At 45.1% G+C, this 72,089-nt stretch overlaps 1 long non-coding RNA gene and 8 other non-coding genes across 12 annotated transcripts; all 9 read left to right on the top strand.

Moving 5' to 3' along the window:
• The first annotated feature begins 33,951 nt into the window (after positions 1-33,951).
• LOC141110750 (uncharacterized) lies at positions 33,952-52,151 on the top strand. Of its 4 annotated transcripts, none has more exons than XR_012236335.1 (13): positions 33,952-34,042; positions 36,019-36,186; positions 39,774-39,851; positions 40,642-40,704; positions 41,065-41,120; positions 42,986-43,028; positions 45,061-45,129; positions 45,848-45,904; positions 46,281-46,342; positions 46,703-46,774; positions 48,871-48,911; positions 49,100-49,180; positions 50,586-52,151. It is a non-coding gene; the product is annotated as an uncharacterized lncRNA (long non-coding RNA). The 4 variants fall into 4 exon arrangements; XR_012236336.1 differs by having other exon boundaries at positions 34,009-34,042; positions 36,014-36,186; XR_012236334.1 differs by lacking the exon at positions 36,019-36,186 and having other exon boundaries at positions 33,966-34,042.
• LOC141111561 (small nucleolar RNA SNORD35) lies at positions 40,476-40,565 on the top strand. Its single transcript, XR_012236448.1, has one exon. It is a non-coding gene; the product is annotated as a small nucleolar RNA SNORD35 (small nucleolar RNA).
• LOC141111563 (small nucleolar RNA SNORD50) lies at positions 40,927-40,995 on the top strand. Its single transcript, XR_012236450.1, has one exon. It is a non-coding gene; the product is annotated as a small nucleolar RNA SNORD50 (small nucleolar RNA).
• Positions 42,666-42,733, top strand: LOC141111564 (small nucleolar RNA SNORD50). The gene has a single exon (XR_012236451.1). It is a non-coding gene; the product is annotated as a small nucleolar RNA SNORD50 (small nucleolar RNA).
• LOC141111560 (small nucleolar RNA SNORD35) lies at positions 45,691-45,779 on the top strand. The gene has a single exon (XR_012236447.1). It is a non-coding gene; the product is annotated as a small nucleolar RNA SNORD35 (small nucleolar RNA).
• On the top strand, positions 46,130-46,198 carry LOC141111562 (small nucleolar RNA SNORD50). Its single transcript, XR_012236449.1, has one exon. It is a non-coding gene; the product is annotated as a small nucleolar RNA SNORD50 (small nucleolar RNA).
• On the top strand, positions 46,543-46,632 carry LOC141111559 (small nucleolar RNA SNORD35). Its single transcript, XR_012236446.1, has one exon. It is a non-coding gene; the product is annotated as a small nucleolar RNA SNORD35 (small nucleolar RNA).
• On the top strand, positions 48,533-48,595 carry LOC141111565 (small nucleolar RNA SNORD50). Its single transcript, XR_012236452.1, has one exon. It is a non-coding gene; the product is annotated as a small nucleolar RNA SNORD50 (small nucleolar RNA).
• On the top strand, positions 48,958-49,032 carry LOC141111558 (small nucleolar RNA SNORD34). Its single transcript, XR_012236445.1, has one exon. It is a non-coding gene; the product is annotated as a small nucleolar RNA SNORD34 (small nucleolar RNA).
• Positions 52,152-72,089: the final 19,938 nt, after the last annotated feature.

The following is a 72,089-nucleotide window of genomic DNA, read 5'->3' as shown; positions in this document are numbered from 1 at the left end:
GCAGGCGACGAGGATTTCCGGATGAAACCTCTCTCCAGATTCTCAGCAACATACTCAGACATGGCCTGGGTCTCTGGAATGGACAGAGGGTAGGTAGGACCCCTGGGCAGAGTTGCTCCAGGGACAAGGTCAATGGCACAGTCAAAAGATCTGTGGGGAGGAAGCACCTCAGCAGACTTCTTACAGAACACATCCCGGTAATCGCTGTATGCCGTGGGAAGATCAGAAGATACGGATGAGGTAGCAATGGGAAGTCTCTCCTTGGGGGCCACCTTGAGAAGACAGGACTAGAAATACGAAGGTGCCTCAAGGACACCTCCTCCTCCCCCCCTTCTGCTGCCAGGATCACACGGCTCTCCACTCCAAAGGATCTCTACAGTTTACAGCTGTGTCTACACACTTCTCCTGAGACAGGTTAGCCACAATGGTCTTTGTAACTTCCTTATCCTGTTAAACCCAGCAGTGTCCATAAGAGCTTGCTTACTTTCCCTGCTCAACTTATGTTTCACTACAGGCACATCTGACAGCCTAACAGGACCGCAAAAAGAAAATACAATCTATTTACATTCTAATTTCATCCATAGGTAGGTGGGTTCTGTCATCAGCCCACCTGTCTGCCACCTCCAATATTTGGTCACCAACACCAGATTATCCCCCTAACGTATCCACTCCCGCCACTCTCCGCTATTGCGTTGCACAAACTACACATTCCCACCCTACCGCCATGACACTGGTTCTACATAGGCACAATACATGCTGTGTAGGGGTGGTCTCCACATGTGTGTGTATGCATGTGGACATGTATATGTGTGCATGTATATATATGTGTGTGCATGTGTGTATATATGTATGTATATATATATGTATATATATATATATATATATGTGTGTGTACAGATTTATGTGAATATATACATATATTTATTTTGTGCATATTGTTTCTTTATCTATATATATATATATATATATATATATATATATATATATATATATATATATATATATATATATATATATATATATATATATATATATATATATATATGCATATGCGTTTTAGATTTTTATGTACATTTGATATATGCATTTTTGTATATATTTTTGTGGATTTCCATTTGAATGAACACATTTCTGTTTTTGCACAAACCACATGGCCATCTTTGTGCCCCCATTTGTGCTTTCCGTGAACAGGGGCATACCTCCACATATCTGTTCCAGCACAGCGTTTTACGTGCTGGCAGAGTTTTTACACGCATGCGCATGTCCTTTGGACAAAAGCACAACCGGTTTTACCATGCGGAGAGACAATATCTCTCAATGTGTCTCAGTGCACTTTTTACTTCATTTACCATCGCCCCCCCCCCCCCCCCCCATATGCATATATGTTTTTTTTTTTTTTTTAATGCATTTACATGCGTTTGTATTATGCACGTGTATGTATATGCATGTATGTGTGCACGAGTATGTGTGTGTACACTTATGTATGCGTAGATTTTTTCATTTGTAGGTATTTAGACTACAATCTCATGTTCTGTGCTTCAAAATCCCACTACCTATCATTAATTCTTTGTACTGATATGGTAATTTTTATTTCTAATATATTTATATTATATACTTTTTATCATTTTATGAATGCATTTTTCAATGTAAACTTATCTTACGTCTCCAGTCTGTAGTGTACGGTATATATTGTTCTTATTTATACCCCATCTAGAACACCTGGGTATGGAACTTGGAATAATCAATTGTCCATCACAGGACACATCCTCCTACTAGCCACACCACCTCTCCCCATGTACACATGTCGGCCTACCGGCCCATACAGACTGTGCTCCAGTTCTCCTGGCTCTGATGAAGAGGTTTTCCTCGAAACGCGTCAGCATTTCTTAAATACCTGCCTCAATATGGGCACACCCCAATTTTAACTTCCTAGTACTTATTTTGTTACCTGTTTTTCCTTTTTTTTATAATATTATGTAGTATTTGTATGATTTTATATCTATATGACTATATGTCTGTATTCTTTTACATAAATAAACCATACATTTCTTGATGTAAGCGTCTGATCACGCGCCTTCCATCCACTTCCTACTAAACTGATGAGGCAGCACAGATGGGCGCTGATTGATTGCACAGATGTGCACTGATGAGGCAGCACAGGTGAGCACTGATGAGGTGGCACAGATGGGCACTGATGAGGCGGCACAGATGGGCACTGATCACTGATGGCACAGATGGGCACTGATCACTGATGGCACAGATGGGCACAGATGGGCACTAATTATTGATGGCACAGACTGTGACACTGATCCTAATTGGCACTGTGGCACTGATTGGCACTGATTGGGCACTGTATACACTGGTAGATAGTAACATTAGAATCACTCACGATTCAGCACAGAAGTGCTCCCTCCTCACATGCGGTTTCTGTGTGAGGAGGGAGGGCTGTCAATGAGAGATGATCTCATATGTTTACATTTCAGATCATCTCTCATTGGCCACGCCGATCGCGTAGTAAATGGCCACTGAGATTGGTCATTTAACGCGATTGGTGATTGGCTGTGTCCAGGGGGCACGGCCAGCACAGATTTTCCCCAATGTGAGCTCGCGGGGGAGCACAGGGAGCGAGGAAAGGGGAGGAAGTCTATTGACGGCCTCCTGGCAATGTTGGTCTGCACTGTAGCTGTCATCCAGCTATAGCACGGATGGGAACTGGTTAAAAAGTGATTACCTGAATTGCATACAAAAACTGATTTGAAAGACTTGGAAGCTGTTAATTTCCTTTCTCAACCACTAGAGGGAGCCTGGATATTGTGAAGACAACAAAGCTGGGAGTATAACAAAAGAAAAGAAAACCCTTTATTAAAGGGGTTGTAAACCCTTGTGTTTTTTCACCTTAATGCATCCTATGCTTTAAGGTGAAGAAACTTCTGGCAGTCACCAGCCCCCCAGCCCCCCCCCCGTTTTACTTACCTGAGTCCTGGAATTCACTCAGCGGTGACGCGCTGTCCCTCTCTCCATGGGGTCCCGCCTCTTGATTGAATAGATCAATAGCAGCAAAGCCATTGGCTCCCGCTGCTGTCAATCAAATCCAATGATGCGGGCACCGGGGGCGGGGTCGAATTCGGCATTCGTGTCTATGGACGCAAATGCTGGACTCAGGAGCGCGCCTGCAAGGTAACCCCCCAGGAGAGCGCTTCTTCTTGGGGGTTATCTGATGAGGGGAGGAGCCGTGAGAGCTGCCGGGGGACCCCAGAAGTCGAGGATTGGGGCCACTCTGTGCAAAACGAGCTGCACAGTGGAGGTAAGTATAACATGTTTGTTATTTAAAAAAAAAAAAACAAAGCTTTACAATCACTTTAAGTCTTATGGCTCACACATATATATGCAACAATACATACTGGCTTTTACCTTCTAGCTAATTAAAGCCAAAAGAAACCATACAGCCCACAGAGAGAAATCATGCAGTGTTCATCATCAAAGGCATCAGATTTTAATGGCTCCAAATTCAATAAGTCTGCAAGGCATAACAGAGTTTGCTAAAGCAGTTAGCACAAAAATCGCCAAGCAAAAATAATATATTACAATTAGGGATGAACATCGGCTGTTCGGCTGTTCGCCAGTTCGCCGAACAGCGAACAATTTGGGGTATTCGCGGCAAATTCGAAAGCCGCGGAACATCCTTTAAAAGTCTATGGGAGAAATCAAAAGTGCTCATTTTAAAGGCTTATATGCAAGTTATTGTCATAAAAAGTGTTTGAGGACCTGGATCCTGCCCCAGGGGACATGGATCAATGCAAAAAAAAGTTTTAAAAACGGCCGTTTTTTCCGGAGCAGTGATTTTAATAATGCTTAAAGTGAAACAATAAAAATGTAATATTCCTTTAAATTTCGTACCTGGGGGGGTGTCTATAGTATGCCTGTAAAGGGGCGCATGTTTCCCGTGTTTTGAACAGTCTGACAGAAAAATGACATTGCAAAGGATAAAAACAACATGGGAATTCCCCACAGGGGAACCCCGAACCAAAATTTAAAAAAAATGGTGTGGGGGGTCCCCCTAAATTCCATACCAAGCCCTTCAGGTATGGATATTAAGGGAAACCCCGCCCAGATTTTTTTTTAAAAATGGCGTGAGGGTCCCTCTCAAAATCTATACCAGACCCTTCAGGTCTGGCATGGATTTTAAGGGGAACCCCGCGCCCAAAATTTTTTAAAAAATGGCGTGGGGTCCCCCCAAAAATCCATACCAGACCCTTATCCGAGCACGCAACCTGGCAGGCCACAGGAAAAGAGGGGGGCGAACGAGAGAGTAGCTCCCCCCCTCCTGAACCGTACCAGGCCACATGCCCTCAACATTTGGAAGGGAGCTTTGGGGTAGCCCCCCAAAGCACCTTGTCCCCATGTTGATGGGGACAAGGGCCTCATCCCCACAACCCTTGCCCGGTGGTTGTGGGGGTCTGCGGGCAGGGGGCTTATCGGAATCTGGAAGCCCCCTTTAGCAAGGGGACCCCCAGATCCCGCCCCCCGTGTGAAATGGTAAGGGGGTACCCCTACCATTTCACAAAAAAACTGTCAAAAATGTTAAAAATGACAAGAGACAGTTTTTGACAATTCCTTTATTTAAAGTCTTCTTGTTTCCATCTTCTTTCTTCTATCTTCTTTCTTCTATCTTCCTTCGGTTTCTTCCTCCATCTTCTTCTTCTTCTGGTTCTTCTGGTTCTTCCTCCAGTGTTCTTGTCCGGCATCTTCCTCCGCGGCGTCTTCTTTCCTTCTGCTTCTCGGGCCGCTCCGCATCCATGATGGGAGGCTCCCACTGTGTGACGCTTCTCGTCTTCTGACCCGTTGACCCCGACACCTCTCATGCACGGGGACTTGACGGGACTTCCCTGTGGCATTCCTCGTGACATCAGAGGGGGGCAGGGTCACCCGATTGGCCAAGCATGCACTATGACCCGCATGCTTGGCCAATCACAGCGCCATCTGTACAGAGAGCCATAATTGGCCAAAGCCATGGTGGCTTTGGCCAATTATGGCTCAGGGGGTTTAGTACACACCCCACACTATATAAGGCCGCCTACGTGGCGGCCTTATGTAGTGTGTTGCGGCAGCGGTGGAGAGATAGACAGAGAGACAGTGTCATTTAATTTAAGTTAGATAGAGTAGGCAGGCAAGTCAGTTAGCTGCACTTACAGTATATTGTGTATATATATATATGCATCCTACATGTTGTATATTTATATATATATATATATATATATATATATATATATATATATATATATATATATACATATATATACACAGTGGTGTATTTAGGTTTTGTGCTGCCCTAGGCTGACTAAACTCATGCACCCCCCTAATTTAAATATGACCCACCCCTTGCTGCCGAGGCCACACCCCTTCCTGTTTAAGACCCACCCTATCATCTGTAAACCACACCCCTTCCTCTTTTTAGGCTCATTTGGCACCTTTCAGGGGGGAGGGGGGAACAGGTACCTGTTTTTGACAGGTACCCTTCCCCACTCCCTGGAGACTGCAACTAAATGTGGACTGTTTAAAGGGTTTGCATTGATTTTAACATGCATGGAGCACTTTGCACATGCCAGTGGCGGCTGGTGCTCAAAATTTTTGGGGGGGTGCAAACAAACTAAGAAATTCAGAAAAAAAGACATCAATTGCAGCCTCACTGTTCCATCAAACGCAGCCACTATTCCCACCAAACGCAACCACTGTGCCCATCAATTGCAGCCACTGTGCCCCATCAAACGCAGACACTGTGCCCACCAAACGCAGCCACTGTGCCCACCAAACGCAGACACTGTGCCCACCAAACGCAGACACTGTGCTCATCAATTGCAGCCACTGTGCCCATCAATTGCAGCCACTGTGCCCATCAATTGCAGCCACTGTGCCCAATCAAACGCAGACACTGTGCCCACCAAACGCAGCCACTGTGCCCACCAAACGCAGCCACTGTGCCCATCAATTGCAGCCACTGTACCCATTAATTGCAGCCACTGTGCCATCAAATGCAGCCACTGTGCCCACCAAACGCAGCCACTGTGCCCACCAAACGCAGCCACTGTGCCCACCAAACGCAGCCACTGTGCCCACCAAACGCAGCTACTGTGCCCACCAAACGCAGCCACTGTGCCCCATCAAATGCAGCCACTGTGCCCACTAAACGCAGCCACTGTGCCCACTAAACGCAGCCACTGTGCCCACCAAACGCAGCCACTGTGCCCATCATTTGCAGCCACTGTGCCCACCAAACGCAGCCACTGTGCCCACCAAATGCAACCACTGTGCCCATCATTTGCAGCCACTGTGCCATCAAATGCAGCCATTGTGCCCCACCAAACGCTGTCACTGTGCCCATCAATTGCAGCCACTGTGCCTTTAAAATGCAGCCATTGTGCCCCATCAAACGCTGTCACTGTGCCCATCAATTGCAGTCACTGTGCCTTTAAAACGCAGCCATTGTGCCCCGTCAAACGCTGTCACTGTGCCCATCAATTGATTTATTCAATAACTTTACCTGCTGTTCTTTGGGGTTCCCTTGTGCCTCTCTCTCTCTTCCTGACGTCACTGCCAGACCCTGCCCCAGTGCCGAGGAGAAGGGTCAAGCAGTGTGGAGGAGGGTAGGCGGAGCATAAGGCTCCACCTCCGCCAGTCATCGGCTGCTTATGGGGGCATGAGTCACATGCCGCCCCCCGCATGAGAGGAAGTCCCCCCACCCGTCTTTCTGATTCCCGGCTCCCGCGGCCGCCCCCCGCACACATGCAGCCCACGGCGGCCGCCTTGCTGTAGCGAGCGGCGCTGCTGTGTATGGGCGTGCTTGTCAGACGGTGGAGGGGAGTGAGCTCTGCTAAGCACGCCCATACACACGCCCCTCCACCCTCTGCCAAGCACGCCCATACACAGCAGCGCCGCTCACTACAGCAAGGCGGCCGCCGTGGGCTGCATGTGTGTGGGGGGCGGCCGCGGGAGCCGGGAATCGGGTGGGGGGACTTTCTCTCATACGGGGGGCGGCTTTTTTTGCCGTCCCCCGCAAAGTGCCGCCCTAGGCCTAGGCCTTGTCGGCCTAGGCCAAAACACAGCCCTGTATATATATATATATATATATATATATATATATATATATATATATATACACTGTATTCAGTTTAGCTAGATCCGTTCCTATTATTCTCTTCCTACTGACAGGCAGGCAGGTGTTTTTACAGTATTTACAGCTAACTGAAGAAAATTGCTGGTGTTCTTCTGATCCTATTAGTCCTATTAGCTACAGTATTTACAGTTAGTGTAGTGCGTCCTCTGCACAGTGTGCACCTAAAGCTACCTGAAGAAAATTGGTGGTGTTCTTCTGATCCTATTAGTACCGCAGGCAGCTGCAGTATTTACAGTTAGTGTAGTGCGTCCTCTGCACGTTGTGTACCTAAAGCTACCTGAAGAAAATTGGTGGTGTTCTTCTGATCCTATTAGTACCGCAGGCAGCTGCAGTATTTACAGTTAGTGTAGTGCGTCCTCTGCACAGTGTGCACCTAAAGCTATCAAGAAAATTGTTGGTGTTCTTCTGATCCTATTAGTACCGCAGGCAGCTGTAGTATTTACAGTTAGTGTAGTGCGTCCTCTGCACAGTGTGCACCTAAAGCTACCTGAAGAAAATTGGTGGTGTTCTTCTGATCCTAAATATAAGTAGAACGTAGGTATGGCGCTGTTCTGATAAGATAATTTTTGCAATAAACCTGTGTTACACCCTCTGCAGTTAATCAACACTTGAATTGGGTGTATAAGGAATATGGTCAGTACAATGCAAGAAAAGGAGTATATATATGAAATTTCAGCAAAAAACATTTATACCTATATGTGTGTGTTACACCCTCTGTGGGATGTGATGAGAATTCTTATATAGCTAGTGTATGAGTCTGAATAAGAAAAAGCAAAGTGGGTGAATGCACTCACCAGAAAACCTCACCCCCCCAGGGGTACTGCGCGGTCACAGTATCTGCCACTGTGCAGCAATCCTTGGTAGCCCTGGTCTTTACCGTAAATGTTGTTGGAGACGTTTTGTCATGTATAGGAGAGAAGGGATGCCCATAGCGTAATTCTGTATTTATAGTATATTTATTTAATCAATAAGAAATATACTCACATTTTACACAGTTTTTAAAACCATGTAAACATAGATGAATGTGTGTCCTCAGAATCCTATTTTCGTTTGACCGGAAGTGACGCAAAGATGTTCGTAACCCCGCCCTGCGCGTTTCGTCTTCTTCTGATCCTATTAGTACCGCAGGCAGCTGCAGTATTTACAGTTAGTGTCTGCACAGTGTGCACCTAAAGCTACCTGAAGACAATTGCTGTTGTTCTGATCCTATTAATACCACAGGCAGGCAGCTGCAGTATTTACAGTTAGTGTACTGTGTCCTCTGCACAGTGTGCACCTAAAGCTACCTGAAAAAATTGGTGGTGTTCTTCTGATCCTATTAGTACCACAGGCATGCAGCTGCAGTATTTACAGTTAGTGTACTGCGTCCTCTGCACAGTGTGCACCTAAAGCTACCTGAAGACAATTGCTGTTGTTCTGATCCTATTAATACCACAGGCAGGCAGCTACAGTATTTACAGTTAGTGTACTGTGTCCTCTGTACAGTGTGCACCTAAAGCTACCTGAAGACAATTGCTGGTGTTCTCATACTAATAATACTACAGGCAGGCAGTTGATTCTGCTAGCTCCAGTATCAATATATATATACATCCCAGCTTAGTGCAGCTACATCTCACTGCAGGCCATTAGTATGTCTGGAAGGCCAACAAGCAGAGGCAGATAGTCACAAGCCAATAAAAGAGGGCAAGCAGGCTCTGTGTCTAGAGGCAACAGTGCTGGTCGTGGAGACGGTGCATCCTCATCAGCATGTGGCTTGTCCTTTTTTTCAGCAGCTGGCCATGTTGAGCCGCAACATGCAGAAGACTTGGTAGAGTGGATGACCAAGCTGTCCTCATCCTCCTCATACTCTTTCACCCAGGCTCAGGGTACTTTGTCTGGCAAAGCAGCTGCCAACGCGGCCTCTTCCCTCGGCTCAATGGCATTAGTCACTCCTTCCCTAGCCCCACCATGTCCTCCCGAGGAGTCCCCCAAACTGTTTGACCACAGTGTTGGGTACATGCTCCAGGAGGATGCCCAGCGTTTTTTAAGGCTCTGATGATGGTACCCAGCTAGAGGAAAGCAGTAACGTGAGCCCAGAAAGAGGGGGTGCCAAGAAGGACAGCAATCTGGCAGTCATGTTCCACCAGCTGCAGCATACTGCCAGCTTTGCTCCAGTGATGAGGAGGGAGGGGATGATGAGGTCACTGACTCCACGTGGGTGCCTGATAGGCGAGGGAAGGAGGAGGAGGAGGCGGCACATCTCCAACGAGGCAGGATGCCCTCCAGGGGTCATCTTAAGGGCAGCCATCACCCGCTTCGGCACCACATACTTAACCAGAAATATGTCGACCTGCCATGCAGTTCGTTGGCAAGCGTACCTAAAAGACCCACACCAAAGAACAAAGCGGACCTCTCCTTGCTCCCTCCTCATCGGCCGGGATCTCCAACCCCACTATACCTTCAGTCCTCTCTGAAACCTGCACTGAGAGGAATGAAGGTGTAGAATTAGGTGTGTCACAGCCAAGTACTTTGCTGGCAATTTGCTATCAGTACACCGACGTCAGATTGTACCAGGAAAATTTCCCTGCCCCAGCTGCTGCACCACTGAAAGAAGTTCACTCCCAGCCATCCACATGCCCAGCGGTTGAATGCTAGCTTGGCTAAATTGCTAGCACTTCAACTGCTGCCTTTTTAGTTGGTAGACTCTGCCCCCTTACGTGAGTTTGTGGAATGTGCGGTTCCTCAGTGGCAGGTTCCCAAACGCCACTTTTTCTCAAGGAAGGCGATTCCGGCTCTCTATAGGCATGTGGAAAGCAATGTCTTGGCCTCACTGGAGAGGGCGGTCAGCGGTAAGGTGCATATTACTGCTGACTCATGGTCCAGCAGGCATAGACAGGGACGTTACCTATCTTTCACCGCGGACTGGGTGACTCTTCTGGCAGCTGGGAAGGATACAGGACAGGGTGCAGTAGTGGTGCAGTAGTGTTGAAGTTTGTTCGGCCACCACACCTCCAAAACTACTAGTGGTGATTCTGTCACACCTCTCTCCTCCACCCCCTCCTCTTCTTCTTCCTCCATGGCCTCTTCCTGTGCTGATTTGTCCTCGGAACCAGTGGTGCTCCGTAGGCGTTCAAGGGGCTACGCAAGCACGCAGGTAAAAAGATGCCATGTGGTGCTTGAGCTGGTGTGCTTGGGGGACAGGGTGGGGGGGCCTTACCCACTGTGCACCCCTGTGTGGCTCGATGTGTACATCACTGTGGCATCGCACCTGGCGCATGACCACTGGCACCATCCTCTAGTTTTACTATAGGCCAGATTGGCCTCTCCATTCATCCATTGTATAGTGCTTAATCTGTATTTGGCCGCTAGAGGGAGTAGTTTCCCACTTGTTTAGAGGCCTAGGCGAGCATGGGCCATGTACGGAGGGGGCGGTGGAGCCGCTCTTAAACGGCCGGAGGTGCGGGGTGGGGCCGTGCTTTCCGCGCGTCGGATTCCCTCTGGGCGCACGCAAGGGGGCGGGCGTGGTGCCGTGCGGGCCGGGGGTGCGGGTTTGGGCGCGGGGGCGCCCGCGCTTCCTGGTTTTGTGGTGGCGTGCGTTCTGGCGGGTGCCACGGCGCGGTGGGGGGTCGTGGGGTGGAGTGGATGCCGGTGGTCCCCCTCCCATGGGGGGCTGTGGAGGGTGGGACATGGGGGTGGGTTTGTTCCTGGCTGTCTTTTCTCTTGGGGTGTCGAGCGGTGTGCTGCCATGGACACGCTGTGGAACACTTGCATCAGTTGGATTGGGGCTGGCGCGATTTGTGCTGGGCAACTGGTGTGGTTCTATTTTGTTTTGATACGTGGATTTTTGGATCCATTACCTATGTGGTTAACTGTTTGCTCTGTTGGTAGCCCCGCATGTGGCGTCACTGTTATAGAGTGCTATAGAGAGAGAAGTAAGTATTGCCCCTTTGTTTGGAGCTAGATTTCATGGATGGGTGTGGCCTATTAGGGTAGTGGTCATTTGGGGTGTGGTCATATGGATGTATACATTAGGGCACACAGGAGCCACAGACCAACTAGGCTCTGAGGAGGGGGGTGCATCCCTGAAATGCATCAGCCGTTCAGCCATTTGGGGTGCCATCATCTACCTCTCGTCATCAGGCAGCAAGGGACGTAGCTGCCACTGTTAAGAAAAGCCTGTTTTTTTACGCTCGCTTGTGAGTAGTACCTTTATTTTTATACTTTTAATAAATCCTTTTATTGGTAATGCACTAGGTCGGTGCGCCCTCTTCTCTTTTCATTTTTTCTTTAGTTGTATGAACACCCATTGTTCTGAAGAGGGCTGCAAGACCTTAGAATTTGCCTTATACTCAAGAATGGACCACATCATCTGTGTCTAGCAAAACACTGGAGCGCAGGAGATTATTGCTTGGCTGTTTTTTTCCTTGGGGAACAGGAGCCACACTGGGGCAGAGATTCTGTCAGCTCTGCAGAGACAGGTTCAGAGGTGGTTGATGCCACGCCAGCTTAAGGCAGGTATGGTGGTTTGCGACAATGGCACCAACCTCCTCTCCGCCCTCCGACAGGGACAACTGACCCATGTGCCCTGTTTGGCTCATGTCCTTAACTTGGTGGTGCAGCGGTTCTTGGGCAGGTACCCAGGCTTACAGGATGTCCTGAGGCAGGCCAGGAAAGTCTGTGTGCATTTCTGCAGGTCATATAATGCCAGTGCTCGGCTGGCTGACCTCCAAAAGGAATTTAACCTGCCCAAGAACCGTCTAATCTGTGACATGCCCACCAGCACACGCTGCGTGGAATAATGGACAGGTCACTTGAGGCAGAACAGAGGGAGGAAGAAGAGGACTTCCTTACCTCTCAAGGCCCCCTTTATCCAGACAGTGTTCCTGCATGCCTACCGATCACACAGGAAGAGGATGAGGAGGAGGTGGAGGAGGAGGAGGAGGATTGTGTCAGCATGGAGGTGGAGCCTGGCACTCAGCATCAGCAGCAGTCTTCAAGAGATCATTTACAGTCCGAAGAAACCCATGGACTTGTACCTGGCTGGGAGGAGGTGGCTGCGGATCATGTCGTCCTTAGTGACCAGGGGACTCTGGACCGAATGCCTCAGCAAACCTACGCTGCATGGCCTCCCTGATCCTGCAAAGCGGAAGGATCCCCGTATTCGTGGTATCAAGGGGAGGGATGATTACTGGCTGGCAACCCTCCTTGATCCACGTTACAAGGGTAAGGTTGCGGACCTTATCTTGCCATCCCAGAGGGAGCAGAGGATGAAACATCTTCGGGAGGCCTTGCAGAAAGGTTTGTGCAACGCCTTTCCAGAGCCTGGGAGGTTACAATTTCCTGGTCCTCCTGGACAACGTGTTGCTGAGGATTCGGTCAGTCACAGAAGGAGCGGTGGAGAAGGTGGCTGTCTGACCGATGCATTCAGAACATTTTTTTAGTCCGCAGCTCTGAAGGTCTGATCAGTTCCAGCAACCATCGCCAGTGTCTAATTCATATGGTGCAAGATTACCTAGGGGCAAGATCAGACTTGGACACCTTTCCCACTAAAAATCCTCTGGGTTACTGGATCTTGAGGATGGATCACTGGCCAGAGCTTGCACAGTATGCAATTGAGCTACTGGCCAGTCCTGCATCCAGCGTTCTTTCAGAACGCACATTCAATGCTGCTGGAGGCTTTTTAACCGACCACAGGGTGCGCCTGTCCACCGAATCGGTTGATCGGCTGACCTTCATAAAAATGAATCAGTCTTGGATCACCAGCTACCAAGCACCTGATGCTGATGTAACCGACTGATTTTTTTTTAATGTGAGATCCCTTCAAGACTGCCTTTGCTGATGCTGAGTTACTATCCTGTTATGCTGAGTCACAATCCTCTTCCTCCTCAATTTTCATGCTGATAGCTTGTAAGAACATTTTTGGTTCTGGGCACTGCCACCAGTGGCCAAGGCCCAATTTTTCTGCCCCTGTTTAACAGGGGCGTGTAATTAAAATTTTTGATGCAATACTTTGCAGCAGGGCTCATTCCTGCACTCCAACTATAGTATCTGTGAGGGGTTGCAGTGTTGTGGCACCAGCACCAGTGCCCAAGGCCCAATTTTTCAGCCCGTTTAACAGGGGCGTATAATTAAAATTTTTGATGCAATACTTTGCAGCAGGGCTCATTCCTGCGTTCCAACCATAGCATCTGTGAGGGGTTGCAGTGTTATGGCAATTTTTCTGCCCCTGTTTAACAGGGGCGTGTAATTACAATTTTTGAGGCAATACTTTGCAGCAGGGCTCATTCCTGCGCTCCAACTAGAGTATCTGTGAGGGGTTGCAGTGTTGTGGCACCAGTGCCTAAGGCCCAATTTTTCTGCCCCTGTTCAACAGGGACATGTAATTTAAAATTTTTGATCTAATACTTCACAGCAGGGCCCATTCCTGCGCCCACCAAGAGTAACTGTGAGGGCTTACAGTGTTGTGGCAACACCACCACCACCACCAAAAGCCCACTTTTTCTGCCCCTGTTCAACAGGTGTATGTAATTCCAATTCTTGATCTAATATTTCACAGCAGGGCCCGTTCCTGCGCCCACCAAGACTAACTGTGAGGGCTTACAGTGTTGTGGCAACACCAACACCTATGGCCCCAATTTCTGCAGAGTATATAGGGCAGGCCCCTACTTTCAAACATCCAACTTACAAACGTCTTCGACACAGGGCATACGTGTCATCATCAGGGAGAATCACATTCCCCCGATGATGACACGTATGCCCTGTGTAGAAGACGTGTAGGGGAGGGGCCAGGATGGAGTGTTAGGCAGCAGCAGCTGTCTGTGCTGGGACGGTCTCCATAACCTCACCGCTACATCTATTACCTCATTGTTTTATCCAGATTTTATGCCTCTTCTGAGTGGTGCACTGACGCACCCTCAAAATGTGAGTACCCCCTTCTGGGGGAGAGTTTTTTATCTGACCTTGTTAATAAACACATTTTAAACGTTATCACACCATATGGTTCCTTTTTCTTTTTATCTATGATTTGAGCCTATGCTGGAGCCTGTTTTCCTGTGATCCACACTGAGCCCTGGGTGGCTCATAAGCGTTTCCTGACTCTGTCTAGCGACTTAGTCCCATTCCCTAAGGTGAGCGCTTTACCTTGGGGGGGCACCTTTCATTTCACCATCGCATGATATGTGGCACATGGAATCGCAGCACGTTTGAAAACATCATCACTGAAGCACAGTTGTCATCACTTTCATTAAGGACTTTTGTGTTTAATATATGTCTATTTTATGATGGACGATTAAGTAAATGTATTGTGTGACACTCTGCACTTTTTGGCTGGCACATGTCATTTTTCAGCTTTTGTTTGCATATATGAATCATTTATGAATTAACGTTATTTATTATTTATTTGTTTATTGCACTTTTAGCACCTGGTTTGCACTGATTCAGTTTGGAGCATTTTGTTGATATTACCATTTCACATGCTCACTGCACTGTTTATCTGTGCACATTAAGTTTGTTTATCTTGGGGGATATAGCACATATTGGGGTTAAATTATTTTATACTCTGTTGTATATACACTGTATCTCTGTGTGCCAGGATTAGGGCACGGTTAGCACACTCTAGCGCATCATATTTATTTATTTATTTAATATTTCACACGCATTACAAGGTGTGATTCATGTATGCGGCTGTATAGTGCTTACTGTTAGCACTAGGTTCATTTTGGCTCGTAGGAATTTTTCTTTGTTCATTAGATTCTACTTAACAACAAACCTACAGTCCCTGTCTTGTTTGCACCGCCTGTATACTGCTGTTCAGAGTATATAGGGCCTGGGGGCCCCACGCCTTTCCTTTTTTTAATTTGGGTGTGGGGTTCCCCTTAATATCCATACAAGACCCAAAGGGCCTGGTAATGCACTGGGGGGTGGGGGGTACCCATGCCGTTTGTCTCACTGATTTTCATCCATATTGCCGGGACCCGACATTACATTAAAGCCGCAAGCAGTTTTAAATGACTTTTATTCCTTTAAAGATGTAATTTTGTGCAGGGACTGTTCTAAGCACGGGAAACATGCGCCACTTTACAGGCATACTATAGACACCCCCCAGGTACGATATTTAAAGGAATATTTCACTTTTTTTTTTTTCACTTTAAGCATCATTAAAATCACTGCTCCTGAAAAAACGGACGTTTTTAAAACTTTTGTTTGCATTGATACATGTCCCCTGGGGCAGGACCCGGCTCCCCAAACCCTTTTTAGGACAATAACTTGCATATTATCCTTTAATATTAGCACTTTTGATTTTGAACGTTCGAGTCCCATAGACTTTAATGGGGTTCTAAAGTTTGCGCGAACTTTCGTTCTGTTCGCAGGTTCTGGTGCGAACCGAAGCGGGGGGTGTTCGGCTCATCCCTACTGCAGAGTAGGGATGAGCCCAACATTTGAGTCAAACGTAGGTACGACTGGAACATCGGGTGTTCGCCCGTTCGCTGAATACCGAACATTATGGGGCGTTCACGGGAAATTCGAGTGCCCGCTGAACGCGCCATAATGAACGGCGAGACCGTCAATGCACTGTGAGATCGCAGTGCATTGACGGCTATTGATTGGCCTAAGCATGCATCTGACCTGCATGCTTTGGCCAATCACAGTGCGCTCTGCTGTGAGAGCTATGATTGGCCAAAGGCAGGGTGCCTTTGGCCAATCATGGCTCAGGGGGCTGAGCCCTTAAGGTCTGATATGGATTTTAAGGGGAACCCCGAACCAAAATGTAAAAAATTGTGTAGGGGCCCCCCAAAAATCCATACCAGACCCTTAACTGAGCACGCAACCTGGCAGGCTGCAGGAAAAGGGGGGACGAGAGAGTGCCCCCCCTCCTGAACCATACCGGGCCACATGCCCTCAACATGGGGTCAACATGGGGTCCCTTGCATTGTGGTTGTGGGGGTCTGCAGGCGGGGGGGCTTATCAGAATCTGCAAGCCCTCTTTAACAAGGGGACCCCCAGATCCCGCCCCCCTATGTGAATGGGTATTGGATACATTGTACCCCTACACATTCACCAAAAAAAGTGTCAAAATGGCAAAAATGACAGGAGACAGTTTGGGACACGTCCTTTATTAAAAAAATAAAGCGTCCTGCAATGTCAATTCAGAGTTCGACGACCAGAAAAACAAAAAAAACTCTGCTGACTACACGATTTCTGCATTGACAGATGTTATATAGCTGAGGGCGGGGCCACCCAGCGATGTAAATGGGTGACCCCGCTCCCTCTGAGGTTACGTGATGTCACATGACGTCAGAAGGGGCAGGGCCACCCGGTGATGTAAACATCACCGGGTGGCCCCGCCCTCAGCTATATAACGGCTGTCAATGCAGAAAGCCTGCAGTCAGCTCCAGCCTCCCATGGAGGTGGAATTTTTTCAGTTTTTTTTTTTCTTTCTCGGTTCGTCAGATGCTGTGATCGAAGATGAATGGACTGCGGGACACCAGATTCCGATAAGCCTCCCCCCTGTCCACAGACCCCCACAACCACCGGGCAAGGGTTGTGGGGATGAGGCCCTTGTCCCCATCAACATGGGGTGGTTATTATCAGGTGTTGTTATATATCTATCAACTAAATTTCCTCTGAATAGGTTGTTCTGCTTGCAACTTCATATATACTTTATGTACAGTATATATACTTATAATGTATAATTTTCTGATTAAATTGTTTTGGATTTTCAGCTTACTCTTTGTATGCTTGGGACCAATTGGTATGGCTGGAATTGCCATTTTGGATGGGTGGTCATACGGATGCCCAGGCATCATGGTGGAAGGAGTCATTCTTGGTTCTTTTCGGGCTGCTCCAACCCAGTGTGCAATGCTGTATTCACTGATATATTTTCAGACTTTTCAAATTGGCGGAGTGGGCATCAATCGGCACCTCTAGCTGTCCGCACTTGATTCTCAGATTCATCTACTAACAAATGGGAGGACTATAAATTGCCCAGCATGGAGGTAGCTAAATTTGCAAACACCACCTTCCACGTGTCTAGCCAGGAGCTCTGAACTAACCTCTGCAGTCTCTAAGGTAATGAATTGAAGCTTTATTTGTTGTAATATATTAATTTTGCTTGGCTATTTTTGTGCTAACTGCTTTGGCAAACTCTGGCAAACTCTGTTATGCCTTGCAGACTTAATGAATTTGGAGCCATTAAAATCTGATGCCTTTGATGATGAACACTGCATGATTTCTCTCTGTGGGCTGTATGGTTTCTTTTGGCTTTAATTAGCTAGAAGGTAAGAGCCAGTATGAAGTGTTGATGACGCCCTGGAGGAGGGGCGACATGTGTTGACGCACTTTAGGTTTCGTCTAACCATTGACTCCATTTCTGCCCTCTGTGGAACGCACGCCAATCAGCGGTGTTTCCTGGTTGTACTGATGCCTGTTTATTCAGCTTTTGTGTAAGTGGCGCCTGAGATGCGCGATTCTTCACATTTCAACAGTACTTAACTATCAGTCCTTTCTTTTTCTCCCCATCCTTCGAGCTTGGTTTGCTGAATCTGAAAAATCTCAGAATTGTTTTGGAAAAGGCTCCTGTGCACACTCATCCGGCTTATACCAGATCTGATTGATCACAGCTTTTTTGACCTCAGACTGCAAAGCTGGTGGTCTATGATTTCTGGTGAGTGGGGTTACAAGAGGGGAGTGTGGCACATAGCACCAGTGATTTCTTTTGGAGGACATGTGCACTTTATTTGGAGCACCTATCACTTTAATGATTGAAAATATTTTTTTTATTATGTTTAACGTATCCCTGCAGGGTTATATCAATTGATACCTGTTTTTGTCACTTGGTCTATAGTTATCCTATAAGCGCAGTAGAAATATCATTTTTAAGTATGTAGTGTTGCATATTTGCAATGATAGACTGGATGCAGGTGTGAGCCATAAGACTTAATAAAGGGTTTTCTTTTGTTATACTGCCAGCTTTGTTGTCTTCACAATTTCCGGGCTCCCTCTAGTGGTTGAGAAAGGAAATCAACAGCGTCCAAATCAGTTTTCGTATGCAATTTAGGTAATCACTTGTTAACTAGAAGAAGCTATATACTTTAGCGAAACATGTCGAGAATAACGTTTTTGTACAGTAATACAATATGTGCTTGAATCATTTTGTTGGATCCTAATGTTTTCTCACTAAGATTGTTATTTTTTTTTTTTTTAACCTATGTACAATAAAACTTTTTTATTATACATGTTATAGTTGTATTCGTTTTGGCACCTTAACTGCTTGCCAACCAGCCGCCGTCATTTTACTGCGGCACGATCCCACGAACCGTTGTAGCTATACGTCGGCTTGTGGGATCGGGATAGCAGGCGCGCGCCCGCTGCAGCACAGTGAGGGTGCTGATGCTCGTGGCCGACGGTCGCGATAACCGCCAGCACGAGAGACAGAATAGGGATGAGTGTGTGTAAACACACACTTCCCTGTTCTGAGAGGAGTGACAGATCGTGTGTTCCTATTAGCTAGGGACCACGATCCGTCACTTCCTCTAGTCAGTCCCCTCCCCCTTCAGTTAGAAACACGTAGCAGGGAACACATTTAACCCCTTGATCGCCCCCTAGTGTTAACCCCTTCCCTGCCAGTGACATTTTTACAGTAATCAGTGCATTTTTATACCACTAATCGCTGTATAAATGCCAAAGGTCCCAAAAGTGTGTCAAAAGTGTCCGTTGTGACTGCCATAATGTCGCAGTCCCGATAAAAATCGCAGATCACCGCCATTACTAGTAAAAAAAAATAAAAAATAAAAATGCTATAAATCTATCCCATATTTTGTAGACACTATAACTTTTGCGCAAACCAATCAATATACGCTTATTGCGTTTTTTTTTGTTTTTTTTACCAAAAATATGTAGAAGAATACGTATCGGCCTAAACTGAGAAAAAAATAGCTTTTTTTAAAAAAAAATGGGGATACTTATTATAGCAAAAAGTACAAAATATTGTGTTTTTTTCCAAAACTGTCACTATTTTTTTGTTTATAGTGCAAAAAATAAAAACCGCAGAGGCGATCAAATACCACCAAAAGAAAGCTCTATTTGTGGGAAAAAAAGGAAGTTAATTTTGTTTGGGTGCAGCGTCGCACGACTGCGCAATTGTCAGTTAAAGCGACGCAGTGCCGAATCACAAAAAATGGCCCGGTCTTTCAGCAGGCAAATCATCCGGGGCTGAAGTGGTTAAAAGTCCCCTCTCTCCCATTTACATTTTTTTTCCTACTTTTTTGGATATGGTGCCTTGCTCCACCTATCTCTGGTTGATATATTTTCTCATCAGCAGTATAGCAGTATTGTGACTTCTATTAGTGTCTGGCTGAGCACTGTTTAAAGCATGTAGGGGGAGTTTTTATTCTCCTCTGACTGTCCTATGAGACTGTATGACCCCTGACCCTCTGTCTGGACAGTGATGTTGGCCCTGTGATGATCACATACACCCTCCCAAGAAAAAAGAAAAAATAGCAATACACACCAAACTGAGCATATGCAGAGTGCCTCCAAAGTTCTGTAATGTCAGGAGATTCATTGGGAAAAGTGGAAGCAGGGGAGGATCAGAGAAGACAGGATGAAACAGCCTTTTTACACAATGCGTAGGACTAACCCCTTTGTTTTCAAAGTGAGCATACTAAGCATGCTTTACTGCATATACAGACTGATGTAGTGATGTTAAAGTATATCAAAATGTTTAATTGTGCATATGTTTTTGATTTCTGGGTGCAGCAGATTATAAAGTCTCCCCACTTTCAGCAGCCAAACCCAAGAAATTGTACCACTAACAAAAGTTCAGAGTACAGAGTGACCCTTCCTATGACTTGGTGAGGTGAGCATCTGGTGGCTGCCTTGGGTCCTGGGGCGGAGAAAGTGGTGGGCTCCCAATTAGGATTGGCAAATTCTGCAGGAAGGACACTATGGGCACGACGGGCCTGTCTTTGTCTTCTTGGTGGCAGCGGGACAATACTTGTGCTTGCCACCTCGCCAGCTTGAACTGCACTTATGGGACTCGGCACGTTACCAAGTGTTACTGCAGTGCTGGATGTACGACCAGGGTGTACTAGGCCGCTGGTGCTTGCCAGTTCACCAGAAGGATGAGCAGCACTAGTACTTCTCTGCTCCATGCGAGAGCCCTGCGGTTCTTGCACCTCAACAACAGCAGAAGAAGATCGGGGTCTGGTACGCCTGACCTTGGCAGGGACCACAACTCCGTTGTCAGAGCTATCTGTCATGGAGCCGCTGTTGTCTACAGGATCGTGTTCTGAGCCTGAATCTGACAGATGAGTGACTTCCTCTTCACTATCTGTCATACTCAGAAACGTGTAGGCCTCTTCACTAGTGTACCTTTGATTTGCCATTTTGGGCTCTAAATTTACTGGTACAGTAGTAAGATTCACAGGAAAAAAAGCTCCCAGGCTGTCAGGAACTGTATCAAACGCTACCAAAAAACTGTTAGCAATCGCAGGGATCAGGTCTGACTCTGCGAATGCTGCAGTTATGTGTTTAGTGTTTTGTAAGTGACAGTGATCGATCGATACCGCACTTGGGTGGGCTGGGCGGAGGGGCAAAACGCAGGTGCTAGCAGGTATCTGGGCTGATCCCACTAACACTGCGTTTTTGGGAACCCTAAACTGCTGGGGATGCTAGTATAGGTCTGATCAGATCAGATATTGATCCGTTTAGACACTATACCACTAAGGGAGGTGTATGCTGCGTGCAAGGGTGTTAGCGCTACTGGCACTAATCTGACGCTGCCTGGGGCGACACAGACCCTAACTGACCCTAAAACCTAACTGATATCACCCGCCGGGCGCTCAGGGGTTAAACCTTTATTGGGTAATAAACGGCAGATGCCCTGATGCTATAAAACACTAACTAACCAGCGTCACCCGTAACACTTATACTGTGATCACTGGTGACAGGGGGTAAAAGGGTTAACCAGAGGGCAATCAGGGAGTTAAAACCTTTATTAGGTAGTATATGGGGGTACCTGACGCTATAAAAACCTGACGGTGAACCTAAATAACTGACAGGCTAACTAGCGTCACCCGCAACACTAATACGGCGATCAGAAAAAAGATTGCTAAATGACACTGGCAACGGGGCGTGAAAGGGTTAACTGGGGGACGATCAAGGGGTTAAACCTTTATTGGGGGGTTAGGGGGTACCCTAGACCTAAAGGGGCCCCCCACTAACAGCCCTAACACTTATAACAGTCACAAAATGACACCAGTGATCAGTAAAAAAAATTAAAACTGCTATTGGTGTTACTGTGACAGGGGTGACGGGGTGCAGGGGGGGTGATTGGGGGGTGATTTGTGTGCCTATGTGTACTGTTGTTAGTGTGCTGTTGGTGTGACAGGGATGTCTTCTCTCCTCGGGCGCTGGAACGAAAAGGCTTCACGAGGAGAGATGACATCGCTTCCTCTGCTTCTGTTTACAGTTTCAGAAGCAGAGGAAGCTTCTCATTCGTCAGGAGCGATCGTGAGGGAGAGGCCATGAATCAGTGGCCTCCCCCTCAGGACGGATCACTCCTGGAACGATGCCAACCGCCTCGTGTACCGGGGGGGCGCCCCCCGCCCGCGGGAGGGGAGTAACGCATGGGTACGTTACTCTACCTGTCCGTGCCATTCTGCCGACGTATATCGTCGTGAGGCAGTCGGCAAGTGGTTAACTTGTCCCTTTAACCACTTGCTTACTGGGCACCTAAACCCCCCTCCTGCCCAGACCAATTTTCAGCTTTTAGCGCTGTCACTCTTTGAATGACAATTGCACGGTCATACAACACTGTACCCAAGTGAAATTTTTATCATTTTTTTCCCACAAATAGAGCTTTCTTTTGGTGGTATTTGATCACCTCTGGGTTTTTATTTTTGTTTAAAAAAATTTAAAAAGACCTAATTTAAAAAAAAAAAATACAAAACCGTTTTATATTTTGTTAATACATTTTGCAAACAGGTAATTTTTCTCCTTCATTGATGTACACTGATGAGGCTGCACTGATGGGCACCGATAGGCTGCATTGATGGGCACCGATAAGCTGTATTGATGGGCACTGATAAGGCGGCACTGATGGGCACTAATAGGTGGCACTGATGAGGTGGCACTGATTGGTGACATTGATAGGTGGCACTAAAGGGCACTAATAGGTGGCACTGATGGAGGTGGCAGTGATGGGCACTGGTAGGCGACACTGATAGGCAGCACTGCTAGGTGGTACTGATGAGGCACTGATTGGCACCACTGGTGGGCATTGATAGGTGGCACTCGTGGGCATTGATAGATGGCACTGATTGGTGGGCACTGTGGGCACTGATTGGTGGGCACATATGAGGCGGCTTTGCCTCTCCCTGCTCGTGACCTATGTACCTTCAACAGAAGCCGGTGATTGGCTTTTTTTTTCTCCTAAAGCTGTTAGTGTGAGAAGAAAAGAAAAACGATTACTGATCCTCTGTTTACATCACATGATCAGCTGTCATTGGCTGAAGCTGCAGTTTGTTTTTGCTTTGACTATTTTTCCATGCTGTGCTGGCTGCAGTGACTTTGATCCATCCATTTGGCTACCTTCTGTTAGATTAATTGATCTTGCCTGACCCCTAGACTTGCAGCGCTTCAGGCTTTCGGTGTATTAAGTGGTACTAGGCCTGCTTTGAATGGCATATAGAAATTGGCCAGTGGTTTGCTGAGGCTGTTCCTGTTCTTCCTGAAGCAAAACTGTCTTGCTGCTGGACAATTTGTACACATTCATACCATCTGAGGGCTGACATTTTTAACTCTTGCAGAAAAGCATCTGCCTGTGTCTTGGCATTTCAGCCTGTTCTGTCACTGGCTGAAGGTTATACATCAGTATCATCTGAGGCATTGCACTGTCAATGCTTATAGGAAACCACCTGCCTGTACATAGACATCTGCCTGTGTTTTGTGTCTCTGCATTTGGGCCTGTTCTTGCTGATTTAAATGACCCTACCACTGTAAGTTTTGCACAGCGGTTAGCAAGATTTAATAGAAATTGGCAAGACGCTACAGAACACTAGGGACTGAGTGAGTAACCTCTGTTTGTTCATCCCACACAGCCCATAGGGGAAGGCAGCCAGGTGGAATACCAAGCTAGCCATTCAGGAGGGACAGCTATTGCCAAACCTTCACCCCCTGCTTGTTGAGATTTGCTGCTGAAATACCAGTGCTGGGATCAGTATTTGAATTGTTGCCAGTCTGTTTGGAAGTAGTATCCCATAGGAATTGAATGTGTTTAACTTGTGTACAGTATGAGTGCCATGGTGAGCTTATCTAGCGCATTGCCTACAGCATTTTGTCTTTAACCACTTCAGCCACGGAAGGATTTACCCCCTTAAATTGGAGTTCCAAATGGAACTTCCGCTTATCCGGTTCCTACCCCCCTCCGGTGTCACATTTGGCACCTTTCAGGGGGTGGGGGAGCAGATACGCGTTGAATACGGGTATTTGCTTCCACTTCCGGCGAAAGATCGCCGCAGTATCTGCGATGTCTGGCCCCTCCTCCGTCCCCCGTTGTCTTCTGGGAGACACAAAGGTCCTAGAAGATAGCAGGGACCAGTCAGAACGCGCAGCGCGACTCGCGCATGCGCAGTAGGGAACCAGGCTGTGAAGCTGCAAGGCTTCACTTCCTGATTCCCTTACTTAAGATGCAGGCACCTGCACCCGGAGCCAAGGGACGGGTCGGCTTCTGGTGAGGACATTGTGGGCACCCTGGACAGGTAAGTGTCCTTATTTCAAAAGTCAGCAGCTGCAGTATTTATAGCTGCTGACTTTTAATTTTTTTTTTTGCAGGCGGAACTCTGCTTTAATGACCAGAGCACTTTTTACAATTTGGCACTGTGCTGTTTTAACTGGTAATTGCGCAGTCATGCATTGCCAAATGAAATTTGCTTCCTTTTTTCCCCACAAATAGAGCTTTCTTTTGGTGGTATTTGATCACCTCTGGGATTTTTCGTTTTTTCAATATAAATGAAAAAAGACCGAAAATTTTGAAAAAAAAATGATATTTTCTAATTTTTGTTATTAAAAAAATCCAATAAACTCAATTTTAGTCATACATTTAGGCCAAAATCTATTCAGCCACATGTCTTGCGTAAAATAATTTCAAGAAGCGTACATTTGTTGGTTTGTGCAAAAGTTATAGCGTCTACAAACTAAGGTACATTTACTGTAATTTACACAGCTTTTAGTTTATGGCTGACTATCTCATTTCTTGAGATGCTAAAATTGCAGGGCAGTACAAACCCCCCCCCATAATTACCTCTTTTTGGAAAGTAGACACCCCAAGGAATTTGCTGAGAGGCATGTTGAGCCCATTGAATATTGTAGCTATTTGTCACAAGTGATTGAAAAATGACAAAAAATAAATAAACTTTTTACACAAAGTTGTCACTGAAATCATATATTGCTCACATATGCCGTGGGTATATGTGGAATTACACCCCAAAATAAATTCTGCTGCTTCTCCTAAGTATGGGGATACCACATGTGTGAAACTTTTTGGGAGTCTAGCTGCGTACAGGACACCGAAAACCAATCACCGCCTTCAGGATTTCTAAGGGCGTAAATTTTTGATTTCACTCCTCACTACCTATCACAGTTTTGGAGGCCATGAAATGCCAAGATAGCGCAAAATGACCCGTTTTGGAAAGTAGACACCCCAAGCTATTTGCTGAGAGGCATGTTGAGTATTTTGCAGATCTCACTTTTTGTCACAAAGTTTTGAAAATTGAAAAAAGAAAAGAAAAAAGTCCTTTTCTTTCTTAATTTTCCAAAACAAATGAGAGCTGCAAAATACTCAAGCATCCCTCTTAGCAAATACCTTGGGGTGTCTACTTTCCTAAATGGGGTCATTTGGGGGGATTTTGTGCTATCTTGACATTTCAGGGCCTCTGAAACTGTGATAGGTCTCGAAGAAGTGAAATTTTACATCCTTATAGGGCGTACACATGGTCGGACTTTGTTCGGACATTCCGACAACAAAATCCTAGGATTTCTTCTGACGGATGTTGGCTCAAACTTGTCTTGCATACACACGGTCACACAAAGTTGTCGGAAAATCCGATCGCTCTAAACGCGGTGACGTAAAACATGTACGTCGGGACTATAAGCGGGGCAGTGGCCAATAGCTTTCATCTCTTTATTTATTCTGAGCATGCGTGGCACTTTGTCCGTCGGATTTGTGTACACACGATCGGAATTTCCGACAACGGATTTTGTTGTCGGAAAATTTTATCTCCTGCTCTCCAACTTTGTGTGTCGGAAAATCCGATGGAAAATGTCCGATGGAGCCCACACACGGTCGGAATTTCCGACAACACGCTCCGATCAGACATTTTCCATCGGAAAATCCGACCGTGTGTACGGGGCATTAGAAAGCCTGAATGCGGTGATTGGTTTTCAGGGTACTGTACACAGCTAGGCTCCAAAAAAGTCTCATACATGTGGTATCCCTGTACTTAGGAGAAGCAGCAGAATGTATTTTGGGGTGTAATTTCACATATACCCATGCCATGTGTGAGCAATATATCATTTAGTGACCACTTTGTGTAAAGTAAGGTCTGTTGGCATGGACCATATTGTGAGTACATGGATTGAAAACTGGCTACAAGGGCGGGTTCAGAGGGTGGTGATAAATGGAGAATGGTCAGGGGTGGGAAGTGGGGTCCCCCAGGGTTCTGTTCTGGGACCAATCCTGTTTAATTTGTTCATAAATGACTTGGAGGATGGGGTAAACAGCTCAATCTCTGTATTTGCGGACGACACTAAGCTAAGCAGGGCAATAACTTCTCCGCAGGATGTGGAAACCTTGCAAGAAGATCTGAACAAATTAATGGGGTGGGCAACTACATGGCAAAACGGAAAATTGTATCATACTTACTGTAATTTTCCTTTCCTGGTGCCTATCCATGGCAGCATACCTGTAATAAGCTCCGCCCCGGCCTCCTCCCCTCTGGATAGTTAATACATTATAAAAAAGACAACTCTACCCCCCAATAGCATTCTCCTATTACATTGAATACCATGGGAGGGCATGTATGCTGCCATGGATAGGCACCAGGAAAGGAAAATTACAGTAAGTATGATACAATTTTCCGTTTTCCTGGTGCCTCCATGGCAGCATACCTGTGATAAAATGAATAGATAACAACAGGGTGGGTAATGCTTATAAGAAAATTTTAATAGGGCAACACAAGAGCTGACTCAATCACCCTTCTTCCAAATTCCACTGAGGTGAGTGCCCCTCGGTCAATCCTGTAATGACGCATGAAAGTGTTTGGGGATGACCACGTGGCTGCTTTGCAAATAGTTTCCAGAGAAACGTTGGCCCTTGCCGCCCATGATGCAGAAACTGCCCTAGTTGAGTGGGCCTTCACCGCCGGAGGATCCATCCCTCTAGCCCTATACGCCTTTTGGATTAACTTGCAAATCCAGGAAGCGATCGTTCTTGGAGTGGCTTCCTTCCCCCTATTTCTGCCCCAGGGTAGAACGAATAATCTGTTTGATGTTCTAAACGAACTTGTGACTTGAAGGTAGCATTTTAGGACTTTGGCAATGTCCAGTTCTTGCAGAGTGCCTGAGAGTGGATCCGTAAAGGTAGGAAGTGCCCATGTTTCTGATAGAGAGGACCAAGAAGAAACTTTTGGGACAAAACCCTGTATTGTCCGTAGTTCCACCCTATCCAGAGGTTATTGCAATTAAAAAGGCTGTCTTGAGCGTTAAGTTCCATAGTGAAGCAGTTTCTATAGGAACAAAGGGATGAGACATCAGACAGTCCAGGATAAAGGGCAAGTCCCAGGCCAGAAAAGATCGCCTTACAAATTTTTTTAACTGCTCTGAAAAATTGAATGACGAGCAACTCTTCTGTCCATCTTCTTTGGGTAGCTGCCGAAATAGCTGCCACTTGAACCTTGAGTGAACATAGACTGAGGCCAAGGTCCAGGCCAGATTGTAAAAAATCCAAGAGGAGAGCAGTAGATGGGTCTGTGGAGGCCGCACCCCTGCTTTCCATGAATAACTTGAATTTATTCCAGTTCTTTGAATACACATAATTTGTGGAAGGTTTCCTGGCCTTCAAAAGAGTTGAGATGACACTAGACGAGCATCCTAAAGACTGGAATCTTTGCCTTTCAATATCCAGACATGCAGATTCAGTTTGTGAGGGGCTGGATGCACGAATCTCCCTTGTGAGAGAAGTTGAGGTAGAATTGGAATCTTGAGAGGCCAACATGCGCTGAGGGATATTGCCCAGGAGAACCATGGCCTCCTCGGCCAGTATGGAAGAATTGTTATCACCTTGACTGGTTCTTTCGACAACCTGAGCAGGAACCTCGAGATCAAGGGCCTGGGAGGGAATGCATATGCTATCTTGCAATTCCATGGACTCGAGAGGGCATCCACTGCTTCTGCCTGAGGATGAGGTAGGCGAGAAAGAAAACGTGGTAGCTTGGCTTTTAATGCTGAGGCAAACAGGTCTATTTCTGGAGGAATCTGTAGATTCAAAATCCAGTCGAAGACTGCCGGGTGAAGAGACCACTCGTTGTCGTCTTGAAAATAACGAGACAGATGATCTGCCTTTATGTTCAGATGGACCGGTAGGTAGACCGCCTTCAGATCCAGCAGATTCCTCTCTGCCCACAACATAATGGGCTCTACTTCCCTCAGTAAAGGTATGCTGTGGGTCCCCCCTCTGCCTTTGAATATACGCCACTGCTGCCCTGTTGTCTAGGTGTATTAGGACCGACTTCTGTCGAAGATGATCTTTCAGATTCACCAGGACTAACAAGGTTGCTCTTAACTCTAAGATATTGGAGACTATCCTGTTTGTTGGGAAGTCCCATTTCCCCTGTATTGCAAAGTGATCGCAGTGCGCTCCCCAACCCAACGAGCTTGCATAGGTGGTTAGGATGGTCCAAGATTGTCTAGGCGTATTAGGACCGACTTCTGTCAAAGATGATCTTTCAGATTCACCAGGGCTAACAAGGTTGCTCTTAACTCTAAGATATTGAAGACTATCCCGTTTGTTGGGAAGTCCCATTTCCCCTGTATTGCAAAGTGATCACAGTGCGCTCCCCAACCCAACGAGCTTGCATTGGTGGTTAGGATGGTCCAAGATGGACATTGAAGTAGACAGGGTTTTGAGATTAGATCCTTCTTTGACCACCAGAGGAGACTTCTCCTCATGGATACTGAGATTAAGATTCCCTGGCACAGCGACTTCCTCTTCCACTGGGCCAGAAAGCCCACCTGAAAAGATCCTCAGATGCCAATGAGCCAAGGGTAGCATCGGGATACAAGATGACGTAGTCCTGATTAGACTCATACAGTTTGATGCTGACAGGTGAGACAGTGTTCTTACATGGGACATCTTCTGGACAATAGCTGCCACTTTCTGGGGAGGAAGGCATACTGTTCCGGCTGAGGTGTTGAAAAGGGCGCCTATATAGATCATCACCTGGGTTGGGGTCAGGAGACTCTTTTCTGTATTCACCAACCAACCAAAATTCTTCAGGGTAGACAGAAGAGCCAATGTTTTCAGACCAGACCCTGATGGCATTAGAAACTGACGCTAATGCTATGGCTGGCCTGCAGGCTCCTCCCGCCAACTGGTAGGCCTTCTTCAGGTCTGAGTTGATGCGCCTATCCAGCGGATCTTTAAAGGAGGCTGAGTCCTCCATAGGAAGGGTGACATTTTTAGCTAGGCGTACCACTGCAGCATCGACCACCGGAGGAGGGTCCAAGAGTACCGAGTCGGACTCTGCTAGCGGATACAATTTCTGCAGATGGTTTAGAGAAAAGCGCTTGTCCATCTTTTCCCATTCCCCTTCTATCAGATCCTTTATTTCTTCCATAAAGGGAAAAAAGGAAAGTTTTTTCTTTAAAAATGGAAAAAAAGACTTGGCCTTCTTGGCCTCCTCCCAACCGATGGCCTGTTTAACCGCGGAGACAAAAGGTTGTACTAGAGAGAAGCTAAAGCCCGAAGGCTCTGATTCCTCTGCTGAATCCTCTGATTCGTCATTCTCCCCTGTTGTCGGGGGAGGTGGCACTGATGCGACCACTGCTGATGATGGGCCAGGCAAGGATTGCTCCGAAGGATGCACATGATCACTTGCTATGACCTGCGAAGGAGAAGAGTCCATTAGCTCAGCTAATGAGTCTTTTACCACTTTCTTTATTAAGTCCGTGACCTGCTGGACTTCAGCTCCTTGTTGATCAGCATAACCTCGTAAGCAATCTTTGCAGATTAGTTTATCTGGCATCGGGGTTGCACCACAAGCTCGGCATTTTTTTGAACCTTCTCATCTGGAAGGACTAGGTGAACGACGTCTTTTAGATGTCGACCTTTCATCAGATCGGTGTCGGGAACTAGTCGACCGACTGTGAATGGAGCTTGACCGGGACTGTCCACTGTGATGGCCCGAAGTCTTATTAGACATGTCTAGGCGTAAAGGGCTGAAACGAGAGTAACAGCGTAAGACACTCTTGCTCAAAAATAACAAATAAAAAGTGCTTTCTTTTTTCCTTTTTTTTTTTTTTTTCTTTTAAATTAGGTGCGAGCCCTTACCTAAGGAATCGAGGGTCTTGATCTGACGGCGGCTGACTCATGACCGTGGGAGCAGGCTAAGGGTGACAAGTAGCAGAGCAAACACTAGAGAAAGGGAAAAGGGAAAGCTAATAATGAATGGGGAGAAGACAGCCTTCCCCCCAAATGTCAAAAAGAAAAAAATCCCCCATAAAAAACCCTTTTTTCTTTTTTATTTATTTATTAAAACTTATAGTTTCCAAAGAAAAAGAACTCACCATACAAATGATGCACTAGAAGAGCACTCAAGAGGCTGGACCTGCTGGGGGAAGCCTAAGGTTACAATGAGAAAACCTGAACTTTAAAGTGTGTAAGGAGGGGTGGGAACACCCATCCCCCTGACTCTAAGCCACCCCTACAGCATTACCTAACTAAGGGCAAATTTTTGTATTTTTGCCTATAACCAAGATGGCGCCGCGAGCGTCAGACGTCTGCGCATGTGCCGAGCGGCCGGGAGCGCCGCCTGGCCCACCAGCAGCTAAGCAGGAAAGAAAAGACAGATTACAGTGGCGCGTTCTCGCCATGGCGCTCCACATGCTGACAGGCACAGAAGGAGAAGGGCCAGGACCAGCACAGACAACATGAGCAAATAATGGGTAATAAATAGGTAAAAGGAAGCCCTTACCTGCCCCCACTGAAACCATCAGCTTAGCCTATAAACGCAGCCCTGAATGTTCCAAGTTAGGAAACGCTGCTGCCCCAAAAGACCCTGAGAAGGGGCTCCCCTCTTTTCAGTGCTATTAGCAGCCCAAGACAGGGGACCGCATCTGGGAGAGGCCTGAACCCAGACGGAAACTGCGGCAGAGGTAACGGACCCGCACTGACTATCCATCAGGTATGAGGAAAAAAAGGAGAATGCTATTGGGGGGTAGAGTTGTCTTTTTTATAATGTATTAACTATCCTGAGGGGAGGAGTCCGGGGCGGAGCTTATCACAGGTATGCTGCCATGGAGGCACCAGGAAATGAGGTTTAATGTAGAAAAATATAAAATTATGCATTTGGGTGGCAAAAATATGAATGCAATCTACTCACTAGGGGGTGAACCTCTGGGGGAATCTAGGATGGAAAAGGACCTTGGGGTCCTAGTAGATGATAGGCTCAGCAATGGCATGCAATGCCAAGATGCTGCTAACAAAGGAAACTGAATATTGGCATGCATTAAAAAGGTGATTAATTCCAGAGATAAAGCGATAATACTCCCACTCTACAAGACTTTGGTCCAGCCTCACCTGGAGTATGCTGTCCAGTTCTGGGCACCAGTCCTCAGGAAGGGATGTACTGGAAATGGAGCAAGTACAAAGAAGGTCAACAAAGCTAATAAAGGGTCTGGAGGATATTAGTTATGAGGAAAGGTTGCGAGCACTGAACTTATTCTCTCTCTGGAGAAGAGACGCTTGAGAGGGGATATGATTTAAATTTACAAATACCATACTGGTGACTCCACAATAGGGATAAAACTTTTTTGCGGAAGGGAGTTTAAAAAACACGTGGCCACTCACTAAAATTAGAAGAAAGGAGGTTTAACCTAAAACTGCGTAAAGGGTTCTTTACTGTAAGAGCGGCAATTCCCTTCCACAGGCGGTGGTCTCAGCGGGGGGGGGCATTGATAGTTTAAAAAAACTATTAGATAAGCACCTGAACGACCACAACATACAGCAATACACAATGTAATACTGACATATAATCACACACATAAGTTGGACTTGATAAACTGGTGTCTTTTTATCAACTGAACCTACTATGTAACTATGTACACATCTTCCATGAAATACAGCTAGTAAAAGTCAAGGGAAGTAAAATATGCTTTTTCCACCTGTGAATGGGGGAAGTACGGGCGCTGCAGAAGTGGTGGGCTGCCAACCAGGATTTGCAAATGCATCAGGAATTTGCAAATGCATCAGGAAGGGCACTATGTCTTTGTGGCTGTGGGGCACTACTTGTGCTAGCCACTGCACCAGATTGAACTGCACTTATGGGATTCGCCACGTTAACAAGTGTTACTGCAGTGCTGTTTTGTCTACAACCAGAATGTACTAGGCCGCGATGCTTGCCAGTTCACCAGAAGGTTGAGCGGCACTAGTAAACCATCAAGGGGTTAACCCGTTATTAGGGACTATATGGGGGGTACCCTAAACCTGTCTGGTCCTACCACTAACTATCCTAACACTTTTTAGTGTCACAAGTGACACCAGTACAGTGATCAGTGAAAAATCTGAAAACTGCAGTTGGTATAACTGTGAGAGGTAGTCAAAGGGTTAACTAGGGGGGCGATCGAGGGGTTAAAAGTGTTCCACGAGGGGAGGTGACATCTCTTCCTCTGCCTGTGTTTAATTACACAGGCAGAGGAGGCTTTTCATTCGCTAGAACCGATCATCAGGTCTAGGCCAGAAATCATTGGTCTACACCTGAAGATCGATCGGTTCTGTAGCGAATTTGTAAAAATTAAAAAAAAAAGTTATACCAGGCCCTTTGGGTCACAGGAGTCCTGTGCATCTTTTGGTTCCTTTCAGGTCCGAATTCAGCCAAAAATTCGGGCTGAAATCGGACCTGAAACGGTGACGCACCAGACCCCAGCTGTGAGCTGCATGTGGCGATAGTGTGAACCCAGCCTAAATGTGAATTGACTTTTTTCTTTAGAAAAGACATTTTTGCTGCAGCATTCTATACATGCTACAGATGCGCCACTTTACAGGCAGACTAAGCGGACCCCCCAGGCACTATATTTAAATGAATCTTTCATTTTTATTGTTTTACTTTAAGTAGTACTTTACAATTGGCTAGGCGGGAGGTGGTTAAAGTGGTTCGAAAGGCTCAAGGTTTTTTACTTTCATGCATTCTATGCATGAAGGCAGAAAAATATTTTGCATGAAGCTCTCCCCCAGCCCACCCTTACCTCAATCCAACGATGTGCAGAGTCCTCCTCATAGGCTTAGAGAAAGTGAGGAGGGAGCAGGGGGTGGAGCCGGCTTGCGAGTGCCCCCATAGCCAGCGGCTTGCTATGAGGCGCGAGCTAGGAGTCCAGGGAACTGAGAAGAGGAGGATCGGGGCTGCTCTGTGCAAAACCATTGCACAAAAAAGGTAATTATTGCATGTTTGTTATTTTAAAACAATGTTTGATCCTTTACAATCACTTTAAAGGTGTTGTAGAGTCTCATGGTTTTTCACAGGGGGCTAGGCTGAGTCCTGCTGTCTGTGTCAATGGACGCAGCAGCGGGACTCAGAAGCGCACCCGCACGGGTGCCCCTAGTGAAAGTAGCTCTCCGTGGGTGCACTCGATGAAGAGGAGCCAGCAGTGCCACCAGGCACTCCAGAAGAGAAAGATCAGGGCTGCTCTGTGCAAAACCCTTGACATGTTTGTTGTTTAATAAAAAAAGAACCTTAACAACCACTTTAAAGCGGAGTTCCACCCAAAATTGGAACTTCCGCTTTAAGCACTCCTCCCCCCACCCCCTTACATGCCACATTTGGCATGTCATTTTTTTTGGGGGGGGGGGGGGGGAGTGGGTGACTACTTTAGAGAGGGACTTCCTATCCCACTTCCGCCCACGGACCGCCTAGGCTACGCCTCCTCTCCCCTAGGCAGTCCCTCCCTCTCGGCAATCTTCTGGGACACGCGACAGGTCTCAGAAGATTGCCTGTCCACTGGGAGAGCGCAGCCCTACTCGCGTATGTGCAGTGCACGCCCGGCCATGAAGCTGCAAGGGGTCACGGCTGGGTGCCCACAGTTCCAATGGATGCGCAGAGGAGAGGAGACGGACCCGGTGCTGCCGCATAGCTGGACCATGGAACAGGTGTTTGTTTATTAAAAGTCAACAGCTAAACTTTTTGTAGCTGCTGACTTGCAGGGATATAGCATTGAGGATACCCACACACAATCAAAACACTACTGCATTCTAGCATCTATTACTAAATCAGATTCAAAGTTTTAAAGAGAAAAGAGGGTAAGCATTGCAAGCCAGCCAAATAAAATGGTCAGGTCAGCAATGGGGAACTCGATGTTTACGCGTAAACTTCCTTCCTCAGCACCTATGTGCTGTGTTACTATCTACACAAACATGGCTCCAGTCTCTAAAACGTTCCTTTATCGGTCTCGCGAGACGTCCCTCTTTCCAGTAATGGCGATCTGCTATAGGGCCTCAAATCCCTAACATACGCACAGCAACCCTCCCATCTGCCAGTTTCGTGACATCATTTCCTCCCGCTGCTGCTATAAGAGAGGCCCCGCAGTGGGCTGATGTTCTCTTTCTTCCGGCTTCGGCAATGGGAGGTAAGGAAATGTTGTAGCGTGGCAGCGGCCTCCAGTAGAAGTGTGTTGTGTATTGGGACGCCGTAGCTGTGAAAACAATCACCGTTGAAGGGTTGTGTTCGTCTTACACACAGCAGTGCTCCTTGGTTTGCTCACGTGTTCCGATATGAAGGCTCTCTGTTGGGTTGCTGTATGAGCACGTGCGTCTATTATGAATAACTCTGGCCATAGGATTTATACATCCATTGGTCTGATGTAACTATGCAGAAACCATGGCTGGTGCTGCTAGGTACTACTCGCCATATTTCAGTGACTTCGCTTGTTTATTCCAAGTCCTGGGCTCCAAAAACCAGCAATATACAGCGTGGTGCCATTCAGAGAATAACTCCTATGTTCCGAATGCATGCTAAGTGTTCTCTGATTGGACAAGGTAGTGAATGTGATCTGGCGTCTTATTCAGGCAGAAAATGTCCTTTGTATTTTCTGAATGCGTTCTGATTGGGAAGGTTGGACTATCACTTGCTACATTTTGCATTCATTGAGAATTAAAAGTCGTTCTTTGAATGGTGCCTGTACTGTGCAGCCAACCTCCTGTGCTCACAATGTAACAGACCTGGAACTAAGTGCAGATCTCTGAAGTAGCAACTGCAGAGGCTTCCAGGGTGATTGACCAGGTATAGTTACATTGGTCTAATGTAACAATGTATATGCATTACCAATGCACACCTATTAAAGTAAATAATTGTGAAGTGTGTAAGGCATGTTCACATCCCCCTTAGCCTAGGTTCAAGCTTGTGTGATCTCAGACATTGCATGTGATTAGCACCTGCACTGCATGCGATGTCTGAGCAATGTGAGTTCAGACATAGTTGTACTGGAATCGCATGGGTGTAATCACCCATGGGATCCTGTATGACTCCAGTTTGCACTGCAATCTGAATCTATCTGGGGTAGGATTTCCACATCATCCCTTTAATCCAGGACACATATGACTTACGCAGGTTCTGAGGCTGATTTAATGCAGATAATTCACCCAAGTGAGTTTAATTACTACCTTAAAGTGGATGTAAACCCAATGTTGTCCTTTCTAAACTACTGCCATAGGGGTTATCTATAAGGATATACATGCCTCCTGCAAGTATCTTTACCTGTCAAATGTCTCCCCTCTGTCTGTTATGAGACCCGAAAAACTGCAGATTCTGTGGGTGGGTCTGTTGTCTGGAGCTCGGTGGGTGGAGTCGTGATGTCATTAGACTCCCCGCCCACCTCTACACTCCCCTTGTCAATATGCATTTTCTGCTGTGTATTTCTTACACTGAACTTCTGCTATGATCTCTAGCATCCAGTGAAGACAGGAAAGTAACCACATGACTTCAGCATGCCAAATCATGCTGAGGTGTGGAAAAACCAATCCTTGCAGAGCCGCTAAAGAAAAGGGTGGGAATTAAAAAAATAATGCGTGTGTTAGTTTAGTGCACAAGTTATGTAAATCACCTGTCACTCACAGCAAGGGGGAGCATTTGACAATTTTTTTTTTTTTTTTTTTTTTTTCTGTTTGTCACTTTTTTTCTCACTGAACAAAAAAAGAGAATTTCTCAGAGCTGGATTAACTTTGTGGCAAGACTAGGCTCAAATGATCGCAAATCTTATACTCTACGTTATGACATAAAAAAAAAAAAAAATTTCGGGTTTACATCCACTTTAATCAGCCACAGAACCTGTGTAATGTGTCCTGGATTAAAGGGATGTGGCATCCGTAATCTGGGGGTGTCATTAACTTTGTAATGACACCCGCAGCAGTTCACAGAAGGCAGTGTTATCTGCCTGCGGGATCCAGCTCTGGAATCATGCTGCTTCCTGCATCGCACAAGTCCAAACCTGGGCTCAAAGTAGAAGTCTAGTCTAACACTAAAATCTCTACATCTGCAGACAGCCATGATCTAACCTATCTAGTCCTGTGAAGAAATTGGTATACATAACATTTTTTTTTAGTCCAGTCTCCTGCAGCAGAAGCGCTGCACAGGACACAGCCAACAGCTGTGAAATGAATGGGGAGTGATGTCACCTATAGACTTACTATGAGGCTTCCGTTGGCTGCCTCCTCTGCACTCACCTCCACAGCGAAGCTGCCAGCTCAGCATGGGGTAGGATCTGCTTCAGAAAAGGTTTGTATACTGATTCTTCTTATGGGGTTAGATAGGCTAGTGTGGAGGTCTGTAGGTGCAGGAATTTTAGTGTTGGGGTGGACTTCTACAGGAATACTTGTAGATTATGTAGGTGCATGTGGGAGAAAACCATAAACTTGTTCCAACCTGTGGATGGCTTCACCTGACTCTTGTTCTCTTGACTTGATGTGCATACGCTACAGCCTGTGCATTCTGTAGATCTCCCCACTAGTATTGGGGCCTGCCTGTGTGTAAATATACGAAAGGTTATTTGGGGAGGAGGAATATAAAAGGTAAGAACCCTCTTTCACTATCCAGGTGTTTTGTCTATAGTTCTAGGTAGGTGCTAGAGGATTTTTGTAAGGGAAACTGCCAGTAAATTTGGGCAGGCCTATGCTTCAGGCTAGGCCTGCTTGTTTTGATCTGGGGGCAGGGAGTGGTTAGTGCAGCAGTGGGTGTGATCACCTGTGCTTTAGTTCTGAGGTGCCTCCCTTGCTTCCAGGAAGAATGTTCTGGATGAGAGTGGCAAGCGGCTCTTGTGAGGAGCTTTGACCAATCCCCAACTGGAATTGGCAGGGGGCAGGCCTCCCATATAAGCTGAAGTAACAGCCTGCTGGGGAGTAGTTGTCGGCCGGGAGATGTGGAGAATGGAGTGCTAGGTGGCAGCAGCAGGGGCCCCATCTAGGGTGGGGGTGTGAGGCCTGGCGTAGGAGCCCAGGAGAGCTGGGAAGGAGCTTCATCTTTACACGGTCATGGATGAAGTTTTCTGGAACAGAGGGGCTGGAGAAGCTGTCGGAACGCATTTCCAGTTCTCAATCATAGACTTGGGCTAGGAGAAGGTCCTTGAGTGGGCCACAGTGGATTTCTGGATGAGGCATGCCAGGGGAGCTGGGTGTGAGGTCAGAGGACACTGTGGGGAGTGTCAAATCGATGTGGCCTGAGGGTACAGGATTTGCAGGCTGGACTATCTGGGAACAGTAGTCCACCAATTAACACGTGTTAAATTACGAGGCTGCCGGGGAGAGTTACTGCAGACCTCTGGCCTAGTAACAGTGCAACCACTTCCAGCCAGCAACTGGGACTGTTCAGAGGGGTCTCTTTTGTCAAGAGGATGATGTGACAGGAAGAGTAATGATCTACAGTGGAAGTCCCGAGAGCAACAGTCTGCTGGAGATGCGCAGAGAAATGGTCTGCATGGTGTTATGCAGGGGGAAGTGTCTGTAGATATTATTTGTACATCAGTACTTCACAGCGCAACCTATTTTTCTAATTCTTAACTATAATGGCAAAGCAATTGTTCTATAGGCATCCCATATTTCCTTTCCCCCAATAAACAAAACAATGCAAATGACTGTTCAATGTCTCAGAAGTGATAAATGGAGGTCTGGCAGCAGGGTGACCTGGTGGATGTTGGTTACAAGTAGCATCCAAGTGCTACAGATAATGAAGGATTTTGTTAGTTTACCTCACTGTCCGGACAAGGGAACTATGTATGGCTATCATGAGATTGTATTGGGCTGAGTGGAATTAAAGTGATTGTAAAGTCTTGTTTAAAAAAAAAAAAAAAAAAAGTTATACTTGCCGCCTCTGTGCAGTTGGTTTTGCACAGAGCAGCCTGGATCCTCTTCTCTGGTCCCTCTTTGCTGCTCCTGGCCCCTCCCTGTTGAGTGCCTCCACAGCCAGCAGCTTGCTATGGGGGGCACCCAAGTCACAGCTCCATGTCCATTCAGACACTGACTGCCCCACCATCTCTCCCCTGATTGGCTAAGTGACTTTGATAGCCACGGTTGCTTATGGTGGTGTGGCTGCTGTGTCTCAACCAATCAGGGGAGTCCTGGATGGCTAAGACACTTGTGGACATCTCTGGAGAAAGATGGGGCTTAGGTAAGTAATTTAGGGGTGCTGGGAGGCTGCTGCACATAAAAGGCTTTCTATCTTGACCACTTGCCGCCCGCCATATAGCAATGATGGCGGCATAGTGGTTTAGTTATCCTGATTGGACGTCATGACATGATCAGGATAACAAGCCAGGCCTGTGGGGGGCAGCAGCGTGGCGATCCTGTGTCAGTTTGACACGCTTCTTTCCACGGGGGGGGGGGGGGGGGGGGGGGGGTTATTGGGTATGCTGAAGTCATGACTTTTCTGGGTTTTGACTGGATGTTAGTGATCATAGAAGTTCAGTGTAAGATACACAGGAGAAAATGCACTTTGACAAGGTGTAGAGGTGGGCAGGGAGTCTACTGACTTCACAACTCCACCCACCGAGCTCCAGACAACAGACCCAATCAGTTTTTCGGGTCTCATAACAGACAGGGGAGACATTTGACAGGTAAGGATACATGCAGGAGGCATGTATATCCTTATAGGTAACCACTATGACAGTAGTTTAGAAAGGATGAGTGGGTTTACATCCACTTTAAGATAAAAAAAAAATCTGCCTTTACAACTCCTTTAACCACTTGACGTCCAGAAGGATTTGCCAACTTAATGACAGTGCCATTTTTTGCAATATGACACTGCGTTTAACTGACAATTGCACAACCAGTCGTGCAGTGTTGTACCCAAATTATTTTTTTTTATTCTCCACCAATAGAGCTTTCTTTTGGTGGTTTTTGATCACCTACATTATTTTGCACAGAAAACTATTACTTTCTGCTATAAAACCTACCCAATAAAAAAAAAAATCTTGCCTCGGTGATCTGATCAGCTGCCCACTTCCCCCCTCCCCCACAAAAGGTACCAAATGTGGCATTGAAGCTAGGAGGCAGATCTTCCACTTTTGGGTGGATCTCCACTTTAAGACCAGGCCTTTTTTGGAACTTTTTGCTTAAAAGTTTAAAATTAGAATTTTTGCCAAATTACTTAGTTCAACCAGTAGATTGAATGAGAAAGGGCTAATTTCCCTCCATCCACTCTGTGGGTGCAGGGAATCCCTGCTGAGCCATCCTCAGTTGGAATACAGTGATCAATGGTCCTGCTATAGCCAGTGGCACTGATCAGGAAAAAACAGGCAGCCTGGTTGTACACAAGTCGATGATTCAACTTGTGTACAACCAGCCTGACCATGCATAGATCAAAATGTTGCCAGTCTTGCTGCACTGGACAAATTTTGATCCATGTATGTAAGCATTTACAATGTAGTGTAAGGGGCTTGCCTGACTGGACACCGGTTCAGGTTTGTCATATTTATGTTGGTAGATCTAAAGGTGTATGGAGACTGTGTATACCATATGACAGCCTTAAAGTTCACTTTTTACCAATAGCTGGAGGCCTTGTTAAACGGAAACATGGAAACCCGCCGAGAGTCCCAAAGTAAGCATAGTGCAGTCCAGCAATTCCTAGGATGTACACATTGTAGGTTTTGCTTAGATTTGTGGGGTCATGAGACTTAAGCTGGCCATATGGGGGAACCTCCTGTCTATTGGTTTCCAGTGTCCAGCTGCCCTCCAGTGCATCTCCTGATTGCATGGGCAAGCCAGAGAATTAACTGGGCTGCCATCTCTGACCCTCAGAGGCCGGAAGTGCCATCATGACTACACTTCCAGTGCTGGCTGATGTAAACTTTTTTTTTTTTTTTTTTTCCTCAGGCTTTTCAGCATTGAGATGTGGGGACTTGTGGATCCTAGATCTCTCCGTAAAGAGGACCTGCCATTCCCTATTCCAAGGTATGTTTATATTCCTTGTAATAGATATTAAAGTGATCAGAAAAAATTGAAAAGTGTATTACTTGCCTGATCATGGGTTGACTTAGAAGAAGCATCTCGAAAACCAAAGGTAAAAGTCCTGTACAGTTAAGGGGTTGATTTACTAATTATAAGGAGTGCAAAATCTGGTGCAGCTTTGCATAGAAACCCATCATATTCCAGGTTTTTGTCAAAGCTTAATTACAAATGCTAGTTAAATGCTGTCTGTCATTCACAGCTGCACCAGATTTTACACTTCAGTTTTAGTAAATCAACCTTTAAGGCTTGGTTCACACTTGTGCGATCAGACATTGCGTGTGTTTAGCACCGCATTGTTGTGCAGATCACATGCAATGTGTGTGTGCAATGCAAATTCAGCCATACAAACTGGCTGAAATTGCATTTGCACCAAAATGGGGCAGGACCCTTTTTTTTGGTCTGCACTCGCACCTATGCAATCTGATTCATGCACTGGCAGTTTGCACTGTGCTCTAAGGGGGCTATTAACTTTGACACCCCCAGTGGTTCGCAGGTGATAGTGGGAACCAACACTGAATCATGGTTTCCTGCATCGCACCAATGTGAACTGAGACTCAATGTCTCTAATGCAAATGATTGATCTCACGATGGTCTTCCAAGCCTTGGTGGTAAAGGGGCTCTGATGACATGGCCAATAGGCTTAACTGATGCTAAACCCTGTCTCCGTATCTATCTGATAGACCTCTGCTTTCTTCAAGTTATTGAATACTTTTTTTTTTTTTTTTTTTTCCAGGTTGAAAGAAGTTGGAAGTTCAGTTCTATGGACTATAGTAGTGCAAAATCTGTCTGCTTTGAGGTAGGAATGGCTTGTGTTGGCTATAATTCAGTTGCTTTTTTGTGCACTTGATTCTATAGTTATGTGTATTTGATAGATTCTGCTACCAGCACAGGATATTAAACAATTCGACTTGCTGAACACCCTTAAGTGGACAGCCAGTGTAAAAGATACTGTCAAAGCTGTGACTTGGCATTGGTCTTGGGCTTTTTGTTCACTTACCAGTATACTGTCTGTTTAGCTGAACTATGATGAGTCTATCCCGAACCTGAATTGGTGATGACACAATTTTATGGATCTGACTGCTGAGTTCACAACATCTCTAGCTAAAGCCAAACTTGAATGCCTAGGCATGTAACTTAATGGTCTTCTGTCTTACAGGGCACATGGGATTTCAGCCTTGGCTATTGTGGTGAAGCCTTGCTAACTACTAAAAGGTTTGTATAGTCATTGAGTGCGCCATAAAATCCTGTAGTAACCTTTGTTCCATTTACTGAAGTTATTGCCCAGAGCGCTTTGCAAATTGAAGTAGCATGCCTTTCTAGGGGGGAGGGGGGTGTCCCTTTCCCTACTGTAACACTTATTGGGATGCATATCTTGGCTGTGACGCAATTTAAAACCATAAGGTCTAGCTTTTTTTTTTTTTTTTTTTTTTTTAGCTTTACCTTCTATGCTTTTTAGCTTGCCTTATAAGTGTCTGCTGTTAAAGCGGATCTTCACACATTTTGTAAACTACAGCTCTGTGGCTTCTAAATATAGCACCCAGTGCTATATGGACTTTTTTTTTTTTTTTTTTAACCTACCTTATGATATGTGGCCCTGGCCTGTGTTTGGTCCCTGCGGCTGTGGGCGGGGATTTTCATCACTTCCTCTGATCGCCGCACTCTCTCCTGGGATCTCGTGTCATTCATCCCAGGAGTCAGTGCAGAGAGCTGCCATGAAATCTCACGTGATTTCAACAAACAGCTGACGGTGCTCCATATTGTGTTTACTGCGCATGCGTGAGATCGGGGATAGAACGGGCTGTGCATGCTGGTCGATCAGCAGCACCGCATCCCGGAAGAGGATGCCTGTGCACTTCACATGCCCACAGGCAAGATGACAACCATCAAAAGGAAAATGTATAACTTTGTTTTCTCCAAAAAAAAAGAGCAGTAAGCTCTAAAAACGGAACCAGTAAGTTAGATATTTTAAATATATCAAACATTGTCATTTTGCCAAAAAAAAAATTGTAGTCAGGTGGGACCCCGCTTTAACCTTGTTCCCAGTCCCCACAAGCCAGCAGTCATTGCTTGGCATTTCCAAGAAAATTAAAACTAGACTCATGCACTGAGTAACTTTTATTCAGCAGCCAAGGTTGTGGAAACTTTTTAAACTACTTGTCTAAGCATATGCCAAGCAGCCATATCAAGCTCCAGCCTGTATTTAACCCTTTTGCTGACATAGCTCTTATTTGCACAAGTTTAAATCCTTTTAGCCCTGACGATTACACAACTCCCAAAATCTTATAAATTCTGAGACCCCCTAGAGGATAAAATGTTGGCAAGGCCTCCACTTTTGTCACATTTGTAACTTGTTACTGCCCAGGTCTAAAACACTTAATTTTAGAGGCCTAAACACAAATTATTTTTTTACAGGTTCTCTTTAATCACATCCAGGGTGCACTTTCCCAGGTTGTGGCAGCACCGCTGCCCAAATGCTCCTATTCTAAAAGTAAACCCTGCTGCTTGCAGCAGGGCTAAATGTTTAAAAGGGCTACCTGCCCAGCACCCAGAACATCAGGCAATGGGAATTGGGCATCCCTTGTATCTTTGTGTACTGAAAGGCTGAATTGGCTCTGCTGCACTGACTCTGCTTCCGTCCTGGTTTATTTATCTAAGATGGTTTCCTTCAGTTTGACTTTTGGATGGTGGAGCAAACCATCTGGAATGTGCAGCTTTCTTGACTAAAGATTTATTGCGATAGTCATGTGACAGGTATCTGAACAATGATGAGTCTATCCCGAACCTGCATTATGATGACAAAACTATATGGATCTGACTGCTGAGTTCAGTAGTAGAAATGTGACCGTTTAATGCAATAGTAAACTGCAGCTGCTTAAAATTGTATAATGTGCACCAGTAACATTCACCCTGAATGCAGCCAGGTATAACTCCTAAATGGTGCACGTTTTATGAGATTTATTTTACATATTGGTAAAAATCACTTAGCGGTCTTTACTACTGCTTTAATGAAATGTTACTCAATGACCACTTGGTACACGTATTGCTTATCAACAGCCTACACTGTTATTTCTTTGCAGAATCTGTCAGAACTTGTTGCAAAGTTAAAGCTAAACGTTATTGGTGAGTCTTATTAAAAATATATAAATTTTAATATTTGTCAATGATTTGTATTTTATGTACGTTGTTTGATTTCTGAGAAAAGCTTCATATTCTGAGACAAATTACATATAACATCTTGTATAGTGTTTTTTTTTTTTTTTTTTTGTCTACCCAATTTTTTTAACTTGAGGGTTTTTACCCCCAGTGTCAGCACATGGAGCCTGTGTCCACGGGAATAATGCTTGAGGCCTGTGCCTTTCCAGCTGAACACTTATGTTAAGTGATGGTTGGTATTCTGTGTGTCTATCCTTCATAGTCTTGTGTAAGCCATTTAACACTTACATAATTTCACAAAAATAAAGCATCCGAATCCCCTTCCAGAGCTGGGAGGAAGAAATTCCCCTCCCACTTCCCTGACAGTGATTAGTCAGGTGTAATTCATAAGCTAAAAATACCATAGTCTATGAGCATGTAACTCATCCAATACCTGGGATATAGGTATTCCTGGGCTATCAAAGACCCCCCCCCCCCCCATAGCTTATTACATTTTTTTAAGCACCCCTAATGTCCCTCACCATGAGGGGGCAGGAATGAAGTGACACCAGATTACTGGGATTTGCCTACTAAAAGGTGTAACTTCAGCCATAACCCAGCAAACTATTTAGGATCTAGTGAAAGTGGAATTATGTATTTAAAATATCCAACCAATATCTGTGCAATGCAGCACACCTTCAGAACATGTGTGGAGTACCAGGTGAATTCCACACCAGGCAACATGCATCTAGGCACCACCCAAATCAGAATAATTTTTAGTTTTTCAGTATGTTCTGCACAATAAAAATTCTGACAGGACCAAACATAAGGGAACAAATAACATGCATCCACTGTTTCATTAATTCCCCTAAATCTCCACTCTCTGTGCTTTACAAGGAGGTTCAGTGCTGCAAAGTGGGTCTTGGAATAAAAATTGGGAATTAACCCTTTAGTAGAGGTAGCAGTTGATTCAATCTGTAATAATGGTGCCCTGCTCCATTCTAAGAGCATTCTTCTCAACTGGCAAAGTGTGGGTCTGCCTGACTTACTCCACTTTGCTCAGCAGAGGATCGATCAGGTCCTCTATGGGGAGATCAAATGAAAACGACTGCCCATCTTTTTTTTATTTTTTCTTTGGCTGTGATCCACAAGTTTTTTTATTTTTGGCGTTCTAAACTTCTTCCCCATGGGAATATACTTTGCAGTGAGGTCTGTCTTTTTGAATAATTCCCTTTTCTATTATATTCATTGATGCCAATATCCCCTCCCAGCCTAAGACTTGAAGGGCAGCCCTCATCTTGGAAAATTTGCTCTCGGTTAGTGTTTTTTCTTTCCAGTATGTGCTTGTTGCTTACAGCCAACATTGAATGAAATCCTGTTATGATCCCTGCTACACCCAGATGTGTTATATGAACATTGGTAATGAGCACTGCATGGTTTGAGATTACCAGGTCCAGCAGAGCATTATTCCTAGTCAGGGCTTCAATGAACTGGACCATAAAACTCTTCTATAGGATTATACATTTTTGCCCTTTAACTGTTCCTGCAGTGCTGTTCCAGTCAATTTCTGGGTAGTTAAACCCCCTCCCTCTATTATCACTGTTGCAGCCCATTCTATCTCTGCAAGGCCCACATTAACATTGGGAGGTCTGTAACAAACTTCAATGATTACATTTGTAGTATGCTCACCCATAATGCCTCATCACTCAATCTAGGTCCTTTTCACTCTGAGATCACTTCTCACACACTACCCCCTGTTTTACCCTGTCTTTTCAAAAGAGCATAGCCAGGAATATTAGCTCAGTTGTGAAATGAAGCAATACCAATTAAATCAGTTCTCCATGCACCAAAGCTTCCAACTGACCTATTTTGGTTGGCCAAATTCTTGCATTGGTGAGAATTTTTTTTTTTTTTTTTTTTTTTTTTTTTTTTTTTTGATATGGTTAAACTTGGAAGTGCAAAAACTGAAACATTGCTTTTTGGTACACTTAATTTTTTAGGTTAATATTTTTTATTTTAGGAATCCAATGTAGTCAGCGATCTTGACTGATCATGGCTTCACGTAAGAGGAGCATCTTGAAAACCAAAGGTAAGAGTAGTCCTATACATTTAAGGGTTTTATCTACTAACATGGGAGTGCAAAAATCTGGTGCAGCTCTGCATAGAAACCATTCCGCTTCCAGGGTTTTGTCAAACCTTAATTACAAACACTAGTTAGATGCTGGCTGTCATCCTTTGCTCACCAGATTTTGCACTCTTCAATTTTAATAAATCAACCCCTAAGGCTGGGTTCACACTTGTGCGATCAGATATTGCATGTGTTTTGCACCACATTGCTGTGCAGATCACATCTGTTTGCAATGCAAATTCGGCCATACAAACTGGCTGAAATTGCATTTGCACTAAAATGGGTCAGGACCCTTTTGGTCTGCATTGGAATCTGATCACATGGTTTTTCACACCTATGCAATCCGATTCCTGCACCATTTGACCGTTCGCACTGTAAACCGATCTGGGGGTGCCATTAACTTTGGGACCCCCAGCAGTTTGCAGATGTCAGTATGCACTAGTGTGTGTGTGTGGTGGGTAACCCTGCGATTCAGTGCCAGTTCCCACATCACACCAGTGTGAACCAGGGCTCAATGTCTAATGCAAATGATGTTTTTCTCACGATGGTCTTCCAAGCCTCGGTGGTGAGGCTCTGACGACATTGCCAATAGGCATAACTGATGCTAAACTGCATACCTCTATAAATGGAATAACTTAAGCAGAGGTCTGTCATATATTGAATCCTCTTTATTTTCTAGGTTAAGTTGGAAGTTCAGAGTTCTATGGACTACAGTGCAAAATCTGTCTGCATTGAGGTAGGAATGGCTTGTGTTTGGCTATAATTCAGTTGCCTTTTTATATACTTATTCTATGGGTATGTTAGATTCTGCTACAGCACAAAATATTAAACAATTTCACTAACTGTAGCTTTTTTTTTCTGCTTATAAGTGAGCAGCCAGTAGACAAGATGCTGTCAAAGCTGTGACTTGGCAGTGGTCTTGTGATTTTTGTTCACACACCAGAATGCTGTCAAATTAGTTGAACTATGATGAGTCTATCCCGAACCTGAATTTGTGATGACACTATTTTATGGATCTGACTGCTGAGTTCTCAACATCTCTAGCTAAAGCCAAACATAAATGCCTTGACATTTTTTGCCTAGGCATGTGACTTAAGTCCTCTGTCTTGCAGGGCACATGTGATTTTAGCCTCGGATATCGTGTGAGCTGGTGGAGCCTTTATAACTACTAAAGGTTTGTATAGTCATTGAGTGCACCATAAAATCCTGTATTAACCTTTGTTCCATATAGTTATTGCCCAGAGCACTTTGCAAATTGAAGTAGCATGCCTTTCGAATTTTTTTTTTTTCCCTCTTGGATAGAAATTGGTAAATGAATCAGTGCTGTTTAGATGTATGTGATGGAAGGGCTGTTGGTGATTGTAGATCATGCAGTGCAAATGATGTCTATTCTCACGATGGTCTTCCAAGCCTCATTGAAAAGGCTTTGACGATTTTGCCAGATGGCTTTGCTGATGCTCTGCAGAATCCTAGTGCAAATCTTGGTACATCTATGTTTTAAGTAATATAAGTAAAAAATGGTTTTCCTACACAGGTTGTGATAATGTAGATTGAATCTAGTGTACCTGACGCTGTGCTTATGATCTAAGGATGTCCTAAGTGTCAGGTATGTGGGCTTCTGTTTTGTTATGTAACCATAAGGTCTAGCTTTTCTGTGGGGGTTTTTTTTTTTTTTTTTCCCCCCCCCCTTGTCTGCTGTTAAAGCAGTAGTAAACTACTAAAAACATTGCAAGACAGTAACCTAATACTAACACATTATAAAATGCTTGCCTTAGAACGAAGCTCGCCTGGTCACCGGAGGGAACTAACATTCCCTCATTTCTTCTGGGTGCACGGGCTCTGGTGCTCTGAGTGGCCAGAGCAGTGATGACGTTACTCCCGCACATGCACGCAGGAGTCCTTCATTCGGCATGAGCCACTGAAGCGGAATATCTCCTAGACCGTGCAGGTTTAGGAGGGGATCATTTTATCATAAAATGACCAAGGGGGTATACAACTGCTTTAACCAAGTTTCTCACCCCTACAAAAGCCAGCAATCCTTGCCAAGAAAATTAGAACTGGACTCAATTGCACTGAGGAACTTTATTCAGCAGCCAGGGGTGTGGACATTTTTTTTTAAAATTGCTTGTCTAAGCACGTGCTGAGCAGCCATATCGAGCTCCATTCTATTAACCCTTATGCTGCCAAAGCTCTTTGCACAAGTTTAATTTTAGCTTGGAAGATTGCACAAAACCTTAGTCTGAAAGCAGACACCCTACTGCAGGGGTAGGCAACCTCGGCCCTCCCAGCTGTTAAACTATACATTCTGTCATGCCTGTGATTGGTCTTGCAATGTCTCATGGGACTTGTAGTTTCAAAACACCTGGATGGCTGAGGTTGCCTACCCCTGCCCTACAGGATAAAATAAAAGCTCTTCCACTTCGGTCACATATTTCCGCCCAGGTCTAAACTCTATCATTTTGGAGGCATAAACACAATCTTTATTTTGCAAAAGCTGAGGTTGCACCGAGCAACCCAAGATGTCAAACCCTAAATTTGCATGCACCTGTGAATCGGCAACAAACTTCAGTAGCCTATATTTTCTGTAGGCAATGCTTTAAAAGCCCCCTATAGGTCATCTGTTTTCTGTTGGAGGTCTGGTGCTAGAATTGCTTACTGTCATGCACGGCAATGTAATATCTATTGCAATCAATGTTTTCATGTGTAGGCACATGTATATGTGGGAGCTCAAATTTTATTTAAAGGGGATTTTACAATTTTTTTTTTTTTGTTTCCCTTTTTCATTTCATAGACAGTCCCTGATGTGGTGTTTTTTCTTTGGTAACAGGTTCTCTTTAATGTCTCCCCTGTGTACCACTGAATGTAATGCATTATGTTCTTTACTGGCCTTTATGGCCAGAGAAACGAGGACAAGTGGTGTCATACACATCGCTTCTGGGTCAGCAACAGGATGGGGTAAAGACACTCGGCTCTCCTCCCCTCTACCTGGCAGCACCTGCTATGCTGGGCCTGCAGATGGGCAAACGGAGCCTGGGAATCGTAGCAGTGGGGGGGGGGGGTGCACTTTCCTGGGTTGTGGCAGCGCTCCTGCTCAAAAGCTCCTATTCTACAAGCAATCCCTTGCAGCAGGGCTAAATGTTTAAAAACTATCTGCCTGGCACCAAAACATTGGGCAATAGCAATAGGGTATTTGTGCACTGAAAGGGTGAATTGGCTCTGCTGGACTGACTCTGCTTCTAATGTATTCCTTCCTGGTTTATTTATTTTTTTTTTTTTTTTCTGAGATGGTTTCCTTCACGTTTACTTTGGGATGTGCAGTTTTTCTTGAATGAAGATTTATTGTGATGGTCATTAACGGGTATCTGAACAATGAGTCTATCCCGAACCTGCATTATGATGACAACTATATGGATCTGACTGCTGAGTTCAGTAGTAGATCTGACCATTTAAAGCAATAGTAAACTGCAGCTGCTTAAAAAAAAAACCTGTAAAGCAATTGCATAATGTGCTAGTATGCACCAGGGACATAACTGGCTGCATTTAGGGTAAATGTCTCCTAAACGATGCATGTTTTAGGAGATATTCATTTGAATGCTAAAGACTTGCTTATTAATCACTTTTTACTACTGCTTTTATGAAATGTTACTCAATGACCACTTGGTTACACGTATTGCTTACAGAGCCTACACTTTTATTTTGCAGAATCTGTCAACTTGTTGCAACGTTGAGGCTAAACATTATTGGTGAGTCTTCTCAAGTGTGGTGTGTTTTTTTTTTTTTTTTTTTTTTTTTTGTCAATGATGATTTGCATTTTACCTACATTGTTTGACTTCTCTGAGAAAAGCTTCATATTCTGAGACAAGAAATTGCCTATAACATCTTGTATGTTTTTGTCCACCCAAATTTTTTAACTTGAGGTTTTTACCCCCAGTGTCAGCACATGGAGCCTGTGTCCAGGAGAATAATGCTTGAGACCTGTGCCTTTCCAGTTGAACGCTTATGTTAAGTGATGGTTGGTATTTTGTAGATGTATGGTGGTGAAATGTATTAAATATATTTTTACTCAATTTGTAGTATACTTTTTTTTTTTTTTTTTTTTTTTTTTTTTTCGCCATACATTCAATGACAACATCAGACAAGAAAATGAACAGACCACTCATCCCCTTCCCACTCCAAATACCCCCTCACCTGATACACCAGCAATTGTTTATAGTGTAGTATATGTTGAGCAATACCCCCTATATTGTCCATTATACCACCTCCATTAATAGTCTTGTGTAAGCCACTTAATACCTAAATCTAACTTGACAATACACTAAAGCACCCTAATCTCCAACTTCCCTGCCAGTGCATAGTCGTGTGTAATTCATACCCCATAAAATACCATAATCTATGGAGAAGAAACACCTGGTGGGAGCCAGGATCTTGGGTGGTTTCCTGCCGTAACCCTTTTGTGTGAAAAGCTTGCAATCCTCCCACTTTCACCTGAGGCATCTGGTGTGTCCCTGTTCCGTCAGATATGGTGACCTGTCAGAATTGGTAATGGAAGTGATGTCTCGTTGCCATCTTGCTACACCCCACACTCCTCCACAGTAACGATGCACTGAGAAGGGGCAAAGTGGACATCTTGTTGCACCCACCAGAGTTTTGCATTCCACTTATTTTTAACAGAAAACTGAGCTTATAAAGTGAAATACAGTATTTAGAAATTGGATGGACTGTTTAGATGTTGAATTTTAAAAGCAGCGACAAATCTGATCTCTGACAGAACACCTGCTTTTAAAATTCAACATGTAAACAGTCTGATGGATTTCCAAATCCTGTGTTTCACCATATATGCTCAGTTTCCTGTTAAAAATAACTAATACAAAACTACAGTGGGTGTAACAAGATGTCAGCTTCCCCTTCTTGGTATGGTGTATCGTTAATATGTAGTGTGGGGTGTAGCAGGATGGCAGAGACAGAACATCACTTCTGTTACCAATTCTGACAGGTTGCCTAATCTGACAGAACATTCCTTCTCCCTTTTCTATGTTTTGGGTGGTGGTTCTGGGCATGTGCTGCCATCATGGTGGCTCAGAGCTCCAGCCCAGAAGTGAGACAGGTGGAGGAGCGGCATCATAGAGCAGACACACTGCATCCTTTCTAGCTGCAGGATCTGGGCTGGTGCCTAATTCTTGTCCAGCATTAATGGAGTCTGGAACTGGTGGAGAAACAGCCATAATGCATTCAGCCTGCGATAGGTGCACTATCTGAAGGGAGAGCATATTCACTCGAGTGGGATTATAGAGGGGTGGCAGCACTTTTGGGGGGGGGGAGGGGGTTTCTTTGCCATGGTTACTTTTTACATGTCTGTAGCTTATATTTTTTTTTTTTTTTTTTTTTTTTTTTTTTTTTTCCCGGGTGGGTTTTTTCAGAATTGCAGCTGCCAGGGACTGTGGCATATCTGAACCAGCAGAGGGGGAGATGAGAAGAAAAGCCTGAGGAAGCCCCAGGTGGATCTTTTTGCTTACAGAGAAAATATAATGCTTCATCTATTCACTGACACAATGGATCCCTGGGTTTTTCATCTAGGGCAGGGGCACCCAACTGCTACCCTGGATTGCACGTGTAAGACAGGATACTGCTGGACGATTGGTGTTGCAGACTAGTCAATTAGCTGTCAGAATGGACAGCAACATGGAGAAAAATAGAGATTGAGGAGGAGCCGCTAGAGCCATGGTTAATGTATGAGATTCTGATTGGGGTCTATCTGGATGCTGGTGATATCTACACTTGGCCACCTTTTTTATATACATCAACCTTTTTGAGCTTTATTCTCCCGGAAGGACTATTTATTGCCCCGGTTCATTTGCTCTTTGATTTTTCACCGTTGCAGTTTACCCTAACCGTTGTAGTGACCTATAAGGGTACACATCCTCTTGGTGACATTTCACACTTTATTTTGATATATTTATATTCATGCTCTTATATTGTACACTTCATTCTTTGATCCTGTTTGCACTTTATTATTTACATGTTGAGCTATTGTCTGTTGCATATAGTGTGATGGGGGAGAAGGGATGAAACTTGCATAGAGACCTCATTACAATGCCATTTTGCCCCCAAGTCTCTTATTCTCTGCTAGGCCAGTCTGTGGGTAAAAACTGGAAATGACAGACATAAGACTAGAGAACTCTATTAAAATGCATTCAGGTCGATGGGTAGAGGAGACAGAAGGAAAAAAAAAAAATGCATAAACAAGCTCAAGAAGTAATGAAACTAAAAAGTTAAGGACATGCTATTAGAGCAGAGGAGAATATTATATAAACTAGAGGACCAGGAGAACCAAAACAGAAGAGAATTTAAGGATTCCTGCCTTACCAGAAGAAAGAAGACCTAAGAAAAATAATACAAGTTCCGGTTATCCCTGGATGGGCAGAAGAAGATGAACTTTGGCAAAAATTGTACAGAGTTGCTGGGAAGGCTCCCCTGACAGGGGGAGCCTGCGCTGATTGTTTATCAGTGCAGCCCCCCCCCCCCTCAGATGCCCACACTAGACCAAAAGGGATGTGTATGGCCATCCACATGTGAAAAATATGCCAATCAGTGCCCACTGATTGGAACCTCAATATGTGTGTCACCGGCGCAAAAAACATTCAACAGAATGGACTAAAGGTCCTGATGACGCATACTATGATGCGAAACGCGTAGAGGCTGCTGGGATATTTTGCACCACGTGAGCGGGCACGTCCGTAGCTGGTTGAGATGGGAACGAGATTTTGCACCACGTGAGCGGAAACATCCGTAGCTGGTGGAGATACGAACGGGAATGAGGGGTGAAGCGCAAGCCGGATGCGGGGACACTCGCATCGCACACAGGCTGACCACGCTATTGAATGACACCCGTCCCTAACTGCTGCAATAGCTTAGTACCAGCTCGAGGGCACTTTTAAATGTGAGTGTACACTTGTATTTTATGATAATAAATAGTTTTAAACGCATTGCGCAATGATCGTTGTCCATATACTTTTTAATGAGGAATACCAAAGCTCAAGCATAGCCGGTGGGGAACGATAATAAGGTGGAGTGGTTATCCCATTAATGAACCAAAGACGTATCATAAAAGAAATATCTGGTGAGTGGCCGATCTAGAAGGTGGTGGTGTCACTAAATCACAAATGAAAATAGAAGATACACAGCAGCACATTAAGAGAGGAATTTGTACTTTTTTTGCACAAGGACTTTGTGATATATATCTTGCATGTCAGCAATGTTGATTGTTGATATATAGATTGGTGATTTTATGCTTTTTGTTAAGTGGAATTTAAAACTTGGAGGGGAGCTTTTTTTTGCTATTTTTTATTTGTATAGTAAACAGGAAAGTAATGTATAAATATGAGTGGTGTATGATATAAGAGTAGCACACTCACACATAATAATCAATGACTGGAACCTCTGTGGCACATTATAAAACAGGGATGCCCAGTAATGCCACCCATAAGTACCTATCAGTGCTGCTTATGAGTGCCCATCATTGAAGAAGAAAAGGTACTTATTTACAAAAAAATGTAACAGACACAAAAACTATTTGTGGGAACAGTGTAGCATGACTGTGCAATTGTCGTTCAAATTGCTACAGTGCTGAAAATTGGCCTAGGCAGGAAGTCTTAAGTGCCTGGTATTGAAGTGGTTAAAAAGGGAAGTGTTATTATGACGGGAAATCTAAATTTCTGCTTGGAACCAAGAATTGATATTATGTCGCAGGCACAGGGGACTAGGAATGTACAGCTGAAAATAATAAAGAAATTGTATCGGTGTCAATTGCTGAACATATGGAGAGTGCAGCATCCTAAGAGACAGGATTATACATTCTACTCCCCTGTGCATGCGACGTACTCAAGGATCGACTAGATAATGGTCGAACATAGGTTACTAGAATTGGTGACTAAGACAAATATTGAAATAACAACATTGTCAGACCATTCCCCGGTGAGCATGGAAATGATGATACCAGCTGCCCAAAGACAATTAAATTAATGGAGATTAAATGAAGAACTAATACAGGGCATAGAAGAGGAAGAGAAACTAAAAGAGGAAATAAAACAATATTTTAAAATGATACAAAGGAGATAACGGAGGCCACCCTTTGGGAGGCCCATAAGTCCTATATTAGGGGTATCCTGATAGAGATAGGATAAAGGAAACAAATATGGAAGTATTAATGAAAGAAATCCATGAATTAGAACAGGGGCATAAAAAAAGGGAGAAGGGGAGTGGCTACAGGCACTAGTGATAAAAAGGAACAAACTAAAAGACCTACTGGATCAGGAGATGAGAAGGGACTTAAATAGAATTGCAAAAGAAAGATATTTATGGGGAAATAAAATGGTGAAACACCTGGGAAGAATATTGAAGAAGAAAAAAAATCATTAAACTATATAGAAAAATTACAGAATAGTACTGGGGAGATGGTATTATCAACAACAGAAATTGTGAAAGTGTTCCAGAATTATGGGTCATTATATTCAATAAAACAAAAGGGTCAACAAGAAATAGCAAGACTGGAAAAAGATAAAAGTTCTTAAAAAGTGCCAGATTACCTCAAGTAACTGAGAACAAGAAAATGGGATTAGAAAAACCCATAACGGAAGAGGAGATCAATACAGCTCAAAAAGAATCGGCTTTGGAAAAAAGTCCGGGTCCTGATGGGTTCACGATTTACTATTATAAAAAATTTGAAGAAAATGTGTACCTAGACTATGTTCATACATGAACGGGCTGGGAACAAATTACGAGATGGGAAGAGAAGCCCTGTCAGCCTCAATTACAATTATTCCAAAGGAGGGAAAAGATAGTACCCTATGCTCAAGTTACAGACCAATATCTCTGTTGAATGCAGACACTAAATTATTCGCGAAAGTTGTAGCAACTAGGATGAAAAATCTGATGACTGATTTGGTACATGCGGATCAAGTGGGATTCATCCCCAGCAGAGAAGGGGGAGACAATCGGGTGAGAAAATCAGAGAGGAAAATACACCAGGCCTACTCCTGTCGATTGATGCAGAAAAAGGGTAGACTGGGGATTCATGATGAACACCTTGGAAGCCATGGGGATAGTCCAATGGATTAAAGTATTATATAAGCATCACACTGCAAATGTGAACGTTAATGGGACTTTGTCCTCCCCTTTCGAAATGTTCAATGGAACGAGACAGGGGTGTCCCCTATCACCCCTGTTATTTGTATTATCATTAGAACCCCTGCTGGCAACAATAGGGAACAACCCAGATATAGGAGGGATTAAGATAGGAGAGGAGGAACATAAAATAGCAGCTTACGCTGATGAGGTATTTTATATTTCAAACCCTAGGATTACAATGCCCAACTTAATGAAGACTGAAATATTACAGGGAACTAGCAAACTTCAAAAAAAATCTGTCTAAATCAATGATCCTAAACATAAATGTAAATAAACAGGAAGGATGATGCCTACAGCAAGAATTTCAATTTACATGGAAGACTGAATTAAAATATTTAGGAATAAGATTAACAGCATTCCTATGGAAATTATACCAGGTAAATTATATCCCACTATTAAATGAAATAAAAACGGAAATAAGAAAATCAGCAACAAAGTCCTTCTCATGAATAGGACGAATAAATACCATAAAGATGGTAATAGTACTGAAAATTATGTACATATTTCAAATGTTGCCCATTTCCCTTCCTCAGACATATTTTAAAAAATATAATAACTAAGTTCATTTGGCAGAATAGGAAACCGAGAATTTCATTCTCGGTATTAAGGAGAGATATAAACGTACCAGACTTTAATAAATAAAACACGGTGTTAATTTCACGTGTAATGGAGTGGACAAGGGAGAAAAATGAAAAAAGATTGGTACAAATTGAGACTATAATGAGTGATACACGGTTAGGTAGAATCATTTGGATTCCACCTCAATATAGAGCACTGGGTGAAAATAACACACGCAATGACACGAAATGTACTTAGAATTTGGGATCTAATACATAAAGTTTAATGGAAATATACTTCTCCATTAATATCACTGAAAGAAACACTACTTGACATCATATTGGGGAAACTATTTAGGTTGACCTGTGTGTCCCCAAGGAAAGACATTGGTAGGGTTTTACTCTCACTTCCTGTTTGGCTATGTGACAGGAAGTGAATACATTTGAAGGAGAAACTGGCAAAATTTGGGAGGTGTCTTCACCCTATCAGGGGTGCAGACATCCCCAAAAACTGACAAGACTTCTAATCCCTCTGCACTCTATCCCCAAGCAAAAATAAGAAAGGATTCCATTTAGTTTAACTTTGCATAGACACATTCCTGAGTTCAACTGTGATGCTTGTCAATGGCTCATTTAGATCTGGTTTAACCAGTTGCCGTCCGCTCACTGTCAAATGACAGCGGTGCGGCTCTCGTTCTGGGACGACCGGTCTCGTGCGCCCTGATCTCTGTAAAGATCCACAGCTCTTTAACCATGTGATCGGCTGTGTCCAATCACAGCTGGTCACATGTAAACACGGAGATGCCGGTAATCGGCGCTCGAGGCGAGGAGAGCTGATCACCGGCATCTCCACGCAGGGGGATATCTACACATGTAATCCACTGATCCTCAGTGCCCTAATTACAATATAGTGCCAAGTGTCACCAATCAGTGCCAGCAATCAGTGCCCATTAGTGATGCCAGTCAGTGCCACCCATCAGTGCTGCCCATCACTGCTGTCGATCAATGCCCACCAGTTTAACCTAACAGTGTCCATAAGTGCGGCATATTCGTGCCTCCTCATCAGTGCCGCCTCATCAATGCCCACCAGTTCATCCTAGCAGTGCCGCCTCATCAGCTCACATCAGTGAAGGAGAAAAATTTACTAACAGAAAGGGAAAACATTTTTGGTCTTTTTTTTTTTTTTTAGTAAATAAGAAAAAAACCCAGCAGTGATTAAATACCACCAAAAGAAAGCTCTATTTGTGTGAAGAAAATGATAAAAAAAATTTGTTTGGGTACAGTGTAGCATGACCGCACAATTGTCATTCAAAGTGCGACAGTGCTGAAAGCTAAAAAATGGCTTGGGCAGGAAGAGGGTGTAAGTGCCCTGTAGGCAAGTGGTTAATAGAAAACACCAGTTGCCTTTCACTAGAAAAACATTTGTTAGTCCAGTCCTGGAAATCTGCATCTGCTTTACTATTAATTTCCATAAAAATTTGGTTCCTGCAGCTAGATGTGCCAAATGCATCAAGATGCGCGACTGCTTGTGCATGTGGGATGCGCAACTGCTGTGTGTGTGGAGGTATGTACCCGTGGCGCATATCTGGTTCCAGAAGCGGCGGAATGACATCACGCCCCTTCAGGAAGCTGCTTGTCCTGCTGTGAATTTCTTCCCACCACCATGCCCCGCTCACTGTTTACTGAGGAAGAGATGATCTTTTTTTGTAAATTAAGATAATTTTTTTTATTCATTTTTTACATAGGGTGGTGTTTGTGTGGGTCGTGTGTGTATGTCCTAAATGATTTGACCTCAAAACACACACCTACTTCCTGTGTACAGATTCACTTCTGGGCCAATGTATATTGCTTCCTGCTTCAGTGTGGGTGTGTGGGTGTGTGTGTGTGTGTGTGTGTGTGTGTGTGTGTGTGTGGATAGATAGATAGTCTATAGACGTGTAGGTCCTTGTGTCCACCAGCGGAGAGAAGTTTGGTAGATGCCACACTCCTAATTCTGGAGGCATAATAATGGTCTAGCACGGGGGTCTTCAAACTACGGCCCTCCAGTTGGTCAGGAACTACATTTCCCATCATGCCTAGTCATGTCTGTGAATGTCAGAGTTTTACAATGCCGAATGGGATGTGTAGTTCTGCAACAGCTGGAGAGCCATAGATTGCCATGAAGATTCCTGATCACTCTCATGTGCCTTGTATAATGCCCAAGAAATATCATTTGGAAAATACAAGTGGGTCATGGCACATCTATATTCCAAATTTGGCACTTAAGATAAGATGGTCATGCACTATGCAATCTGATTGGCCAATCTCTGTACAACTCGATTTTTAGGCAAAATAGGTAATAGTAAGACGCACTTGAACAATTAATTCAAATTATAGGAAATCAAACGGGCTCTTGCACTAAATCTAATTTATTTAAGATCTAACTGATTGCAGTGTATGGTCACCTTTAAAGATTTGAAAATATCAATTTATTGGGTTTAGAAACACATCTCTGTTCTTTGTAATGTATTGAAATATTTGGGTGGAAAAAAAAAACACATTTTCCAAAGATATATTAGAAGTAATAGGAATGATTAGCATTAAAAAGGTTAATTAACTGAGAACACCTACTAATTGCCTAACAAGACACATCCAATGAGATGAAATTAACCAATTGTCGAGCCCTGTCGCAGAGCATACCAGGCCCTTACGTCTGGTATGGATTTTAAGGGGAACCCCCTACGCCAAAAGACCGGCGTGGGGGTCCCCCCAGAATCCATACCAGACCCTTATCCGAGCATGCAGCCTGGCCGGTCAGGAAAGGGGGTGGAGATGAGCGAGCGCCTCCCCCTCCTGAACCGTACCAGGCCGCATGCCCTCAACATGGGGGAGTGGGTGCTTTGGGGGAGGGGGGGCCCTGCGCCCCCCCCCTCCCCCAAAGCACCTTGTCCCCATGTTGACGAGGACGAGGGCCTCTTCCCGACAACCCTGGTTGTTGGTTGTCGGGGTCTGCGGGCGGGGGGCTTATCGGAATCCGGGAGCCCCCTTTAATAAGGGGGCCCCCAGATCCTGGCCCCAACCCTATGTGAATGAGTATGGGGTACATTGTACCCCTACCCATTCACCTGGGGGGGGGAAAGTGTCAATAAAAAACACACTACACAGGTTTTTAAAGTAATTTATTAGGCAGCTCCGGGGGGTCTTCTTCCAACTTCGGGGGTCTCTTCCGACTTCTCCACTTCTTCTCCCGCTCTCCAGTTCTCCCACTCTCCAGCCTCTTCTCCCGGTGTCCGGTTCTTCGCAGGGCGCCCCCCTTCCCCAAAGCACCCACCCCCCCATGTTGAGGACATGCGGCCTGGTACGGTTCAGGAGGGGGGAGGCGCTTGCTCGTCCCCACCCCCCTTTCCTGACCGGCCGGGCTGTGTGCTCGGATAAGGGTCTGGTATGGATCATGGGGGGACCCCCACGCCGTTTTTTTGGCGTGGGGGTTCCCCTTAAAATCCATACCAGACCTAAGGGACATTGTCGCCTCCCTCGCGCGATCGCTGCAATAGGAAAATGAGTTTTTCCTATTGCAGCGAGCGCGAGATGTGCAGTACCCTGTCGCCGAGAACCAGCGCGCTGGAAACATTCTTGCGGGCAGGTGCTATAGCTGCCCTGGCATCATATTTGGTCCGTCTGACCAGCATACAGAGGAATGGGCTTCCCGATAGGAACTGGGTCCGGCGGGAAGATTTGAAACATGTTGGATTTTCGACCGGAAAGGTCCGTCGGAAGTCCGATGAAGCCCACACATGGTCGGATTGTCCGCCGGATTCGGTCCGTCGGACCAGTCTGGTCGAAAAGTCCGCTTGTGTGTACGCGGCATAAGGGGCGGCCAGCAGAAAATAGCTGAAAGATAAACAGAGGGATGGAGATTGCAAGTAATCTAACAAAAAAGTATGAAAACTACACCAAAGCAAAAACAGTTGAAATAAACCAAAGGAAAAAAAGAATGCACTTTTTTTTTTTTTAAGTACAAAAAACTTTCCTACCAGTAGATGGTGACACAGAAGGATGCTGAGACTGGATCCAGGAACAAACTTCACAGTCTGAAGACACAGTCAGGAGGCTGTATATTGCCCATCCCACAGCAGCCCACTGACACTTTTAAGTGATCCTGGGATAAACAAAACTTGCCCCCAGGCTCCACCTGTTTGTGGGCAAAACGAATCGTATGACCAGAACCAAAATGGCGCCCAGAGCTTCCGTCGGCCAGTGCTCATGTGCGAACCGGGCGCAGCCCTATGACGTCATCGGGAGCGCCCTAGGCCGGTAAATACGGTTCTGGGCGGCCGCCCCACGCCTATAGGGAGACCCCGACACCTACTGCCCCTAGAAAAGGAAATGACAGGCTGGCCCCCCCAAAGTTCCAGGAACCAAGTCATGCTGCATGGCAGATTTCGTTCCTAAAGAGGAAACACTGCAGGGACCCATGAAGACCACACAGACAAGGGTCTCTCAGGCTTTTTAGTGTGATGTTAGCAGCCAAAGCATTGAGACTACACACTGAGAGAGGCTTGAACCCAGTCGGTATACTGCTCAGTGGCAGGGTAGGGGACATAAAATTCCTTACTTCATCACTGGTGTGTTAAGGTATGAGGAAAAAAAGAAGAATGGGGTGGCGGCTAACCATGCCTTCATTTATGCTATTCACTGGTCCTGGGGGAGTGTGTGTATATTATATACACACACATACAGCGGGGACCTGTGTGTGTGTGTATATATATATATATATATATATATATATATATATATATATATATATATACACACACACACACACACACACACACACACACACACACACACACACACACACACACACAGTGGGGACGGAAAGTATCCACAGAAGTACACAGCATAGCAAGGGAGCCAGGGCAGCACATCCAGAGACAGAAAGGAGTCAGAGTCTGAGGGTCATCACACCGAGACCAAGTTACGTGTAGAAGAGCTCTGCCCAGAGTCCTAGATGCAATTTGGATTCCATATCATTTGGTTGGGAGACCCCACTTCATTGCCTATTGGCAATACAAGCTTTACTGACTCATGAGACATATGTTTGTATGAGTCCAACTGTTCTGGTAAGCCTGCATTGCTTCTACGCGGGGGACCCATTATAACTGTGTCACTTCTTTACCAGCTATCCACGTGGTGAACAACATTATCATGTCTATGGGACTTTTACCCTTTTTCAAAATCTTGTTTTTATAGATGCCTATTAGAGTATCTCACATCAATATTTGTGATATATGCAGTCATTTGCGTTTTTTGTGTATGCATTTTTTTCAATTTAAAAATCTTTGTAATTTAAGTTAGCGCTACACTATATATGCACCTGTGATTTTGCATTTGCACCTTAAAAGGAGCGCGGTTTATAATTAACTTGTTAATTATATTGCATTTTTTTGCTAAAGCCATTCAACCTGCCCAAGAGGCACTGGGAAATGCAAGCGAGTCTAGCTATTAGGTTTTGTAAATTTGTCTGAAGTAGCTGAGAGGATGGTAATACTAACTGAATACCAAGATATTACAAAATAGAATTGGAAGCCCATGATAAGGGGGTTTTTGCAGTGATAATGTCTTTAGTCTGTTTTGGTAAAGAAATGCCAAGCATGGAGTACTTGCTATAATTCACTTTTATATAAGGAAATGTGGCTAACCTGCTGTAGTAATTTTTGTAACTCAGGAAGGGAGTTTATTGGGTTGGTAAGTGAGACTATGAGATCGTCCGCACGTAATCCTATTTTATGCGTTACTTCGCCCATATAAATGCCTGCAATTAAGGGATGGCTTAGGCTAACGGCTCCACCACTATGGCAAAAAATTAAGGGGGATAGTGGGCAACCCTGCCTGGTGCCATTGGTGATGCTAAAAGGATCCGATGTTCCAATAGTCCACACTTTGGCTCTTGGGTTGGAGTAGAGATTGAGTATGGAATTCAGGATGTTTTCCTCTAAATCCAAATTTGTGTGCACTGCCTTTACATATAGCCAATGGATGCAGTTGAACGCCTTCTCTGCATCCAAAGTGGAGCAGAGAAAGCATTCCATGATGTTCAGTCCACAGCAGAAGGTCTATAAACCGTCTGGTTCCATCTGACGCCCGTCTACCTGCCACAAATCCCACTTGGTCCATATGTACCAATCGTGGTATGAGCAACAATAATCGGGTTGCTAATAACTTGGATAATAGTTTTGTGTCTATTGTACATTCAGATAAAGCCAGGGTTTATGCCTAATAAGTCCACTGCGGTCAATTTGAGAAGACTTTTTCTCAATATGCAATCCCTAGTTGATAATGTTGCTTATAGAGCCCTGCTTTCTCTAGATGCTTTGAAAGCCTTTAATAGCATTGAATGGGTATATCTCTGGGAGGTCCTTTAAAAAGATTTGGCTTCGGGGAGGTATACATCTCCTGGGTCCGTCTATTGTATTGTCACCTCGGGCTGCTATCCGGTAGTCAGGTAGATTATCTCACACTTTCACTTTGGGGAGGATTTGGAAAGTACTCCGGGCTTAAGATAAATTAGTCAAAATCTGTACTATTGCTCATTGATGGAGGAGACACGAGCTCTGGGGAACCAGTGTGTGATATACCGATTTACTGTCTCCTTTAAATACCTAGGGGTTTGGGTGACTCAACATTTCCCCACTTCTACTAAGATTTCGAGAATGCATAAAAATGTGGAACTCTCTGTATATGTCGGTGGCTGGCAAGGTGAATCTCATTAAGATGATTCTTATGCCCCAATTGTTTTATTTTCTACATAATTCCCCAGTAATGGTGCCTCTTCCCTCCCATGCTATAGCCGGAATACGGTACAGCACGGGCATAAATTGCTGGTAGGGTGTCCATGTACGTCGTCCCGTGCATGTGCTGCCTGCACGCCCCCTGCGGGGCTTGGGCAACACGCTCTGTGATCAGCCAAGTCCATTACACTCCGCTGATCATGGATTGAAGTAAGACCCTTTTTACACTGAGGAGTTTTAGTGCTAAAAATAGCACCTGTAAAACACCTGAAAAGCGTCTCTCATGCCTCCCCAGTGTGAAAGCCCAAGTGCTTTCACACTGGGGTGGTGCGCTTGCGGGATTGGAAAAAAAAGTCCTGCAAGCAGCATCTTTGAGGCAATTTGTATGCAGCACTCCTATACCACCCCTGCCCATTGAAATTAATGGGCAGTGCTTCCGAAGCGCTGCAACACGGGCGCTTTTAACCCCTTCGGTCGCTAGCAGGGGTCAAAAGTGCCCCACTAGTGGCCGAAAAGTGCCGCCCAGTGTGAAAGGTGCCAATCCCGGCCCTTTGCCACGTGATCAGCTGTCAGCCAATGACAGCTGATCATGTGATGTAAACAGAAGACGGTAAGCTGACAGCGTAAGGTGGAAAAAAAAGGCAGATTACCTGCTTGTGTAAATGGGACATCTGTCCCACACACAGACACCCACTGCTTAGCAGCAGTGCCCACCATTGCCACCTACCAGTGCATATCAGTACTGCTAAGCAGTGCCTACCAGTGACACCTATCAGTGCCGCCGATCAGTGTCACCTAAAAGTACCCACAATACCTATCTTGATTTGACAAACTACAGCGTGGTGCAATATGGAAGCGGTATGGCATTGTGTATTTGAGACAAATCTTTCACAATGGAATTTTATGCTTACCTTTGATCCTTTACGGGAGACATATGGCCTGCAACTCTTTATGCAGTTCTACTACCTGCAATTACGGCATACCATAGTGGCCCAGGGTAGAACTTCTGATTGGTCCATATCTCCAGTACCCTTATTTACCTTGGTTAAGGAAGTAGCAACCTCCAAGGGTTTTTCTATCCCAAGGTTCTGCTATGCTGCTTCAGTCATTTTTGAAAAAAACATCCCCTATGAGTACGGGCTAAGTGGGAGGATGACATTGGTCAATTAGATGAGGATCAATGGGAGGAAGCTCTAAAAGCTGTGACCACCTACTCCTTGAATGTGTCTCAAAGACTGACACAACTCTGTATTCTTTTGTACTATTGAGTGTACTATATCCCTCACAGATTACACACCATGGGACTGTTGCCTACACCAATGTGCACTAGGTGTAAACAGGACCATGGTGATCTGATCCACCCATTATGGAGGTGCCCCAAATTGCACTTATATTGGAGGGGGGGGTGAACACCCTGAACAGGGTATTTCAAGTGTCGCTTACTTTGGACCCCAAATCTTGTTTGCTTAATCTTTTAGACAAGTTTGAATGGGAGAATCGTACTAGAGAGTCTCTAGTACCTTACTTCTAGCTCGTAAAATACATTGGAAATCGGAAACATCTCCTATGGTTAAAGAGTGGGTGGTTGCTGTGGGAACCACCATTTGAATTGAAAATCTCATTTACCAGCATAGGGCACGCAAATATGAAAACTTCTGGGATGCATGGTTAGATGTACCTGGGCTTTTGTTCCAGCGGATCTGACCATGGAGAGGCTTATTGGCCTTAATGTGGGCTGATTATACAATTTGAACTTAGTATGGGAATAGTGTTGACAAGGTCATGTATTTTCTTTATGTAAGTTGCATTATATTTGTTTTGCTTGCTTTTGGATCTATACATTCTGTGGTCACTGTTGGCACAAATCTGGTATATTTTTGTATAATATACAGTATATGTGGTGGGGCTGTATGTAACCCATAAGTCTTTTTTTTTTCGGATAAAAAAAATAAATAAGGGGGCTGGAGGACCTCAATTACAAGGAACAACTAAAAGCACTAAAATTACAGTATTTTCCCTGGAGAAGAGACGCTTGAGAGGAGATATGATAGAACTACCTAAATTTTTAGTGAGTTTTTGAAAATAATTAATGATTTTCTATTGTGGGGGGGGGGAGACATCATTGATTGGGTATCACCTTTCAGAGGTAGTATGGTTGCAATTTACTCACCCATAGAAGGTACTATGGTTGCAATTAAATGTATTCACTCATAATGGGTGCTATGGTTGTGATTAAATGTATTTACCCATAGAGGGTGCTAGCACCTTCTGTATGCAATGATGTCTGGAGACTTTTACTTCAATTTTATTTCTACCCCTATTTTTAATTATTTATTTATTTATTCTAATACATTGGATTGCTTCCCCCATTTAAGATCAATTTTAAACTGACTTGCTTGAATCCCTAATGTATAGTATGCAAGCGATTCCTGTTTTAGTCCCATATAACCTCAGGGATGAGCAGACTGAATCAAGACAATGATATTATGTGGGGCTAGCGATTTGGCATACCATCACTGGCCGGCTTCAGCGATCCGCTCTTCTCCTCACACGGAAGTTGTCAGTGAGGAGAGGAGAGCCGATCGCCTAGCAACTGGCTCTCTATTTACGTCACATGATGGCTGTGATTGGACACGGCCATCATGTGATCAGGAGGGCCGATCGGAGATGCGCCATGTCCGGGTGACACGAACGCATCGGGATCGCACCACTGCATGGGAACGCGCACAAGATCCCTCTACTGAAGGACGTTCCTGAACGTCCATTCAGGAGGGAGCGCCCACCCGGCCATATATGTGCAGTGGCCGGGTGGGAGGTGGTTAAAACAAAAGCAAAATTGCTGGTATCAAATAGAAGTTTGTTTCCTGTCGCATCTTCATGGCAGCATACACCTATGGGTTGTGGCTCCGCCTCCGCATCCTGATAGGACCGCGTAGCTATTAAACCCTGAGTGGGCCCCGTCCCAGTATTCTCCTTTTTTCTTCACCTGTCAGGGACCGAACAAGCATCCCTTACTGCTCTCGCCCCAGACAGGTTCAAGCCTCTCCTGGGTGGAAGTCCTTACCTGTACAGCCTCTAAACGAGCTAAACGGAAGGAACCCCACTCTGATGGTCTCAGGGGTATGTTGCCAAAAACCTTACAAACCTTAAATAGGTTTATTATTTGCAGCGGCCTCCAGCCTTTCTTTCTGTGCACTTTGTTTAAAAAATAAATAAATAAATAATTTCTCTGCACCTCTGAGTCCTGTAGTCCCACAGGCATCCTATGCATAGCGCCGAGTGTCTTAGCTCTTCCGCGCATGCACGAACAGGCGGAATCTCGCCCATTCACCTGTTTCCAGCTTCCAAGATGGCGCCGGACCTTACGGAGCGCTAGAGCAGCGCCATCACCGCCATGACGGTGGCAAGTTTAAAAAACACTGTCTTTCTCTTTCTTCCATGAGCGCTGCAACTGGGGGAAAGTGATCTACTTAACTCTGTACCATCTGGTCTGCTACCCTGCTAAACCTCTCTCTCACTTCATCCATCAGGTCAGCGTCACCTTCCATGGAGGCCGCTGCCCCGGTAGACCATCATCAGCCTAATAGGTAAGAGGGGATGATTGGTAAGTATGAAGACAAAGAAAAAAGAGAGCCTGCCACTAACGCTGTTTAATTAAACAGCCCTACCAGGTATTCCAGATCATCACATTCAAGATAAAGGGAGCCGATCAAGCCATAGGCAAAGCCGATCAGATCACGGCAGAAGCCGCTCAAGCCGCAGGAAAAGTAGATCAAGTCACAGGAGGAGCCGTTAAAAATCTTACTCACGGCATAGTCACTCTTACCACAGGAAATCTCCTATGTGCAGGCACTCCCCGCCCACCCAGCATCCCTGTCCATCCGGGAACTCCTGCTGGATTTGCGGCGCCACCGCGCTTCCGGACAAGCTAGCCTGTCGCACGTGCTTTAACGAAGCAACTAAAGACAAAGAGCTAGACACAAGGGAGTCAGCTAGGTAATCGCCCCTCCAAATCGCAGGGTCTGAAGTGAACAGGCCTGTACAAGGCACCTCTTGTGCTACTCCCTCCTCATCAAAAAAGTCGGACCCCCTATCTGATAATGATGATCTAGAGACATCCACCGGCTTTGATTTCTCACTAATTGAACCATTTGTGAAATCAGTTAAGGAAGCAATCGAATGGGTGGAAGAAAAAGAGACTCCTCAAAAATTGAGGAAATGCTTTCCGAACCTTAAAGATCCGGAGACCTTCCCGTTCAGCAACAAGCTTGAAGATCTAATCAAGGATGAGTGGCAAAAGCCTGGGAAAAAATTCTCAGTAATAGATTAGCAAATATCCGCTTAAGGAGCCTAACATCAATCCATTAGTGTCACCGCCAGTGGTCGACTCCTCTCTGATGCGTCTCGCTAGGCACGTAAACACTCCCAATAGAAGATGCAGTCACATTTAAAAGATGTTTTGGATAGAAAGAATGACCTGGATCTCAAAAGAACCTACCTGTCTGCAGGTGGCGCTTGTAGGCCAGCAGTGGCACTGGCAGCCCTGGGAAGAGCTATCTCTAGCTGGTCCTCTAACGCCGAGAAGCTGGTAACAGAGGGTGCGGAACAGGAAAAGGTAATTTCAGCCCTCCAGGAGCTTAGTCCTGCAGGCGATTTTGTCGCAGAGGCCTCCGTGGATATAATAAAATCTGCATCAAGAGCAAATGTTAAGTTCGGTGATGGCCAGAAGGGCGCTTTGGCTGAAACCCTGGTCGGCAGATCCCTCCTCAAAATCCAACTGGTGTAAAATCCCTTTCGATGGCGCAAACCTCTTCGGAGAAAAACTGGACTCGGCTATTTCTAAAGTCACCGGTGGGAAGTCGGGACTTATCCCTTCAGACAGAAGGCCCAAACAACAAAGGCCACCTGCCTCTAGGAGAAATCTCCCAGATAAATACAGGGAGGCAAAATCTTACAGGCCCGGTAGAGAGTATAGGAGGAACTGGAAGAACCCCCAGTCATCCTTCCTCAAGCTCCAAAAATCCAAGATCCCTTCCACAGGGCATTAAAAGTCTTTTTGAAGGTGCGTTCTTCTTGGTGAAGAAAAAGACAGGGGACCTGCGTCCCGTTCTGGACTTGAAAAATCTCAATCGGTCAATCCTAGTGGAGACATTCAAGATGGAAAGCTTACAGTCAATTCTTCATGCCATGAACATCGGGGATTGGATGCTTTCCGTCGATTTACAAGACGCTTATCTGCACATTCCCAAAGTTTCTCCGCTTCGTGGTAGGCCATCAACATTTCCAGTTTCAAAGACTCCCGTTCGGGATTTCCACTGCTTCAAGAATGTTCACCAAAGTCTTGCTGCCAGTGATAGCCTTACTGAGGGAGCAAGGCTTAAGAGTCCATCATTACCTGGACGACATCCTCTTGCTCGTGGACAATCAAGATTCCCTCCTACTGCATCAATCTATTCTAACCTCCACCCTGCAAAAATTCAGTTGGCTGATAAACTGGGGGAAAAGCAACCTACAGCCTAGTTCTGGGGGCGGAACTAGATACCCGCCTCAACACAGAACTCCCTCAGGAGAAAAATTCCCAGTTTGATCCAAAAGGCAAAGAGGCTACTTATATCTACCACACTCCCAGCCAGAGAGCACCTCAGCATATTGGGATCATTCTCAGCAACCATCCCGATGGTCCAATGGGCTCAATGGAACACAAGACCTCTTCAGACATCACTTTTAAGACAGTGGAATGGGGTGTCGTCTCAACCAATCACGATCCAGAAGGATGTAAAACAATCACTCTGGTGGTGGACCAGATTGCGCAATCTGAAGAGATGGAGTCCCCCTCCCCCAGGAAGTGATCACTTCGGACGCCAGCATGGAGGGCTGGGGGGCACACTACTGTCACTACGCAGTCCAAGGCCATTGGCCGTTCAAGACACAGAACGTGGTTTAAAATATCTTGGAGATGAAAGCAGCATTCCATGCTCTGCTAGCCTTCAGCCCCCTCCTGAGGGGAAAAGAAGTCCCGTTAAAGATGGACAACAGAGTGGCAGTTGCCTATATCAACAGGCAAGGAGGCACCAGGAGTCGCTCCATGATGCAGGAAGTCCGCCCAGTTCTCGAATTAGTATTTTCACTGGATACATTGGGTGTTTTGCACATTATTTTTTAACACTTTTTTATGAACATTCATTGTATACACCCCCTTTTTTGATGTTTATAGCTTGCACATGTATTCTGTTATGTATTGATCATTCCTATTCTGTTACACATGTGAGCACATTTTTTGTATATGAGTTTATTGGTAGAAAGTTTTATTATTGGTTGGTGACTTTGCGGCACACACGATTATTTTCAGCACCTTTCTCAACCATTAACTGAGATTTATGAGCAAGATCACATATAGGTGACTAGTGATCACTATATTGATTTTGCAGCATCTCCACGTTCTTTGTATATAAATATATATGTTTTATTTTGTATTCATTTCAGATTTATAGTAGCGCAGAGGTCCTGTATCTTTATTTAAGACACAGAACGTGGTTTCAAATATTTTGGAGATGAAATGGGCACAGCTAAATCTATAGGGACTAAGGGCAATGTATGTCCCAGGAGTTCAAAACCAACTGGCCGACACTCTAAGGAATTTTGTATCCAACAACGAATGGGCTCTAAGCCACCAAACCTTTTCCCTCATAACCAAAACTTGGGGGATACCGGATATAGACCTGGCAGCGACACCAACCAACATGAAATGCCAGAGGTATCTGGCGAGAGTTCCCTTCGCATCGGCAGAGGGCACGGACTGTCTGCAGCACGACTGGAACTTCCGTCTGGGCTACATCTTTCCACTGACGCCCCTCATTTCAAGGTTTCTACTCAGACTCAAGAGGTCAGAATCTACAGTGATAGCAGTCCTCCACTTTTGGTCGAGGTGGCCATGGTTCACAACGCTCCTCCAACTGAATACAGCGAAGCCATTGCTGCTCCCAATGGCAGCGGATTTACTCTCGCAGGGACAGCTCCTTCATCCATTCCCGGAGAGGCTGCACCTGACAGCCTGGAGATTGAAAGGGCTAGGTTCTTAGTCCAAGACTGCTCTTAGAAAGTGATAGACACTCTTCTTCAAGCCAGAAGATACACCACCACCAATAACTACAAAAGAATTTGGGAGAAGTTTCTCTTAGTCGCACAACGGCAATCCTGGAACCCATCATCTCCAACAGTCGCTCAGATCCATGAGTTTCTCCAGCTAGGCTTAGATAAAGGCCTTGGGTCAAGTACCCTAAAGGTGCACGTGTCAGCCTTCTCCGCCATGACAGGAGTGAAGTGGGCACAGGAGCCCCTTGTCATTCAATTCCAGAGTGCCTGCCTAAAGTTAAGGCCCCCCAGAAAACCTCCCTTCCTAACCTGGGACCTTTCCGTAGTGCTAGAGGTCCTATCCCATGAACCATTCTTTCCGATTGAGGGCATCTCTCTGTGGGACCTAACTCTCAAGGTCACCTTCCTAATAGCAATTACATTGGCTAAAAGAGTCTCAGAGATGCAGGCCCTACTGGCGAAGGAACCATACCTAACCATCTACCCAGACAAGGTAGTCTTAAAGCCATCGGATCGCTTCATCCCGAAGGTGTCATCTTCCTTCCACTTTAATCAGGAGATATGCCTTCCCACTCTCTCTACAGAACAAGGAGACCCACATCCACTCGATGTAAAGACCAATATCTTGGCCTACCTTTCGGCAACCAGTAACCTGAGGAAGACAGAGAATCTCCTAGTCATCTCACATGGCTTAAGGAGAGGCTAAGCAGCGACCTCTCGCACCATCGCAGCATGGTTGGTGAAGACCATTAAAAGGGCTTACTCATCTAACCAAGCACAAATACCTGAGGGCTTAAGGGCACATTCCACAAGAGCAATGGCGACCTCCTGGGCGGCCTACTGCAGGGTGTCTTCAGAAAACCATTTGCAAAGCAGCCACCTGGTCATCAAAAAACGCCTTTATAAAGTGTACTCTGCTAGGTTGTCCACGGTAGAATTCGGGAGAGCAATTACACAGTCCAACACCTCTATTCCTTGTAAATAAACTTATCTTCTGCTCATACCCACCCAGTTTGCGAGTTATTCCCCATAGGTGTGTGCTGCCATGATGCGTCAGGAAAACGGAAAATTGTATACTCACCTTTCCGTAATTTTCCTTTCCTGACGCATCTTCATGGCAGCATACAGATGCCCACCCGTCTGAGGCGAGGTGTGTGTATATATATATATATATATATATATATATATATATATATATATATATATATATATATATATATATATATATATATACACACTGAGAATACTGGGACAGGGCCCTCTCAGGGTTTAATAGTTACGCGTTCCTATCAGGTTGCGGAGGTGGAGCCACAACCCATAGGTGTTTCCTGCCATGAAGATGCGACAGGAAAGGAAAATTACAGAAAGGTGAGTATACAATTTTCCGTTTTCCCACCCGACTCCCCCCCTGATGAAGTCATGTCACGTGGACTGAAGGCAACTTGTCAGGAAGGAGTGGGGTACATCACTTCCGGTTTTTGTCCGATCCCAGAAGTTCGTGGTTTCTGATGATGTTGTAATCGATTTTAAATGTGAGCTACTATGTTTTTTATATAATAAATTTTATTTGGAATACTACACAATGAAGATTTGCTTTCTTGTATAACCATATCACCCACTGGAGGAGAGTGGATAGCGGTAGAGTGAGAAATTCGAAGAAAGGATATGATATAACCACCCATGGAGAGGAATTGCTTAAACCCTAAAGCCTCGTACACACGGGTACGATTGTTGGCCAACCAAGCATCTGATTTTTGTCAAAAGGGCGTGTGCCAGGATCTTGTCTTGTATACTAACGGTACACAATTGTCATGCCACAAACGCGGTTTCCGACGGAATTCCGCTCAAGCTTGGCTTGCATACACACGGTCGCATTTTCCAACCAAAAGCTCTCATCGTTTTTTTTGCTGGCCGAATTTCCGATCATGTGTACAGGTTCTTTTTTTTTTTTTTTTTTTTTTTAAATAACATCAAACTTACCTCCACTGTGCAGCTAGTTTTGCACAGAGTGGCCCCTAACCTGCTCTTCTGGGGTCCCCCAGCAGCTCTTGCGGCTCCTCCCCATATCAGATGACCCCCTGGGAGAAGTGCTCTCCTGGGGGATTACCTTGTGGGCACACTCCCAAGTTCAGCATTCAAGATCCATAGAGGCCGAATGCAGGACTCGGCCCCGGCGCCCGTGTCATTGGATTTGATTGACAGCACCGGGCTGCGCTGCTATCAATCTATTCAATCAAGAGCCGAGAACCCCGGGTCGAGAGACAGCTCATTCCCGTGGGTCAAGTTCCAGGGCTCAGGTAAGTAAAACAGGTGGGCCAGTCACTGTCAGGTGTTTTTTCACCTTAATGCATAGGATGCATTAAGGTGAAAAAACACGAGGGTTCACAACCCCTTTAATGCTTTTAGACCTTCTGATCTAGGGAATGAGGTGAGCTGCTAGCACACACAATGTGGATTGAGGTGCAAGGGAGAGTGATCACATCCATGAGGAATTTGATGACATTTGCACAATGGATATCACTGGACACACTGATTTTACTCTGGAATGGACACTATTATATGAAAATCAAGTCACCAAATTGTATTGTTTTTCTCACTGTATTGATTAATGTTTAACCTATAACCTAATCTATAGGGATAATTAATGTTTAACCTATTTTTGCTTATTTGCACATTTTTACATTATTTGCAGCAGTGGTGTTTTTGGTTACAATACCCAGTAGGGGGTATTATTTTATTTTTGGATTGTGATAAGACATGAGAATATTAATTTTATTTGCGTTATGGTGCACAACTTGATGAGAAGTTTGGTGCATCATCGGCGCTTTGAGTACAAACTCAGTAGAGAAAATATTATTCACATTATTCAATTTCAACCTTGAGAGATCAGACACATGTAATATTATTGTTTGTTTTAGCATAGCACCAATTCATATTTGTAAACAATTGTATTTTAGATGTGGGGACACAATGGGGGTCATTTACTATAGTGCCGTGGCGCGAATTACCGCGAATTTGCACTAATCGCTGTAATTAGCGCTAAAATGGTATTCACTATAGCGCTGGTGAGAAAATACTCCCAAAATCGAATTTACTATAGTTTCCTGAAACTAAATAGCGCCCAAATCCTTACTCTGCTAAAAGCTGGAGGATTGCACATGGAAATAATCTTTAGAGCCCTTGCACACTGGGGTGGTTTGCAGGCGCTATTGCGCTAATAATAGCGCCTGCAAACCGCCCCGAAAGTGCCGCTGCTGTCATCCCAGTGTGCAAGCCCCGAGGGCTTGCACACTGGAGTGATGCGCTGGCAGGACGGTAA

Source organism: Aquarana catesbeiana, linkage group LG10 (genome assembly GCF_042186555.1).
Source record: "Aquarana catesbeiana isolate 2022-GZ linkage group LG10, ASM4218655v1, whole genome shotgun sequence".
In the NCBI taxonomy this organism is placed as follows: domain Eukaryota; kingdom Metazoa; phylum Chordata; class Amphibia; order Anura; family Ranidae; genus Aquarana; species Aquarana catesbeiana.
Note: the sequence above shows the minus strand (reverse complement) of the source record. Positions and strands in the feature narration are given on the sequence as shown.